General features: G+C 34.4%; 6 protein-coding genes and 1 pseudogene across 8 annotated transcripts in view; 3 read left to right on the forward strand and 4 right to left on the reverse strand.

Moving 5' to 3' along the window:
- The first annotated feature begins 913 nt into the window (after positions 1–913).
- Positions 914–11,773, forward strand: LOC145595528 (uncharacterized). Its single transcript, XM_081651944.1, has 10 exons — positions 914–1,222; positions 2,992–3,051; positions 3,775–3,876; positions 4,831–4,907; positions 6,334–6,457; positions 8,054–8,118; positions 8,389–8,458; positions 10,492–10,567; positions 10,948–11,029; positions 11,492–11,773. The coding sequence occupies exons 1-10, from the start codon at positions 1,171–1,173 to the stop codon at positions 11,633–11,635; spliced, it is 852 nt and encodes a 283-aa protein (XP_081508070.1). The 5' UTR covers positions 914–1,170; the 3' UTR covers positions 11,636–11,773.
- A 630-nt stretch (positions 11,774–12,403) lies between these two features.
- Positions 12,404–14,876, reverse strand: LOC145594960 (putative pentatricopeptide repeat-containing protein At1g02420 pseudogene; annotated as a pseudogene).
- A 3,675-nt stretch (positions 14,877–18,551) lies between these two features.
- Positions 18,552–26,996, forward strand: LOC145594963 (small ribosomal subunit protein uS2m-like). Its single transcript, XM_081651314.1, has 3 exons — positions 18,552–19,243; positions 26,475–26,552; positions 26,728–26,996. Exons 1-2 carry the CDS (start codon positions 18,585–18,587, stop codon positions 26,536–26,538), a joined length of 723 nt encoding a protein of 240 aa, XP_081507440.1. The 5' UTR covers positions 18,552–18,584; the 3' UTR covers positions 26,539–26,552; positions 26,728–26,996.
- Positions 26,997–27,295: 299 nt separating this feature from the next.
- On the reverse strand, positions 27,296–35,885 carry LOC145596007 (uncharacterized). Of its 2 annotated transcripts, none has more exons than XM_081652438.1 (6): positions 35,632–35,885; positions 34,631–35,043; positions 30,232–33,326; positions 29,800–29,970; positions 28,182–28,358; positions 27,296–27,642 (listed from the first exon to the last, which is right to left on the reverse strand). In XM_081652438.1, exons 2-3 carry the CDS (start codon positions 34,958–34,960, stop codon positions 30,528–30,530), a joined length of 3,129 nt encoding a protein of 1,042 aa, XP_081508564.1. In that variant the 5' UTR covers positions 34,961–35,043; positions 35,632–35,885; the 3' UTR covers positions 27,296–27,642; positions 28,182–28,358; positions 29,800–29,970; positions 30,232–30,527. The 2 variants fall into 2 exon arrangements, with proteins under 2 accessions (XP_081508564.1, XP_081508563.1); XM_081652437.1 differs by having other exon boundaries at positions 27,296–27,649.
- A 1,454-nt stretch (positions 35,886–37,339) lies between these two features.
- On the reverse strand, positions 37,340–42,795 carry LOC145596008 (apyrase 2-like). The gene is made up of 9 exons (XM_081652439.1): positions 42,037–42,795; positions 40,832–40,960; positions 40,671–40,727; positions 40,435–40,527; positions 39,579–39,784; positions 39,344–39,435; positions 38,357–38,571; positions 37,847–38,036; positions 37,340–37,739 (listed from the first exon to the last, which is right to left on the reverse strand). The coding sequence occupies exons 1-9, from the start codon at positions 42,331–42,333 to the stop codon at positions 37,624–37,626; spliced, it is 1,395 nt and encodes a 464-aa protein (XP_081508565.1). The 5' UTR covers positions 42,334–42,795; the 3' UTR covers positions 37,340–37,623.
- A 1,617-nt stretch (positions 42,796–44,412) lies between these two features.
- LOC145594659 (aquaporin SIP1-2-like) lies at positions 44,413–54,315 on the reverse strand. 2 transcript variants are annotated; one of them, XM_081650994.1, is made up of 3 exons: positions 53,989–54,315; positions 45,989–46,261; positions 44,413–44,779 (listed from the first exon to the last, which is right to left on the reverse strand). In XM_081650994.1, the coding sequence occupies exons 1-3, from the start codon at positions 54,298–54,300 to the stop codon at positions 44,612–44,614; spliced, it is 753 nt and encodes a 250-aa protein (XP_081507120.1). In that variant the 5' UTR covers positions 54,301–54,315; the 3' UTR covers positions 44,413–44,611. The 2 variants fall into 2 exon arrangements, with proteins under 2 accessions (XP_081507120.1, XP_081507121.1); XM_081650995.1 differs by lacking the exon at positions 53,989–54,315 and adding an exon at positions 47,409–47,805.
- A 14,448-nt stretch (positions 54,316–68,763) lies between these two features.
- Positions 68,764–72,089, forward strand: part of LOC145594051 (DNA (cytosine-5)-methyltransferase 1B-like) — a 7,898-nt gene continuing 4,572 nt past the window's right edge. The window contains exons 1-4 of the mRNA XM_081650398.1: positions 68,764–68,799; positions 68,882–68,981; positions 69,907–71,386; positions 71,647–72,089. The exon at positions 71,647–72,089 is cut by the window's right edge and continues 1,058 nt beyond it. Coding sequence (XP_081506524.1) covers positions 68,764–68,799; positions 68,882–68,981; positions 69,907–71,386; positions 71,647–72,089 — 2,059 coding nt within the window. The remainder of the gene's footprint in view (positions 68,800–68,881; positions 68,982–69,906; positions 71,387–71,646) is intronic.

Below are 72,089 nucleotides of genomic sequence, written 5' to 3' on the forward strand. Positions count from 1 at the left end.
AAGGAAACCCTTGCCCTATCCCCCCAAACCCCAAATCGCTCCTCCCCCCATTCTGAAACCCTAGTGGCTAGGGATTTCAATGGCGGGGGAGGGGTTTTTGGTGGTTTTCGGGAGTGGAGAAAGTGAGTTTTAAGGTTTTTGGTGGGCTAGGGTTTCCAATGAGAAAGTCGAAAAACGGGAAGAGGAGATAAGGAGGGAGGTTGGGAGTTTTCAATCGAGATAGCTAGCCGAAAAAGAACGACGCAGGGGGGAGGGGGAAACTGACGTAGTTGGGGCGGCTGCCCGGTGGCAGATCAACTGGTCGACATAAGGGTTTTGGCTTGATATTTTTAAAATTTTTTAACCAATTAACTTGTGAGACATGTCACTTTAAAAAAATAAAAATTAACCCATTCTACCAATCCCCATTAACTGGGATTATTATTTACAATTTTTCGGGAAAAGAATTTAATTTTTTTTTTTAAAATGTTAATCTAATGACACTAGATGAAGCCCGTGCGATGCACGGTTTAGTATTTTTTTAAAAAAATATTTTCATATTTATGTGATTAAAATTGTTATTATATTAATTTTAAAATATTAGATAAAATTCCTAATCTCAAAAGATAATATTTTGTATTTAATAAATTTAAACATTAAAATCTCATTCGCCAATTTTGCTTACGTGACATTTGAATTATTTAATTGTAAAAGAAATTAATAATATCTCATTTAATTGGTTACAACATAAATTTGTAATCTTACATGACGCATTAAGAAAATTAACTCGGGAAAAACTCCTCTTTAAATATATATATTAGATTAGATTTCTGTAAATAAGTCAACAACTTGCGACAAAAGAAGCGGGAAAAAATGACATTGGCGCGCAGAAGAAAGAAGTGTTAACAAAGAAAACCTGAACCCCCTCATTTTGCCCAAACACTATATACAATACTCTCCCCTATTCTCCAAGAAATTGCTCACTTAAACTTCAATTTCTACCTATTTTATTTGATTCTTCTTTGATTTTTATGCTCTTAATTTCATTTTTCGATCCATAATCTCTCCAAACAACCATTTGTTGAAGAAAGCATCAATTTAAATTTTGGGGTTTTAGGTTAATTTTTCTGGGTTTATTCCATATTTATATAATTTGCCAACTTCCCATTTTTTGATAAAAAGGGGTGCAAAATGAATTGGTGGGAAAGTTCTGATGGTGAAATTCGGGTTCTGATTGCCCCAGGTGCTCCCAAATTCTTTCCTGTTTTTGTTCATTTTTATTTCAATTTATTTCGATTCCTTTGAGAATTCTGATAATATGTGCTTTAGACTGTGATTTTTCTTAATTTTTGTATGAAAGTCTTAATTTTTATATTTGGACAAATTTAGGGTTTTGAAGCTAATTGCATTTGTTTGATGATTACAGTATTATTTACTTCTAAGGAAAGTGTAAATGTGTTTGTATGATAAACAAGGATTACATCAGTGTATTCCTTTTGCTGGAAGTTGCTTGTTTTTAGCATTTTCGAGGTCGGTCGCAAGAGTTGCTTTTGGGGGAGAGGTTAAACTAATTAAGGTGGAGACGTAGCGGCTTATATTAGAACAATTGACAAGACCAAACAAGTAGGAATAGTCGAGGGTTGAACTTTAGATTGGGAATGGTTAATCCTAGGAATCTCAAAGACCCCATTGGCATATGACTTTTTGTGTCATATTGATATTACTAGTACCTCAAAAGAGGTCCTCATGCATCTTACAGTGTATAATCTGAATTTGATTTCAGTTAACGAATTACATATCATTTGTGAAACATGATCTCTGTCAAAAAATAATAAAATGTTGTTAGATGATTCATGTGGAATAAATGGCTCAAGGTACAATTTCTGAGCAAATCTTTGAGATTGTGCAAAATGCATGTAGTCTTCGGCGCAACAAACGTGTGTTACCTAGTTGCCTAGGTTTGGTGGGGGTTACCTGAGTATGCAAATACAAATATGAAATTTTCACTGACCTGTGAACTTGTGATGGCCAAACATTGATATTCTCACAGTCTTAGTAGCGTATGAAGTATGAACTCTGTAATTTACAAATTGATGGCTGTGCAATGAATATAGAGGGTAGTAATTATGTTATGCTTCTAATTTATTTAGAAAAATATCGCGAATTACTGCCTTTTATCTGTCAACTTTTGTGCAAAACTGCCTTATAAGTATTTGGTTTAAACATTACTTTTATACCAAAGTTTGTTTGGGTATCACTACCAATTGACTATATTTGTTAAAAACTCTGTTTACAGGGGCCCCCATTTTACCCCTCTTGCAATTTTCTTCACTCAAGTGACATATTTATTATAATAACATGAAAATAATTTTTGAAGTAATGATAATTGAAGACCCTTTGAGGAAAAGTATAACATTTTCCCTAATTTGAAACACTTCTTGGAACGAACACTTTACTTTAATCTCCCTCAATCACAATCAATACAAATCAAACCAGCAATACATAGACCAAACAAAATAATTACTAATTTTTTTTTTTGGCGAAATTAACCTTTGATTCACTATAAAAGCGCATAATTAAACTCTTTGCAGTTCAAATTACCATTTTTCTTGTCAATTCACTATGAAGGGGATGATGGTAAAAGTGTTTACCAAAATTAGAATAAAGTAGAAGTGGATAGAACAAAAGGAAAACTTAAATTGGAACATGGATAGGACAAAAGAAATAAAATGGAGGGAGTATTAGAAGTTTAGAACAGAAATATTGTGTTTTTGGTTTGTGATTGGGCACTTGCTGATCTCTTTATAGAGGTGTTGAAATTGTTACTTTAGCACCTTCCTTTATGTTTACTAATACTGTTTACCTTGGGTCTGTTGCATCATGCTTAAATATTAAAAATTTATCTGCAATGCATTCCTCCTCAAAGTGATGTTGCTGTAAATATGATAACCTTGATAAGAAAAAAACGGTTCAACTGTTTTCATATCCTAACATTTTTTAATCCACCTACAGATAATGGTACATCTGGGACAGATGCAGGGCAGTTGCTCACTCTACGCCATCCTAAATCTGGTAATATTCAGAAATATAGTTTAGTGCATCCTATCTTGTGTTATTGAAACAAGGCTCTATGATCACTATCTTGCAGAGTTGACTTTATCTTATTATAGTCATTATTGCTTCTAGTAACAGGTGCTATGATTATATGTAATTTCTTTTCCATTGGTGTTTTTAGTGCTATACCATGATTGTTAAGCCCTTTTCACTGTTAGGCTTCTTATTTTTTGGTATTTGCTCCTCTTGCTATTCTTGGAAGATTATCTGCTTCTTTAACTTTTAAAGTATGTTTTTCAACACAAAAGTAGTAATTTTATTGGTTTATCAGTTGGGGTCACTTTAATGGAAATGTGGGATTATGTATTTTCAGATAATATGATTGAAAGCTTATTATTTCCGTCATTAAATCCTATTGGCGGGTTTTGAATTAGAACGAGAAGACAGTTGGAAGGACAAACTCTCTAGTTTAATTTGGTCATATTATGAATTTCCAGAGGTCTTTATTTATTTATTTTCTCCAATTTTTTTTTTTGTTGTTATGATCTCTACCTTCAAATTCTTTCTATTATTTTCAAATATGTTGAGAGCATTGGCCTTCATTTCCGCATGCAGAAAAGAGATGCATTGAAGCAACCTTTGAGTTTTTCTAATAGATGGCACTTCATTGCATCATTAAGTAGATCTTGATCTACAACTTCTAATGTACTTCAATTGTTTTTCTTATTGATTAATTTTCAGGAATTGCAGCTAATTATCTTTATATCAACGAGGGTCTTCATGAATTCCAGTGGTATAAAAAACCCTATACCTCCTGGTTTTTAGGGGAATATGTCTGCGAAGGTAATATATTCTTGGATCCCCTTATCAGCTGAATTAGAGTAGTCTATGCAATCTTCTTGCAATAGGGCTATTCAATACAGAATTAAGACGATGCACCCCTCATCTCTTTTTTTGTCTCTAATCTGGAGAAGGGGGGGGGGGGGGGGGTGGGTTCTAGAATAAGCACTCACAAGTCACAACAACACACATAAACTTTATCAAGAGTAACCTCTTTGTAAACCTATGATCTTGTACATACTACCACTGCTTTCCCAAGTTTTACTCCGTTATTGTAGATACAAAAACCAAGGAAAAGTGAAAATGGGGACCACACATGTGACTGCATTTGCTTTAAAGAGGAGAGAAATAGAGAGTAAAAGATTTATTAAATTGGGCTCCACAAAGTGGGGGTTGTAGTTGAGAAAGAATGAATAAAATGTTGCCATATAAGGAATAAAGTAAAAGTGAGTAAACTTAGGTAAACAGATGAAAATGGATAGTTAGTAGAACTTAAGAAAACAAAGGGAGTATAAGTTTAGATACTTTGAAAAGGATTGATAGTAAGGAATAACTGATGCCATTAGCAGTGTGTTTCTGAAAATATGCAGGCACCATCCTTACTTGTGTGATTTATAGAATGTTAATGAGCTCAAGGGCATTTGGAAATCTTCTAAAAATTATTCTTTATTTTGTGATTGAAATCATTGAATAGTGGATATGGTCATATTGTGTTTAAAAGTTGCATGTACTATATCTTTACTTACTGAAATAAACTGGACTGTCAAGGATAGTCTCTGAATCTGCAGTAAATGTAATAGATCTATTTTCAATCAAACACATTCAAATCTTTCAAAGCTCCTCTTTCTCCCTCCTAATGTCATTTTCTTTAATTTTTTTCATCTTTTACCCCGAAATTTACTGCAAAATAAATCTTAATCTACTTTGCTTATTTTCTGTATCTCAATATTAATACAGATGGAGGCTTGTATATATCAACACCCATAGATCCAGTCTTCATCATGCTTCCCATATTTGAGGATGCTCGAATGAAGGTACCTGAGTGTTTTTTTATTATCCTATGGTTTAAACAATATTGTGTGGGCACTGGGCAGTTAGGCATTAGTGTACTCATGGTTGGGAATTTATACAAGTGCCCTTTAGTTGTATGCTCACGTTGACCAAATAGTTAGTTCATGAATCAGTCTTCCAACTTCGCTAAGGGGTAATGTATGATTGAGGTCCCTTCCCCACTCTTGTTCTAGTGGTTTAGAATTGAGTCATGTTTAAGGTACTGCACAACACTTAAATGCAAGATTATATGTTTAGGCTGTAAATAGATAAAAAGAGATACAATTAAGACCAAATCAGATTGAGTAGTGGAGTATCCATGACTCCATGCACATTGGCCTGATTTATTTGATCTCGAACGGAGCTCAAACTGAGGGAATGTATAAATTTGTTTAAAAGTAATTCACAAATCAACACATTTAGTAAATAAAGTTTGATAATATACATTAAAAGAACATACTATTGTAAAGTTCATGAGCATAACAAGTTTAGTACTATGGTATTTAAGCTCAGCTCATTTACTTACTGAGCTTGAAATTATTATTTACTTAACAAGTGAGGTTTGGCCAATCTTGTTCATGAATTTATTAATTTGTATTAACGGGCATAAACAAGTTTAGTACTATGGTGTTCAAGCTTCTTCTCATTTACTTACTAAGCTTGAAATTATTCTTTATTCCCTCCGTTCCCATTTGTTTTTTACGTTTCTATTTAAGGTGTTCTTTTTATTCTTTACATTTAAGTATCTTTCCCTTTTTAGTCATTAATTTTGGACAAAATTACCCTTGTTTTACAATTTCAATACTCAAAAGTCCTTACTTTTTCATGTGCTATTGTACTTTATGTACTATTTTAATAGTTTTTAATACTTATTATTACTTTCTCTCTCCTCTACTTTTTTCACCCCACATGCACAACATTGTTTGTCTCAATAAAATTGTACTTTCAATCATTGAAATATTCCAATATACCCTACTTTACACAATTTCTTAATAACCGCGCATAATTCTAAACATAAAGAACATAAGGGAGCGGAGAGAATACTTAACAAGTGGGTTTTGGCCATCCTCGTTCATGAATGTATTAATTTGTATGTAGCTCTAGAATTAAGTGTCGTCTGTTTATCTTAGTGATGGCTTGTAGTATTACACTCCGCAATTTCTTTCATTCTTAGCCTAGTTAAAACAAATAGCATTGTATTTTACCTACCGTGTCATAAGTCATCTAACTTTTAGGCCAACATATGTATATATCATTTATATAGTCAACTTTTTACTTGTGTCTCATAAGTATTGCATGATAGGACATTTCTCTGAAAGTTGATCATTTTGGAACGCACTTGTAAATCAATTCAGATATTGTGTCTTTCATTGCAGTTCTTTCTAATCATTCTGTTTTTTATGGACACAGAAGGGGAATGATCCAGGCAAATTCAGACAATTAGATGAGATAATGTATATTGACGGCTATCCTGGATATCATCATCTATTACCAGTTATTGAGAAATCTATGGGCGTTGTTTGTGAAGTAAAAGGTCACTGATAAAACCATTTCCACTTTAATTTCTCATTCCACATGTGATACTTCTTTATTTGTTTGCTATCATACTAGACCTCAATTGCCGGCTGCTATAATTATTTCTATGTGCAGCAGTTGCTGTTTCTAACATTAAAGTAATAGATTTTGCATAGTTTGTGGTAGTTCTCTTCCATGTTTACACTAAAACTCACGTGTCACCTATCCTTGGATTCCTTGACTAATCTTTGTAGTGATGTATAGCACACGAATCGGGGTTTAGGACTTAGGAGTTCCAGTATTTGGGCAAAGAAATGGACCGTGTTTGAAAAATGTAAGGCAGTCTTTAGCTTGTCTCAACTTGGTGCTCAGATCATTAGAAGGGTACAAAAGAAAACCTTTTAAATCATTCTTTTCGAGTATAGTTGGAGGAGTGATATTTTTTTCGTGCACATACTTTATGAATAAATAGGGATGGAGTACTTGGGATCAGCAGAATTCTGAAACTACAAAACAACTGCTTTCACACCGAGGGAACAACATCCATAGCAAGGATCCCAATTCAATCTTAATTTCTTGGGTGTTATGGCAACCAGATTAGAATGATACATCTACTCGCAAGATAATAGTACCTGTCATTCAAAATCATTCTTTATATATTTCATCTACTTGCTTAACAAGTTAAATAAGCTGCAGTGTGTTTCTGTGAAATGTTAGATCATAACCTTTTAGAACTTCGTTATTTCATGGAAGCAAATGTGCTTTTCCATAACTTCTGGTGGCTGGAACTTGATTGACATTATTACTTGGATATATCTGCTGTCAGTAAGCCGTTTTGGGCTATATCAACGAAACAGGACAAGCTTATATCATTAGGCTGTATACCATAGACTGCTTACCTTGAAAAGAATGCTCACTTGGAATATAATTGTTGATCCCATTAGTGTATTACTTGGTTTGGCTAATTGAACTACTGAGCATTTACAATTTGTAATTGATTACACTGGTGGAGTTTGGAGGGAAGTATTAAAGTTTTGATGATGAGGTTTAATTAGCAGCTCAGGCTTGCGAGAAGAAGAAGCAGCTGCTTGCTTGACTTCATGGGATATGTCATACACCTCAATTAAATAAATGTATTTGAGTTTGTGACTTGTGATCTCTCTTATGGGCCTAGTACATATCTCAAGGACTAAGCACAAAACATACAGAAACTTGGAGACAAATATGAAATCTTTGTTGGATTGCTGTAGAGCAGAGACCTAAGTGCTGCTATCCAGGTTAAAGTATGGAAACTGTTTTCTTGATGATTAATAACCTCCGATATGTATATATGATGAGTTTTCCCTGGTTGTGACATGTAAGAAAATAATTCATCAAGATGAGATGTTATTTGGTCAAACTTGCAAGCTTCTTTTGACACTATTGACTTGCAAATTGGAATTAGTCTTTTCGCTATATGCTAATTTCTGTCCTTGTAGAAGCCTTGATTGGCATGACTAAATTTTTGTATTTAATTATCTTTTTTGCCGTATTTTCAAAAACTATAGCACTTATTTGTTTTTGTTTTTATTTTTTAAAATTTTTAACACGATATATCACTTCGTGTTATGAACAGATATTGGATCAACAAAGTTCTTTAGGCTGGATGATTCCAAGGTTATAGCTTGGCTGTGTGCAAAGGTGTGTCCATCTTGTCACTTGTAAAGCATAATGGTGCTTATAGTCACATCCTATGTTTTGCTTCATTGAATGATTCAAAAGGTAGTTTTATGTTTGATTGGCATAAGCTAGCGTTGGGGGTCAAATTGTTTAAGGGTCTAAAAACTAAAGTTTTTATAGCTTTGGTTGTACTTTATCTGTTTTAAGGGGATCAAATTCTCACTGTTTAATCTAGTGAAGCTGGATTTTAGAACTTATTATTAGTTCTGATATTTTTTCTTTCCTCTGCAGGTTAACCGGTTAAAACAAACTTTACTCACACTGGACAAGAACTATGCTGCTCAGGATGACAAACATACATGTAAGAATCAGTATATTCAAAATGCTCAAGGCTCACTGTAGAATTCGTTGAATGTTATATTGATTGCAAGGTCGTCATTATAGTGGATTCTGATGCATGATATTAGGAACTTGTCTGTTCTCTGTTCTTTGAGAAGAAAACTAGAAAGTAATTACTGTGACATTTGCTGGCATCCAGGTTAATATTGCTATCCTGGAGAATGTCACATTTTATAGAAATGGTTCAATAAATGCTGAACAATATGATAGGGTTTGGCTGCTAGTTAACTTATAGAATAGTGAAGGATCTGGATCATAATGACGCAGACCCCTATCACATTTTTCTTTCATTTTCTTGCTCTTTATTTTTGTTTTATGGTTGGGAGAGTGGGTAGAGTGGAGGGGGGGGGGGGGGGTGCATGTTTTGTGGTGGAAGCAAGGAAAAATGTATGGTGAATTCTGTTGCGTGACCATCTAGGTGGATTAGGACAAGAATGAATAAGACTTACAACTATTCCTCTCCATATGAACTTCTAGAAGGGTTAGTCTTACCAATAAGCTGATCACTCTCGAGCTCTGCACAGTAGAAGCCAAAGCAGTGTCTTCTCGTCTCAACAAGCTAAATCTGCTTGATCACCTACTTTTGTGTTTAATAGTGAGTTTATAATTGAAATTGAAATGTGAACAACCATAAACCTTGGTCCTATAACACCTCAGCCCCATGAATCTTTTTGTACAAGGTGTCACAAACAAAGCACATATATCACAGCTATAAATGCGCACCAGGAAGGAACCTTTAGTTCCCTCCTTCAAAAACTAAATTGACTAACCTGCATGGCTGCATGCGGCTTATTAAAGAAGAAGAACCCAAGAGATGAGTCTTGGACCCTGTACCTTTGTAAGACATAACTCAAACATCAGGGGACAAAGCTCTTCATGGCCACTGCACCCGCAAAGAGTGTATCTTTTCCAAATTTGTGTCTTCACAAAAGCTATAGCATTTAGAAGAACCTTGGTATCCAAATAAACTGGAAACATGAAATTTTGGAAGATACTTTCTCGTAATTGTGTAGAATTATTGGCCATCAAAGTTCCCAGATTTATCAGCCTGCCAGACTAGACTGTCATGAAATTAGTAAAGGCATTGGAATCTAGGAACCTAGATAGACGGTTTCACCTAATTTTCTATCTTGCATATTTCTTCACTATGGATTAGTTGTGGCAGAAGTCTGTAAAAAAGAAAGTCTTTTTCAAAACCCCACAGAAACTCTATGATGGACTTTAAACTTGACCAAGGGAAGGAACATATAATGTACCTTGGGGACAATCATCCACAGGCTTGGACATCTCAACAAAGCTTGTGTTGATATCTAACTAAAACATCAAATTTAAAATTGCAGGGAATCAAACGAGGCCACTGCTCAATCTAGGAGGAATAAAAAGGAAGGCTGACTTGAGTTGGAACAGTTACCAGGGTAGTATGGTGGGGATTGTCAGAAGTTGTTATAGAGAGAAGTTGTCAGTAGTGTGAAAAACTGTTAGAGGATTGAGAAAAGAATCAGGGGTAGTATTAATAAAGAGAGAAAATTGTAGTAGGTCATTCAGATAAGTGTTTGTTGTTATTTCATATTGTTGCTTGGAGGTTAGTCCACTCCTCGAACTGTGACCGCTTGTAGTTGATTCGATTATACTGATCGATCAATACAAGTTCTATCTTCTTCCTTAAATTCTTATGAACAATCAATTTGCTTTCTTTGTGCTTCTGTTTTTAATTATGTGAAGGAATCTCATCCGATTTCTAGCAAAAACCCCTTACCTCTCAGCGAAAGCTCTGCGCCAAAAGAGATGGCCTTTGGCACTGCTACTCATTTGTCTGTTCACGCAAGGTCTACTTCTCGTGAAATATGGCTCTGATTGAATGTTTGTCCTTGAAAGAGTGCAGCCGAAAATGTTAGTTATATGTTTCTGTTTGCTAAGTAGCTAACATGTGTAATTGCTGGTTTTATTCTTTATAAATTTTTGAGTTTTAATAGTAATACTTTAACTAAATTGCAGTGGCTGAAGTGGTATCAATACTGGGAGAATATTTGAGAGACAAGCCCTGGGTGGAACTTTTGTGTAATCATCTAAGGTAATTTTTGACAATGTAAAAGAGAAAGATGGACTTATTAGGGAAAATGAGGAACAGAAATTTAATAGAGTTTTGGGCAAGGCTAAAGCAAACCTTGTTTATATAATGGATCAAACGATAAGAAAATGTCTCATGTCAAGTAAATTACTTTGCCATTGAAAGGGTGATGGATTTTGAAGGTGGTCAAAGTAGTAGTATGATTTACGTTTAAAGTTTACATGCAAATATGCAATGATACACATCATGAGAATTTTGACCTTGTTAAAAACTGAATGTAGTGGTGTCTGAATTCTGAAAGACTAAGGTTATATTCATAGGAATTGTTTTTTTTTTTTTTTTTTCCTTTTCATTTTTAAGTTTACTTTTTATAAATTGAACAGATTGAATTTACAAGATTTGACAAGGAAAGCAGATGATCATTCTTCCTCCATGACAGATAATGTGCTTCAATCCTCAGCTCAGGTATATATTATTGTCTTATAAATTCCAATTTGGGTGATTGGGTTCCAGGCATCAAAAAATAAAATATTTTCTTAATGGAGCTTTATGTCTAATCTTACCCTTATTAGATACGAAGCATCTATTTTATGAATAGCGATTAAATGTACCATTTATAGATACAATTTGACGTGTATTTTGTCAAGATTTGGATGCCTTCTGTTGAGCATTTCTCCCCTTCTGCGGTTAACATTTTATTGGCATGAGCCATGGTGATAACATTTAAAGTAATAACAAAGTGCTTCATTCCGTCAACCTGTCACCAAACACAAGTAACAAATGCTACTGATCATTGTTGAGTTATCTTAGCATACCATGCACGCTCTAATTACTAGTAGTTCTTTTATCACCTAATATGCATGGTTCATGTACAAATGTCTGCTTGTTAAGAGTATAATGGAAAGTTTTAATTTTTGATGTCAACAGGAAAATGGCGGAGCAGAGTCAACTAACAAGAAAACAGCCAAGACTGCGAGACAGGGAAAAAAGGTGAAGATAGAGACAGATTCGCATAACATAAAAGACATGTTTACTAGAGCGACGAGAAGCAGAACAAAGACAACACAATAGAAGAAAAAATCTATGACTATTTTTAGGAATTCTAATGCCAAATTTCATGAGCTTCTGTTCAATCAAAATTCTGGAACCTAGCCAAACTTGTGATGTCTTATATTATGTCGAACATACAGTGACAGTCCATTAATGTGTATCATCTGATTTTTTGTATCTTCTCTTTCTTTCATTGAACTCTCTTCTTTTTCTTCTTATTATTCCCCTATTTTCAAGAGAGGGGGAATTGGTATTCTACATATATGTTGAAGTTTGGTTAAAATTTTCCAAAGGGGTACTTTTATCAATTTATTAAGCATGGGTATACACCTTGGTTTAGACTAAAATATAAGGTTGGTATGGGTTTGCAATTTTCAAATAAGTATAAAATATAAATTATTTTATCAACACAAGTTTGAAGTCTCAAACTAAAGGCCAATCTTCCACAGTTCCACTTAAGCAAGGGTTAGGGTTACTTTTAATTATTGCCTCTTTTCAGTCTTTTGGAATGTTCAACGATAATTTAGAAACTCCATTGTCTACTCTTATATCTGGCCTTGTTTTATACACCTTTTAATGTTCATTCCCAATTGATGCATGACATTATTTATCGTGCAAAAAATATGGAATGCCACTGCACAAACTTATTTCACAAAATGTTTGAATGCCACTGCACAATTGTAAATTTACAATACATAAACTGAAATATTGAATACTACAGAGTAATGATCAAAACCAGTTTAATATAGATGAAACAACTCAAAAACAGTAAGAAGACAAAGAACCAAAATTTAAAAATCAATTAGGGTGATTCAATATCATCTATTCATCTGGAACATACTGGTGTCTCTAAATGCCTTTCCATAACTGTTAGCTACATTTTAAATATAATGATTACTAGTCAACATCTTATATAGCAGGAACTGCAGTATGCGGCAGTATGAGTACATGTTAAATCTCTTTGGTAGCACCGTATCAGCTCCACTTGGTCGTCCAAAGGTCAGGTTAAGAATTTGCAGCAAGCCCACCAAGCAATTATGAGGAGAATTGGGATATTTGTTACAATCACCAAGAGGTAGAACTGTAGAAACAGTCAATTATTCAATAGGTATGCTGAAAAAGGGTGTCCTGACTAACACATATTTTCCCTTGGGGTGATTCTACCATGTGGAAGATATCGTGATTTTGGGTGGGTTTTTGGCATTAAGGTATGCTGCTATGAGCTCTGGAAGCACGGGCCTTGCGGAAGTTAGAAAAAGATTGGTCCATATGCTTGCTTCTCACAAACACATTTATTTAAAAAAACGAGTGACAGATAGTTGCAAGCATTGCCAATAAACAGCAGCAAGGGTCAGTGCAGACCATCCCAGTGAATCAACCGTTTGCTCAGCATGCCATGCAGGCAGATAGAAATGTGAGCCCCTGAATCTCTATGCCATGATCGTTCAAATAATACACAATTCTTCATCCTTTACTAACAGCTTTGCTTGCAGCTGTTAAGCCAATGAACAACCAAAAGATTCCTCATCAACACAGCTGAGAGCATCAAAGGCTTCAAAGCATAATTGACATCAAAGGATGTGCTGCAAAATAAGCCATGCACAGAAAGCCGTTGCGACTTGATCCATTCAAAATATCACATCTCAGTCTAACTCAACGAGCAATTGATCGCAAGGTTGTGGCATCATCAAAGTTCTCATTTGGCTTGCGAATTTGGATAGGTGGTCCAAAAATAGCCATCTTCTGTGATAGATTTTCTAAGGCTTCATGTTTATTTGCCAATTCCATTAGCACCTTAATTCTTCTGAAAGAAACATTGCTTGGCTTTTGTCTCTTCTCTATCATCTGCAAGAAACATGTCTCCACCTCAACCAACTTCCCCACGTCACAAAGCAAATCAAACAACACATCAGACACCAATATAAACGATCCAAAACCCTGCTCCACCATGTCATTCCACAGCTCAAGCGCCATATCCACCTGCTCCTGCCTCTTACACAGCCTAATTAAAAACATACAGGACTGTGTGTTTGGCAAGCAACCATCTTTTTTCATCTGCTGATACAATCTCCAAGAACTCTTCAAGTCATTCGACCAATAAAACACCCTAAAAAACAAATTAAACGTAGTTGGATTCGGACTCAGCCCCTTGGCCACCATCTCATTCATCAACTCAAAAGCAACACCAAGCCTCTTAGCAATGCAATAGTTCCTAATAGCAGCATTATACGCTGCAGCATCCGGGTAACATCCATACTCCCTCATCTCCCTCAACACATCCCTAGCCTTATCCGGCTGACCTGCCTTACCCAAACCCCCAATCAAACTCGTATACGTGATCACATCCGGACCAATCCCTTCCTCTTGCATTTTATCAAACAATTGGTACGCCTTCGTAACCTCTCCACTCTTACAATAAACATCAATCAAACTATTATAAGTCACAATATCCGGCTTCACCCCCAACTCCTTCATCTCCTCGAAAAACCCTTCGGCCTCCTCCGACGACCTCCACCCTGACAAAAGTATATTAAAAGTCACCGCATTCGGCTGAAACTGACCCTTTAAACCATGATACACATTTCTAGCATCCACCATTGTTTTCTCTTGACACAAAACCCTCAACAATGCATTAAAACAATTAGTATCAAATTCAGGAACAAGTCTCCTAAACTTCTTAAACCCTTCAACAGTTTGTCTAACAGAACAAACCTTAGCAATTCTACCTAAAACAACCTGCAAAGTTCTATGAGAAATCAAATTACGATCTTCCCTTTTAACATCATTCAAAATCTCCCAAATTTGATCAAACTTCCTAGTTCTACCTAAAACATAAAGCATTGTATCAAGAGAAAATTGGGTGTGATAAAATCCTTTACTTTTTCCAATTAACTTGAAGAATTCTAAAGCTAAAAGTGGGTTTGAATGACTGAAACGAACCCTTTTAAGAACTTTATCAATGAGTTCATTTGACATAGAAATCCCACTTGAATTTAGGGATTGTTTGAGTTTCTGGGGTGAAGATGAATCATTGATTATGCGAAAAACTTTGTCTACTTCATGATCTAAAGGGGTTTTTTCTGATGAAAAGAGTCGAAGTTGTGAAGAAGAGAGAGAAAGAGAGAAGTGAGCATACCTTAATGGCGACTGATAATGGAGGAGTTTTAGAGCCATTGTTGTGTTGGCTGAAGAAGTTGGAATGAGGGGGAGTTGTGTTGTGTTTCAATTTAGGTTTGAAATCGTTCTCCACTTTCACTTGCTATTGTACATTTCGGTTTTTTTTAGGTCATTTCAGACTTCGATGCTTGTTTTATGCAGCCGGGTGCATACTCACGGCACACTCGTTTAACGATATCCCTAACCTATAAACCGAGAACCGAATAAGAAGAGCTCAAAAATTCTGAAATTCTTATCTACTGTGAGCAGACAACTTTGCCCTTCAGGAAATGTGCATATGCACATGGCTGGTGTTTGTTTTTGCTTAGAGTGACACGTATTAGACCAAAAATGAAAAGGCATATATATATATATGATGAAATTAATTACAAAATACAATTACATATGAGTAATTGATTGATTGATTTAAGTGATCTAGTCAATTAGTGAGTCCAATACAATAAAGTGTAGGACAAGGTTACAAAAGTCATACTCGATGGTCATTACATGATACTTCCTAGGCTACTAGCTATGGAGTACCAGATGAGTAGTGATAGACTAATACTCGATGATCATCACATGATGCTTCCCATAATTTCTATTTTAGTAAAAGAGAAAGCAACGTTTGGTCCACGTTCCTTGTGTTTTATCCTTAGTCTGGATTATATTAAAGTTAAATTTAATTGTATGTTTTGCAAATAATACTAGTTTCAATAAATGTTACGGAGTAAATGTGTAGGTCTTTGTGATTTCTCATGTTAAAAGAGCCGGTTACACCTTAGCTCATCTAGTTGCTAGATGGGACATATATGAGTGTTCTAAACATGTTTGTATGAGTCCGTTCCCCCAAAGTCGTTTCACTTTGATGGAGCTTGATTTGCGATAATATATTAGGCTCACGTTTTCTTTAAAAAAAGTAAAAAATGTGCGTCTTAGAAGAACACAATTCAAACCTAAAAACATACTTCTATGGTTTAAATCCTAAGAACTTACAATTCAAACCCAAAGAAATGTCTAATCCAATTTATACACCATAATGAAGAAATGTTAAAAAATAAATTGAGACTTTAGAAGCTAAATAATTATATATATATGAAAAATTATTTAAATTGAAACGGTTTAAATCCTCTATTTGAGTTTTTAAAAATTTATTATAATGTGCAAACTCAAATTGTACATATAGCCTTTTCAAATGATGTATTTTTCATCCATAAACTTCCTTTTGCAATCACCCTCCCTTAGCTTAAAGCACTAGCATCAATAGGATTTTTGTCTATTTAGCTCACTTTTTGGTTGGCTTTAAGGTTTCTCATGGATGTGCAAGAAGATAGGAGGATATCCTCTTAGAGCTTACCCATTGGTTGCCCTTTTGTAGTGGGCATGAGGAGAGAGAAGAAAAAAAAATAAGGAAAAGTATTGTGTAGAACGGACTCACATGAGTCCGGTCAATTATCAGAGTAGAGATATTATAGTCAGGAATTGATATATTATAGTTGGGAATAGAGTATTTTTATCAGGAATAGAACACTTTTCATCAGGAATAGAGTACTTTTCATCAGGAATATAATAGAATAATTAATTATCAAATTTATCAGGAATTATTAAATTATAGTCAGGAATAGAGTACGTTTCATCAGGAATTGAGTAGTTTTCATCAAGAATAGAGTATTTTTCATCAGGAATATACTAATTTTATCAGGTCAAAAACATAAAAATATTATAGTCAGGAATTGGTATATTATAGTCAGGAATTGGACTATTTTTATCAGGAATAAGACTATTTTTATCAGTTTTAGACAAATTTTTATCCTGACTAAAATTTTGTAATTCCTGACAAAAAATCTCTAATACCTGACTAAAATATTCTTATACCTGATATAAAAAATACAATTCCTAAACATTACCTGACTGGTCAAAATATTGTTTTGCTTCACATTTTATCCAAACACGTACATTGATCATCATCACCATCGTCCATGGTGAAAATCAAATCGAACGGCAATCACAACTCCTCAATTCCTATCTCAAATAATCAATGACAGTAGCAACCCTAGTTTGTTGCAGCATCACTTCCGAAACCCCCCATATGCCTTTCTCTCTCCTCCATCATCATCATCTTTCAAATTGATTTGCGGGCTTGCCGTGGTTAGTTTTGGCTGTCGGCGGTAGATTTGGAAGGTTTTCATTGATTTTGGTGGTGGTGGGACGGCGACGATGCGTCGGAGGCATGGAAGCGAGAGAGGAGGAATCGTGCAGTGGCTCTGTGGCTAGGTTTGCTGTGCTGGCTATGTTTGGTTGTCGTTTGTGACGGTGGTGGGTGATAACAACAAGCCAACAATGGTGGTGCAGCCGCGCAGGTTGTTGCGTTGTGTTGTTATTGTTGTTGTATATTTGTTGCCGTGTAGACTGGACTCACGTGAGACCGGTCTCACGCAAAACCTTCTCAAAAAATAAAATTTCATCAATTTTGGAGAGAGAAATGCCATGACCTTTGGCAAAAGGTGGGCAAAGAATTAGAGTTCGCCACTTGTCCTGCTATAATTGGCTTATAGTATTTAGTTTTTATAGTATTCTTTTTAATTATTTAGTACAAGTCTAATTAAGATATATTTATGACCAGAGTAAATAGTGGGCAACCAATGAGAGTATTTGGGTATAAGTGGATATAAGAATTGGACATAAATGAGATGGAAGAGAGAGATATAAACTAAATATTTGATGGCCACCCTTAGCATGGACAACCATTGGTTTTGCTCTTAGAGCACACCCATTGGACATTGGTTGCCCTTTTTGTAGTGGGCATGGGGAGAGAAGATGAAATAATACTAAATTTTGTAGGTTTTTCAACATGGTACCCTTGAGTTTTTGAGTTTTTTTTTTACCTTGTATCCTCCTAAATTCAAATTTCTACAAGGTGACCTTGAGTTATTAGTTTATTTCACATTATACCCTTGAGTCTTTGAATTTTTCTATATGGTACCCTTGAGTAGTAAAATAAATGACTCTTATTAAATTGACTCAAACCAACATCATCTAAACGACTTATTTAGCACCCTCAAAGACACAACTAGCATGTTTATCGCAAAAAAAAAAGGACTAATGACAAATATTAATCAAAAATATTTGCTTAGCTTTGATTCATGGCTCTTGGCCGAAATATATATAGAGGAGTACAAGATAATTATGACAAGAATATTCAGAATATAATCTACTTAACATAAAGCTTATCTTAGGCAACTAAAGATCCTAACCAAATCATATCAAATAATATCATATATTTCTCATTTTGAAATCTACTTGCTTATCTTAAAAAAAAAAAAAAAAAAAAAAAATCCTAACCAGCTTTTTCATTAAGAATAATATTCCCTTCAGTTTGAAATCTTTAAATAGTTTTTAAACACCCAATAATACATCGCAAACTCAAAATGTATGTGGGGCTCACATACACATAATGATGTGTAGTTTTTTTGTAAATAAAAATATTCTCCATCCAATTCCCTCTCCCTCATCACTACAAGCTTCCCTATCTGAACCACTTAAAAACTCGACACCCAATTTTCACATTACAAGCACCCGAACCCAAAACCCGAGTCCCGACCCAATTACCCTATAGGAAGTCATACTCCTATTGTAGGAGTGAAAAAGTCCATGTGTTCTCCAATCACCCCCAACCCAAACATACAAAAGAGGAACAAAATCAAATTACGTAGTAAATCAATCAAAGTATACAAAACCCCAAAACCCTCCATTTTCAACTACACACACAACACAAACACAAATACAAACACCACACTCACTTTCTTTCTTCTCCAAAATGTCAATACAGTCGGTGGTAATCCAGAAGCTTCTAAGCACCAACGCCCATCTCGGCCGTCGCATCACCGCCCACCATTGCAAGCCCTTCATCTATGGCAGTCGCAATGGCACCTCCATCATCGATTCCGACAAAACCCTAATTTCCCTTCGCAATGCCCTCGATTTCATCTCCCACCTTGTTCGCGGCAAAGCTCGATTCCTCTTCGTCAACACCAACCCCCTTTTCGACGACATTTTCGACCATATGACTCGCAAGATCGGCCATGGTTCCTTCCTCTCCCCTCAAGCTCAGTACTGGCGATTAGGGGGTTTTTTGACCAACTCTTCTAGCCCTAAAAAGTTTAGGTCTAGGAATAAGAAGATTTGTTTTGCTCCTGCTCAACCCCCTGATTGTGTTGTGATTATGGATTTTGAGAGGAAGTCGTCTGTGATTAATGAGGCTGCTCGGCTTCAGATTCCGGTTATTGGGTTGGTCGATTCGAGTGTTCCGAGGGAGGTTTTCGAGAAAATTACGTACCCGATACCGTGTAATGATTCTGTTCAGTTTGTTTATACGGTTTGTAATTTGATTACTAAGACTTTCTTGCTTGAACAGAAGGGTTTGAATTTGGGTGATGCTTCGGGTACTGATGCTTCTGGTAATGATGCTACACCGAGGTAAGATGATCGTTACCTCGTTAGTATTAATTTTAATTGAATTGAGAATTGTGAAATTGTTTAGGGTAGTCATTGTATTTGTGTGATCAAATTTGGTATGCTGAACTCATGGGAATTTGAATTTTGCTTGCATTGTATATGAAACTATTGCAAATTCGTGGAAAACTGCTGCTGTGGTTGTCTTACTCTAACTGATTGGTTATCGCTAGAGGTGGTTATTGGTAAAGATGGGCACGGGCCGTGCCGGCACGCGGGCGGCACGGGCCCGGCACGACTCCGGCACGGCCCGGCACGGGCACGGTGGCCGGCACGGCACGGCACGGCGGCACGCCGGCGTGCCGTGGGCCGTGCCGTGAACAAATTTTTTGGGACCGGCACGGGCACGGCCCGTGGCACGGCGGGCGGCACGGTGGCCGGCACGTGGGCCGGCACGCCGGCACGACCCGCCGGCACGGCACGTGGCACGGCCCGGCACGGCCAGGCACGGCCCGGCACGGCCAGGCACGGCACGGCACGGCACGGCCCGTGCCGTTGGAATATGGCCGTTTATGGCCGTTTTCCAACAGCTATAAACGGCCATATTTTCCACCCCATTTCCCACCCAAATCCCCTATAAATACCTCATATTTTCCTCCAAAATTTTCACAATTCATCAACTCATCTCTTCTCTCTTATTCTCTAATTTTCTTACTCCCAAATTCTCAATTCTCAAATTCCTAAAAAACATACAATCTTCCTCTCTTTTGTGAAAAGAAAAAAAAAATTCCTACTCTCTTATAAATTTTACATTTTTACTATTATTACTTGTACTAGTCTACTACCAAAAAAAAAAAAAAAAAAAAAATTGTTATATTTACATTCGGGAAATTAAAAATTCGGGAAATTATAAATTTGGGAAAGCATTGAAGCGTCATTGTAAGATCTAACTCAACTTTATTTTAATTTGTTATTGTTATTGTTATTGTTATTGTTACTATTATTAATTTATTATCATTATTACTATTATTATTATTATTATTATTATTATTATTATTATTATTATTATTATTATTATTATTGGAACTACTTAATTATATAAAAACTACTTTCTATTTTAATTGTGGGTTATTTGGATTGTTGAAATCTGTCTAAGGCGGGATTTGGGCTCTGGACAACGTCGCTCCTAACCTCTCCTACCTGGGATCTCATTGATCCAAGTAATCTACTATTATTATAATTATTTTTGAAAATTTAATTTATATAAAAACTACTTACTAATTAATTCTCATTGATCTCATTGTTGTTAATTGTTACTTTGTTATTGTTAGTTGTGTTATTATTATTAATTAATCATGGCATCAAACCCGAACGTTTCCTCCTCCTCTAGAAAAGCCAAGTCAACACGTAGGGAATCACCAAACCCAAACACTTCAATGTCTATGCCCCCCCCTAACATGCCCTTTCCCTCTCCTAACATGCCCTTTCCAAACACTTCCACCCCTTTCTTTCATCCCCAAAACACGGGAGGGCAAGAACAAATGGATGATATGGCTCCTTGGACCCAATTTCAACAAACCCAATTTCAACAATATGAATTTCCTTTTCCTCCTCCTCCTCCTTCCCAAGGTAGCCAAACACAAGCTTGCGGGTCGAGTGAACCATCCACCCATAATCCTAACATATTAGAGTGGTGTACCGAAGAGGATTTTGCTCAAACCAAAAGAAAGAGTGGATGTTGGGTACATTATCAATTAAGTAAAGATGGAAAAAAATGCAAGTGTCGGACTTGTGGTAAAATTTTCTCGGCCGATACCAAGGGAGGGACGGGACACCTTACTAGGCATACAAAAAAATGTGGTGGACCATCTAGTGATCCAACCCAACCTAAAATTTCTCAATTCCATCCACAAGGTTTCATTTACAATTACGAGAGAGATAGGGATGAACTTGGGAGAATGCTTGTACATGCAGAACAACCTTTTCTTTTCGCCGAAAATGATGCCTTCAACAACTATATTAACCGAGCACTACAACCAAAACACAAAAAAATGTCCCGAAAAACCGTTCGATCTGCTGCCATGAAGACTTATCTAGAGTACAAATTGAAATTAGTAAATGAATTAGCTAATCTTCCTTGTAGAGTTTCTTTAACCGCCGATGCATGGGATGGTGGGTACGGACTTCACTATTTATGTGTTACTTGTCATTGGTTAGATAATGAGTGGATGTTACAAAAACGCATCATTCATTTCAAAATGCTTGAATACCCTCATACCGGTCTTAACATTTCACATCATTTAATGGAAGCTATTGATGCATATAGTCTTAGGGATAAAATCATGTCTATGACTTTCGATAACGCAACTTCTATGACATATAGTGCGAATTTGGTTAAACCCCAATTAACCGATTTAGTATTAGATGGAGAAGCACTTCATGTTAGATGCATTTGTCATGTTCTTAACTTGTGTGTGAAGGATGGAACACAAGCAATTGGTCCATTTTATCACAAAATACGGAGTGCTATTTGCACTATTAATAGCTCTAACATGAGATATCAAGAATGGAAAGGTTTTTGCAGGCAACAACGGATTAAAACCATAAAAATAGCACCGGATTGTCCAACTAGGTGGAACTCCACCTATGAAATGTTGAGTCGGGCAATCGAGTACAAGGTTCATTTAACACTTTTTTATAATATGAAATATCCACAAAATGCTTTACTTGAAGATGATTGGGCTAATTGTGAAAAATATATGCAGTTTTTACAATTACTATATGGTATGACACATTGTTTTTCTTCTGTATATAATCCTTGTGCTCATTCTTTTCTTAGCAATGCATGTTTACTTGCACAACTTTTTGCGGAACACCGATCAGAACATGTTTATCGTGGATATCTTCCATCCATGGAGGATAAATGGCGTAAATATTACACCGATATTCCTAAGATTTATATTTTTGCTTCCATTTTAGATCCTAGACAAAAATATGATGGCACCTTTTTATTAATTGATATTTATTATAGTAACATGAATTTTGAAGATGATGTTGAAACTTTTAAGAATAAGGTGACGGATGAGTTTTTTAATTTATATAATGTTTATGAAAGTAAATATGGAACCGTGTCTCGATTTGCCCCTTCTCAAACATCCAAAAATGTAAGTAAACGGGCCAAAGGTTTATTTGCACAAGCTGCTAACTTGATGTCTAAGTATTCAGGTACAGAATCATCATCATCTAGGAGAACTCAAAGCGATGTTTCGGAGTTGCAAATGTACTTAAGTTACGACTTCATGAAAGGCATGGACGATGAAGAGAAGTTTGGCCTCGACATCCTCGATTGGTGGAAATCACAAGCCGTGAAACATCCAATTTTGTCGGCAATGGCTCGTGATATTTTTGCTATCCAAGTCTCCTCCGTTGCTTCCGAAAGAGCTTTTAGTGCGTCGGGAAGAGTTCTAGACGATAGAAGAACAAGACTAAAACCCGAAACACTTGAAATGTGTGTTTGCTTCAAGGATTGGTTGGATGCCGAAACTCGTTCTCAAGATCGTACTTATGCACAAAACGACGACGATGAAGGAACGTCGACTTCTTTTAGTTCTCAATCCACTCAATTGGCGGATGAACTTGAACCTCTAGGAGACGAAGACGAAGATGAAGACGAAGGCGAAGACGAAGGCGAAGACGAAGACGACCAATAATAATTACATGATTACATATTTACATTATACACTATTGTATTCTTTTTGTATTATCGAACTTCGTATTCCGTATAATAAATGAAGTTATTCAATATTCATACACTGTTGTACGATTTTTAATTATCATTACTTATTTTGTAATTTTGTATTATTGAATTATCGTACATTCGTACGGTCGTACCGGCTACCGTCATATAATAAAATAAGTTATTCTTCAATTTTTTGTGTTTTCGGATTATCGCACTAGTATTTTTTTTTTTTATTATATGCATTTTTGTTTTTAATTCGTTTTTTTTTAACATTTATTTTTTTTTTTTAAAAAAAAAAAATAAAAAATAAATTAAGGTCGGCACGGTTTGGCCCGCGGCCCGGCACGGCACGGCCCGCTAGGCACGTGGGCCGTGCCGTGCCGTGGGCTGGGGTGTGCCAATTTCAGGCACGGCACGGCACGGCCCGCCGCGGAGCCGGCACGGCACGGCACGGCACGGCCGCCACCCCGGCACGGCCAGGCACGGCCCGCGGCGGCACGGGCACGGCCCGTGCCCATGTTTAGTTATTGGACAGGGTAGCCCAATGATAATAGGGTCAGGGCCAAGCTTATAGAGCTTTTAATGGACAGGGCTATTAACGGACATGGCCCTTATTGGGTAGGGTCAATATAGGGCCAACATGTTTTTCCAATTTAGTTGATAAAGAAAATACATAATGTAAAAATAATTATATAGATTAATTTGTATTCATATGTATTTAATAATGGCTTTGTTCAATATTTATTTTAACTGATATTTTATAGGCCCGCCCATTATTGACCCGCGACCCGCATTGGCCCGACCCTATATTGACCCTATAAAATGTGACCCTCTTTGACCCTGACCCGCACCGTCCCTGACCCGACCCGCCCAATAACTAGGTCTAGTTATCACAGAATGATCAAATTTGGTTCTTTTTCTTGGGGTGGGGGATTTGGGGAAGAGGGCTTTGTATTTGAGTTGGTTTTATGATTATGGAGAGTTTGGGAAGAGATCTTTTTGTGAATCGGCGTAATGAAAGTTGGTTTTGGGGATTACATTGTGGACTTGATGAAAGAAACTTTACTTAGCTCATAGTTGTGTTTTAGTTCCTTGGATATATTTTGAGTGAAATCTTATGTTCAAACTGGTATTCTATTATTGGGCCCAATTCAATGAGCAAAACAATGTGAGAGGAGGGTAGAAGCTAGATAGCCTAGGGGTAGGGGATGGAGACATGGAGCGAGGTTTAGAAGGAAGAAAATCATGCAATGCTGAGTATGATAACCCGTTCTTGAGTAAAGGTTAAAAATTACTACTCATGTTGGTAGAATTATTTAAAAGTGAAGAAAATTATTCTCTATTTGACTAACATAATGCAAGTAATTTATAGTATAATTTTCTTAGAAAAATATTTTTCCTCAACTAAACAGGCAAACATGACCTATTTATTGAATTGGTTTTTTCCATGTATTGAAATTTTGATACTATTATCATAGGTTGATGAATGCTAATACCTATTTAAGATGTTCCTACATCATATTAGTTTTGCAATTTAGAATAATAATATTTTGATGTTGGATCTTAATAGATTGGAGTATGTGTTTTTTTAACGATTTATAGCCGTAGTATGTAACATTTAGAGCAATTCTTGCTGTTTCGGGAAATAAAATGCTAAGAGTTGTCACTGTTATTCTCATGTCCCATTACCAGATGTAGTTGCAAATTAATATGGAATTGGAGTTAATGAGTCCAGCTAATTAAACGGCTTGTAGAAGTTACTGTCTGTTTTGTGGAGGGGGATACTATAAGAAATGGAGACATGGAAGGATAGGGTTGCAATAGTACAGATTAATAATTTGAGCAAGATATTAGACTTAAACAGATCAATAGTGACGAATATATTAGCCTTAGATATAGTTGTAGAGAAATAATTAATTTAGTATCTTTTACACTATGAGACTGATGAGAGGTTATTATAAGACAAAGTTAATTTGCTGGCCAGAGGGTTGGTGAAATTTGTATACTAGGTTTGTAGAGGAGTGATTTTCCCCTAGAATTCTTTAGAACTTCTTGATAAGATTGTCTAAAATTTGGGAAAATTTGTCGTTTGTGGGCATTGGGCAATGTAGGTATGTTTGTATACATTTTTTCCGTGTATACAACTTCTGTTGCTACACATGTTCTGATTAAATTTGAGGCATATTAAATATGAATTGAACCCAAGGAGGTAGATTGGCTCAGATCAAACAAACTAAAAAGCTGAAATATTTATTGATGTTAGAAGAGTCATGTAGCACAGTAGTTTTTAACAAAATATATATTTGATATATGATGATCATGTGAAGGTAGTTTGGAGAGAGTTGAAAGAATTAGATTATGTGTAGCATATCTGAGTTTCGTGGACAAAGTTTGGGAAACGTTTGGGATGGTACTATGCTTTAGATATCTATTTCCGTCTTTTATATTAGATGGATGTTTCGATTGAGTTTCCTTGTGCTAAGTCCCAAATAGTATAGATATGGACTTTTGCTGTATCAACAATTTATGGGAAGATTGGTAACCACTTTTTTTGTTATTGTAAAAGTAACCCTACATGCATTCAGCCTCCTTACATGTCTTAGATAGAAGCCATGGCCTTTTTATAGGTATTTGGATTACGGGAAAGCAATTGGAGTATTTAGTGTTTCCCATAATGCCATAATGATATATTTGCATACTGCAAAACAGAGTTCAATGTTTGGAAATCCTTGATAAATTAAAAGGTTGTTTATAAAACTTAATATCAATTTTACCACCACAAAAGAATCAGTATAAATCAAGGAGGGAAGAGACTATAACTACGTATCAGTTTTCTCAAGTCAAGGGTTTAGCTTTTAGGAATTTCTGAGTGCAAATAGTTTGGTAAATGGGGAAGTGCAACCTTCAAGTTATTCAGTTTTTATGCAATTTAGAGTTTGTATTTTTTCTATTTTTTTAAAAATTTGTTTTTGCACCATTTATTTACTCATTGCCAGATAGGTTTTCTGTTTATTTCTGAAGCACGACGGAGTTGATTATAATTCCAGGAAATATAGCATAAATTGGTAGCAAGCAAATTAAAGGACGATTTATAAATCTGAATGATATATTGGGAATTCCGTTAAGATAGTCTGGAGAGAGCAGGAAGAATGAGCATATGTGCCTAACTTCTGAGTTTAGGAGTTAGGAGAATAGTTTTTCAAGAAACAGAACTAAACCGCTCAATAGACTTTTATTATGTGCACTTGGAAAGGCATAACGCATAAGTACCCCACATATTGAGTTATACAAGGCTTTTGTGAGTATTTTAATTTTTCACAGCATAAAATTTCAGAGTCTTATATACAAATCCTATGTGGTAAAATGCAGCCAAGTTTGTTATTTTTTATTTTGCTAATATCAAGCCGTAATTATGTGTATTTGCAATGTTTTTATGGGATTGTTTTTCTTCATACATGGAGGAATCCATTGAATGATTTGTTTTTGTTCTCATTGTGTACCATCCTTATTGTGAAGTGAGGAAGCTGCGGTGACAGAAGATGATCAACCTCCGCAAGAGTTGAAGCTTGCTGATGCTTGATGCTGTTACATTTGGTATTGATCTTATCTAATGTTTTTTTTTTTTTTTTTTTTTTTTAACTCTTTTTCTGGAAGCAGGGGATCTAAAGACTGCTTTGTAGTGTAATTTGCGTCTGCTCTGCTTCTTTATGAATTGGTCCAAGAGCAGCTCTGTTGAATTCTGCTAATGTAATGTTTCTGGTTTCTACAGAGGCTTTTGGGTGGATATTATTTTTTTGGATGGGAAGGTTAGGAAGAGCAGTTTCACTTTATCGTGAAGTAGTTGCTGCCATGTGACATTCTGGTAGAATGTTAGGACACTTGCTCGAGACCAAGACTATAGCTGAGGTGTTTCTCATGCTAATTTTTCGTATTTATAAGTGTTAGAATACAAATTTTGTATAAATTCTTTCTTGTATGTTTCATTTTAACATGTTGAAATCCATTATTGCAGAAGTCAAATTTGATTTAACAGACTTCTCTCAGCCCCGTGCTGTTTTCTGTAACCTTGAATAATCATTTGAGTTACAGAGTGCGGTTGTGCATTGGTTCCTGAAAGCTTAAGCCAGCTTTTTAGGTTGATGTAGCAATAAAAGTAAATTTTGATTTTCTAATGTTTTTTTACCATATAATAGATTTCCTAGATGTAGAGTCTTAAACATTTTAAATGGGGCAATCCTAGTGGGATAAAAGGTGTACACGGAAAACGTCAATGTACAACTACACACTATATGTGTTTAACAGAGTATTAGAAAAGCTTATTGAATGAATCATGAGGGTGTGAATAACATAAAATTGTTTTTAATTATCAATCAGTTCAACAAGTTATATGATGCATATTGTGCTCTGTATAATACAAAGTATGAAAATTCTCAACACATTAAATCAAGCATAACCTCCCATGTAGCCTTTATAATACGTTCTATACATGCACAAATGAAAAGCTAACATCGCGTTCATATGTGAAAGTTTCCGTAATGAATTAATAATCCCTGTGGAAGCTTCAAAATGTAACCAGGCTCCCACCAGCTCATCTTAATCACAACGAATTCAGCAAACTCCTTGTGCAGCTTGTTGTTGATCATTGAAATGTATAATTAAGCAATGTCTTCTACACGTAGTCTTCCTATATTCTAGAACAAAGGAGATTAGTGGGTTATCGAGCAGCCAAAGAACACACACAACAGCTAATCTGCTACGAGTAATAGAAATACAGGTCTACAAGGAAAAATTAAACTGATGTGCTACAGATTGCATTGCTTCTTAAAACTTAATCACTTTTAAAAATCATAGACCAGTCCATCGCTTATCTATGGCACTATGCAAAAGATCAAAGATACAAAGTGTACTTTCGGTGACAATGACATCGGTCATTATATAGAACTATCTGTATCAGAAGCTTTCATCAAAATTCTCACAATTCTCCTCAGAGAGATTACAATGAATTACACAATTCCAAGTCAAGTAATTTGACAAAGGAGACATTATTGACATTAAGTTTTATTTGCTCAAACAAGAAGATTAAGATAATATTAGCTTCTAAATTTTCACACCCTATATCTAAAAGCAACCATGCTTATTCAAAATGTCCCCATATTTTCAGGATGACCAGCATCCTCAACACAACCAAGCAGTCTTTTCATGAACAAGTAGATTGAATGATACCTCAATTGATGTTAAGTGAAGACAAAGTACAATAGTGCTTATCCTGCCAATCTTCCCCACTGTCATCCCATACACCACCAGATCATCGTGGGAGACCTCAAGGCTTATGCGGTTTCAAAGGCATCCACATCAACTTCTTGTCCAAGTATGCCTTCACATGTAACTCCATTAGTGACCCTGCCATCAGAAGACATACCAAGAATCATGTTGTGTATATATACTAGAAAAACGCATAAAGGGTCAGGTTTAATTCTTTCAAAAGCCAACAATAGTCAGCAATGAAGCTTGGGACGTAAGCAACATACGGCCTAGATGTGATTGGGGTGATAAATCTCAAATAGACTTTCATGAAGTCACGAGTGGCTTTAATCAGAGCACAACTATTTTTCAATATATCATGAATCATAATTAAAGCTAAGTGCCTCTCTCTTTTGGTATTCAGACTCTAAAAGTTGGGGCATTGAGAACTGAGACAAAAGGCAAGGTAGGTGGGTTCAGTCCAGCAGGACTACAGTCTTTGGGAATCATAAACCAAATCCTTCTAACTGCTCACTGCCTCAATATGTGGTGAATCATGCATATTCCCTCAACATTTACCAAGCTCAATGATTTTAACTTGAAAATATGAACAAAATATGGGGGTTATGGATTCCCTTAGCATTAAGCATTCATATAATTCATGTTCCTACAAGATTCATAACAAAGATAATATGAGAAGCTAAGCAGCTGCCTTAACTAAAGATGTTATGTCCATTCATCTGCCTTAACTAAAGATGTTATGTCCATTCATCCACTATGCTTTCAAGACTAAAAATTGTGAAATTTCTCCCAAAACAAAAAGATTTTGAATTGAGCCTTGATTTGACAAACCACCTGTTTTGACTCTCAACAATGAGTCTATGAAATGAAGAACCAGTCAGAAGGAGAATGGCAGGGTTGTGTTTTTATGAGCTACAAGATGGTCAATCTTGTAAAAATTGGTAACAGAAGTTTCCAGAAGCAAAGGCTAGTCAGGGAATTGATCAAAGGAGTCATTAAAATATTTCTTCTGGTACTCCAGACAAGCTCAATGAGTTTTTGTAAATGACAGGTGAAAGTGTGCTGCTGTGGGCCCGTGGCTCTGAAGGATTGCTTTCACAGAACAGGTTCAATTGGATAAAATTACAGATGATGTTTCACCTATAGACACACAAACTTCTGAGTATCAAACCCATTCCATCAACAAATTCTACGAAATGATAATTAAGAAAAGGACAAAGAAGTAACATATTTATTACAAGAGCAGCTACATGATGAGTGTACGCAGAAAACAAGCAGGTCATATATAAGAGCAACTCCATGACCCGGGGGGGGGGGGGGTGGTGATGCAAAAACATAACACATTGGATTGAAGTCGCATGATTCAATTAAATAAAATGTAGTTGCAGCAAATTAGAATGACCAGGACATAATTATGGATGCAGCATTGCAGTCTCTAACTCTCTATTGCCCGAGGGATACTTAAAATCAATAATCAAGCAATTCTGTATGAAAATGTGGTGTTTATCGTCCACACTTTGCTTCCATCGACAAAAATAACAGAAATGGGATATTCAGTGAGCTCAGATGAAATGCTTACCAACAAGAATTGCAATAAATGCACTTCACATGGTAAGACCTCTCTCCAAGACAATAAGAGACTCGTAGCATCTTTCTCTGAGATTGTACCGATTTAACTCCAGCAATAGGATTGGCTGCTCAACTGGCAAAAAACTTCTCTATGCTGGCCAACCAGTAGTACTAAGTCTACCTACATAAATACCAAAAATGAGTTGTAAACTTAATCACTTGGGGAAATACTAACTAAACCTTGCCAGTTTCAGAAAACAATCATTAACGATATAGAGATGACATCAAAATTAGGAGAAAACTTTGATTTATTTATTTGTTTGTTTGTTTGCTTTAGTCTGCAATAGTTTCTTTCCAATTACATGGCACATACCTATAAAGATATTATAAAAGAAAAACACTTATGAACTCTGAAATGTCTTGTACAAAAGGCTGAACTTACAGAGAAGATAATGAAGTTGTTGAATTTCAGTAAATGCGCCTCCTTTATTCAAGTCTCCACCAGGGAGGAAGATTAGCCTTTCAAGGGAAAAAGCAAAACCTCACCCAATTAGCACACATACTCAAAATATTTTGAGCCAAAATGAGTAGGAGGGCTTTCTCAGAGGCTCCTTGAGTGAGGGAGTATCATAGTGCAGATTCAACTGTTCTCTCTTCAACAATGTGGCCAATTTAGTCATCAACTTAGATAAGAGGCCACCAATGTGAGAAGGATAACCTAAAAACAGTGGATTTAAGCTACTCCTTGCTGCTTGGACTAATTGTAACATGACCTTTTCCATAGTACTGTTCCTTCAATCTCAGAGCAGCAGCTTTCTTACCTGATCTCGCTAAAGTGCGACAGATAGAAGAGATGGTGCTTGTACCTGGAACCAAACCTTTATCAGTCATTTCATTCCACAATTTCATGGCTTCGGCTTGATATGATCGTTTCAAAATCTTCTCAAGCTCAGCTTGATTGGATAAATTGCACCACCCACTTATGAGTATGTCATATGTTGATGCATCAGGTGATCTGCCTCTAACTTGCATTTCATTCATAAGTTCTCTAGCCTGGCTCATCTTTCCCAACAGCGAAAACTGGTGGATAAGTGTATTGTATGCAGCAGTCGTGGGGATGAAACCTTTGCACACCATTTCGCAGTAAAGTCTGATAGACTCCTTTGTATTGCTCATCTTTGCATAACCCGAGACCAAAATATTGTACGTCACGGCATTAAACACAAATCCTCTTTCTTTCATTTCATCAATCAATCTCACTGCCTCTCTCGTTAAACCTGCAGAGAATACACCATCAAGCAGAGTATTGTAAGTGACCATATTAGGGGTCAGCCCCTCATTTAGCAATAAGGAATAGGTTGCAAAGGCCTTTTTTATATGGCTACTTCTGCAATATCCAAGTATAAAGTTGTTATAAGTGACAATATCGGCTGGTATTCCTCTGCTTTTCATGTTTTTTAAAACAGTAGAAGCCTTGTTTGTCATTCCCAGCTTGCACAAGACATTGATGAGGGTGTTATAGCTTAGATAATTTGCCTCAAGGCCCATGTCTAGAAGCTGCTCATGAATCTGCATGATTACACTTGCCCTTCTGGTCTTTGAAGCTGCAGCAAGGACAGCTCTGTGCACACTAGGCGTCGGGAAGAAACCAATAGCTGACATTTGAAACAGAATATCCATTGCTTTATCCAGCTTATCAAAATTACACAATCCTGTAACAAGGATATTACAGGTAATTTTATTGGGTATTAGCCCATGAACCTTCATATCAAACCACAATTTAAGAGCCTCTTCCACTCTTCCATCCTTACAATAAGCATGTATCATTGTGTTGTATGTAGCAGCATCTGCAACCAAATTAAACTGTTCCAGACCGCCATAAACCGATTCTGGTTCATACTTTCCATGCTTCAAAAGTCCACTCATCAACACATTAAATGCAACAATATCAAATCCTAAACCTTTTTCAGTGAATTCTTGGGCCAGATGAAGAGCAGCAGACACATTTCCCAACTTAAAGTAACCATCCATCAAATTTGTGTAGTTAAAACGATCAAGCAATAGGCCTCTAGACATGACATCCTTAACCAGATCCATTGCTTCGTCCATCTTTTCACTTCTTTTGTACATATTAACAAATGTGTCAACTATATATTTATTTTCTTCTAAATCTTGTGATTTCATTTCCTCGTACAACTCCAAGCCAAGCTCTTGCTTCCCAGCCATAACACACCCATGTATCAAAGTACCATATGTTATGGAATTAGGAACCACATTTTTCTGCACCATCTTCCTCAGTAATTCGAAAGCTTTCTCAAGCATTCCTTTTTTAATATATCCATTCATCATAGATGAGTAAGTAATGACACTTGGAAGAACACCTGAAACCTCCATCTCTTGCAGCATGAATTCAGCATTCTTCATGTTCCCTAATTTGCAGCAACCATCAATCAGTGCAGAATAGGTAATTTGATTGGGTCTCATGTTACGCATTAAGAGCATCTTAAATATGTCTTCAGCCTCTGTTGGTTTTCCAGCCTTAAAAAGCCCATCCATCATAGCTGTATACAAGACAAGATCAAGACATAACCCACGAACCACCATCTGACTTAGAAAGGCAAATGCGCCAAATGGATTCCCACATTTTAATAAAGCATGAATGATAGCTGAGGATGACACATGATTAGGTTCTATTCCCATTTGCTTCATCTCCTGAAAAAGAGCCTGTGCCTCTGTTACCTTTCCACTCTTGCAAAGGCCACTTAAAATGGAAGTATATGTAATCAGATCAGGGAAGATTCCAGCATTAACCATGTCCTGATATACAGCCAGTGCTTCATGCATTAGTTCTGGGGTGCCGTATGAAGTGATTAATGTTGTGTATGTAATCGCATTGGGTTGTACTATTGCTACACTTGTTTTCTTAGCATTGATCTGGATATCTTCCAAATCTGACAGTGACTGTTCACCTAACTGTGATTCCCATATCATATTCAATAGTTTCTTGGCCTCAGAAAAATTCCCGATCTTGCAAAACCCATAAAGTAAAATGTTATAAGTAATAATGTCAGGTAGTAAACCCATCTTGTGTACATCTTCCATTACTTGAAGAGCATTAGTCATCATACCGTTTTTGCAAAAGCCATGAATCAAGGTGTTAAAGCTTATCAGATCAGGAAGACAATCAACATTGTCACCCTTGTATTTGCTTAAATTATTTAAAACCTGTTCTGCGTGTCCCATCAATCCAATATCACAAAAACCCTTGATCAAAATATTACCAGTACAGATATCAATAGGAATTCCCTTCTTTATCATCTGAGACAAGCATCCCAAGGCCTGCTCTGGCAAGTTTCGCTGGCAGAATCCCCATATCAGAGTGTTATATGTGACAGTATCAACTTCAACAACAGTCCCAACAAAGTGAAGAGCAGAATCCAACATGCCCAAATTGCATAAAGTGCGGATTAATATGTTATGGGTGGAGACATTAGGCACTACCCCACAAGCCAGCATCTCTGAATAGACAAGCCATACCTGATGATCAGTTAAAAGAAAATTTCAAATTATCCAATTAGCAAGTAGTTCGAATAGAATGCCCTCAGTACGGAGACAAGGGAAATCCACAATATAGCATTTTCCAACACAAGCCACACCTAAATAATATAATAGAGCTACTTTAAAGCCTGATTTAGTGATGTGTATCAATTACACACAAAAGCACAATCAAATTGCAATTGCCTTAAAGAAGGGGTGAAGGGAAGCATATACCCACATTTTAAACCCATCTACACTTATTTCTCCTAAATCAAGAACTATGAGCACAATAAGTAGCAAGATTTTTTTTTTCCCCTTCTCATAAGACTCATAGGACAGGGGGAGAGGGGGGGGGGGGGTATAAATTATATCAATATGATAGGCATGTAAGTTAGCTCCAGCCATCAAAGATCATCCATTTAACTTACTTTATATTCAAGAAATCTTATGATTTCCTCAACCCTGCCAATGCACACACACATACCATTCACCCAACCAGACCCAAAAGAAATCAGGAAAACACTAGGGGGTTTGGAGTTCTTGCAGTGAAATCATACAGTGACAAACAAGATCAATCATACAGTGCCAAATACATGATCAATCTTCGTTCTTGCAAAGCGGAATCATAAAGTGCCAAATACAAGATCAATCTTCGCTTTACAAATTAAATCAATAAATATTAGGACCTAGCATATCCACTCTTTACCTAATCAAAGACCTTGGCACCCATATAATTAATTTGGATCTCCTCCTTGTGAATAGAAAACAGAATTTTGTGCTCTCACAGTAGGAGTTCCAAAATCTTTTCAAAAAGGACATCCCTTGGTTTTTGTGGTTACAATTTTACCCATCAAGGATTCTTCGCAGATAAGGATATATTGAATAATTCTTCACATCCTTACTTTCCAAAGAATTTTTGCTTTATCTAACATTCAACTCTGGTATATTGAAAAATACGCGAGAAAATGTGAATTGTCAATTAGCATCCAAAGTACAGTATTGAATGTATCTTCCACTCTTATACTCATTTATATTTATTTAAAATGGTTAAACCGTCAAATTGAAACACACATATCAAAATTGACCATTTATAAAAAGCATTGTGTGCAGTGAGTCACAGGCTGTAATAATGGTGACATTTTCATTTGGTTGTACAGTGTGATTAGCATGCACCCAATACTTTGCAATCCTAAGAAGTGGCATAGGATGTCAGCCGCCCCCTTCCCCCCAATCCACCTTATATAAAAGGTAAATAACCAACCCCAAAAAGCAACATCTAACCAATTTAAATGCACAAGCAATACCTGACAAACCATGCCAAGGTTATGAAAGCCACGCAGGAGGTGATTCCAAGACCGCAAGTCTGACGGAGCAACTCCATTTGATCGCATGAAGGAAAATGTTTGAATAGCCCGGGAAGGATGTCCACAGGACAAAAATAGATGAATGAGGGAGCACAAAAGGGAGGCATAGAATTTTGTCTTTGAATGTGGTATGGAAACTTGAGATGATGATTTGAAAAGGGAATTGTGAGAGGGGAGATATTTGATGGGGATTGAAAGAGCATTTGTAAGCGAAGAAAAAGGTGCAAGAAAATTCCTTCTTCTACGCCTGACAAATTGCATAAACAACATTATTGATCATTTCTTCACATTGCATCTACTGTCTTCAAAAATTCACAAATCATTGTTGTTATTGTATTAAGTTCTCCACTTCCCTGAGAGTCAAGAAATAATTTTTATCAGTTACATTGATGGCATTGACAACACCCCCAAAAGAGCAAGATTTTGTACTTCTTTTTAATTGCAACTTCCACATAAAATTTCTAATAATAATAATAAATAAATAAAATCAGAATTCTCCATCAAAATCCCCTCAAAATTTGAATTTAAGTTAAAATATAAGACTTCGAGCTCTTATTCATCCTTTCTTCTGCCAAATAAAATTCAAATCTTTCAGGTTTTAGCTCTATTTTATCAGCTTGTCCATATACATCAATTTTTACTCAACAATTTTAAAATACCCTTTTACACAACATTCAGCAAAATCAAATATGAAATCATAAAAGCAGATGAAATCAAAAATTAAAAGTAATAATAATGCAACAAACCCATTAATCAAGTCAATTATAAAAGTAAATGAAACACAAAATAAATAAGAATACAACAAACTCATCAATCAAGTAAAAAATTAGCTGATAAAAGCATAAATAAATGCAACATTTGAACAAAACACTCAAACCCATTACCACAAATTGCATATATAAATAAATTTCAAAGTAATCTGGAAAGGGGAAGAATACTACCTGAGCTCAATGGCGGCTGAAGCTCCCAAGTTCAGTGGTTACTGGTTATAGGTTTAGGAATTTGATGGGTTAAAAACCCAAGAATAAAATTGATTCTGCTTTTTCTAATTGTTTAATACAAGATCAATAAATATTGGAAGAGAATTGATTACAAGAATTGTAGAAAGAAGAGAGAGAAAGAAGAGAGAGATTGTTATGCTTATTCAGGCAGTCGAGACTCGAGAGAACTCTGCTGTTCTCACTCGACTGGTCGACTCACTTTTTTTTTTTTTTTTTTTTTTTCTTTTTTATTTTTAAACAATGATAATATTAACATTGATAACCATCTCCTTTTCTCTCTTCTCTCTCCTAAACCTAGTCTCCATTGTCAATTTTCAAGGGGCTTCCATCGGATTTCACCGGTGGAAAGCCCCAATCTTTATTTTCTTTTAAGCCTTTTGTTTTAGGTTACAATAATGTCTCCCTCGAAAGAAAGGGTTTATCTCCTTCGAAAGACAAGGTTTTTTCGATCTCCTTCGAAAGACAAGGTTTTATTTGTGCTTAATTTGGTCTCCGGTTGTGCGGGGCTACTATTGATTAGGGCTCGGATTCGGGTTACGGAATCAGCACAAGAATTAACTTTCTTACAAAATTGTGAAGCGACGACGAATCCACTCAAAAAGTTGTATGAGACAACGAATCGAGAATATGCCGAATTGTTATATTTATGTATTTGGATTCTTAGCCGTTCCCCGATTAATTCTTGTTTGATTTTGTTAAATTCGTTTTCATTATCGTTCATTGTCAATTATAGATGCCGTATGGCTTATATTAATGAAATTTAGTGTCCTTTGGGACTTCTTTCAAAAAAAAAAAAAAAATTCTTGAATCCTGAGTACTAGTACATTTTTTATGGTTAAGAGGTCGTTAAACGACATTCGTATTTTACCAGGTAATACCCCGCATATTAAACTTAAATGGACGAATATATACTCACGTGAATTCTATGTTTTCCATCTCTTTAACTCAATCTAATATTTTCTCCTCCAAACAAATCACCGCCAAGGATAAAGTTATCACCAGAATTAAAGTCGTGATTTTTTTTAAAAAAAATTTTGTCAAAAAGTATGAAATTTTCGAAAATCTCATGTGAATAGGTGGTTCTCACCAAGAATTTTGAAAAATCTAAGCATTTTGTTTTCTATTTTTTTACGATTATTGTTTTTATAATAACTTTTGATTCCAAACTTAGATTAAGGCGTAATATATAGTTGGAAATGTCTAGAAAAATACTTTCAAACCCAATTGGAACAAGGTCAATATCTTAAGATATTATGACCAAGATAGTACATATGTACAAGGGTGTCCATTTTAGACCAAGTTTAGCATTTAAATCATATCTCCTTTTTATATCGGAATTGGACTTCTGATACATCAATGCATTTGTTCATTGTTCATACTTGACATCACTTAAGTGAAGAACTTATAAAATTAACTTACCCAAACTTTTTTTTTTTTTTTGAAAGAAAACTTGCCCAAACTTTAATATTTGAAAGAATTGACAAGAAGGTGAGAAGAACCAAACCCTAAGACGATTTATTAATTGTTGGTTGTTTTATAAAGCTTAACCTCTCTACCCTATTCATAAAAAGAGTTCCAGGAAAATAAAAACAGGGTTCAATCGAGCACAGGAGTTTCAACTACTGCTATACTTCTATTCGAAATCATGTATGGAGTATTACTTTCAATTGATCAATAAAACAATCAGCTAATTGGCATTGTATAAAATAATTACAAAGAATAATGACATAAGTCACTGGTATCGAAGTCATTTTTAATGTCATCCAACAGCAGATCTTTGAATCAATTTGGTACAGATCTGGAAAGCAAGAAGGCGTGTCAAAACTTCTGGAGTCACTGACCACCCAACCCTAGCAGTAGTCAAGACTCAATTCCAACAAAAAGACTAGCCTGAAAGGCATGGAAATGCTTCAACGATGACAAATTTCTCAATTATGCCAAGGATGACATGACATCGATGGCACTTCCTAGTGGCCATGCTGCTTCGACCAGAGAATTTCCGTACGGCACTTTCTTCACCAATGTCATCTCTTGTGAAGGCTTTAGGCCTGTGTAAAAACACCAAGCACACAGTAGAAGATTAGAATAAGTTTAACGAGCCTTAAGGGAAATCGTTTATCAATTATCATAGAAATAGATCAGAGAATCAACTTACCAAAACCATCAACAAGTAGCGTGTATTGGTAAACAAGATCCATGCATAGGTAAGGCAGGTTTCCTTCTTCAACATCTGGGTATTTAGATTTCCCATCTTCAATCTTGGTGCCACAAGCACGCTCAGCAGCTTCCTTGAAATCTGAAGGACGTACAGTGACAACTGGTTTCTCTGACTTAATAAAACCAGCCTGCACAAACAATAAATAGAGTTTAATTAATAATTATTTTTTTTTTGGTGAAGAGACTTTAATTAATATACCAAACTACAGGAACCGCATTTTATATTATATTTTATTTATTTATTTGATCGTAAGGGATGTCGATGACTACACGAAATAATCACTTTTGGTTCATGTAGCCAACCCCACTTATGGGATTAAGGCTTTGATTGATTGATTGATAGATTTATTTATTTATTTATTTATTTTAACGTAGGAGGAAAGGGATTCTTTTGAAGTTAGAAGAAGAACCCCTTAGCTATTTCAAATAATGAAACTAAATAACATACCTCGGCTGCTCTATCAAAGAAAAATGAAGCAACAAACAGATTCTTCTGTCCATCACCCCCACCACCATTCCATACACCACCAAAAGAGCACTTCATGTGTGTACATGTTTCATTGACTTTCAAAGCTTTCGCTGTGAATGATTTGCAAGAATCCACATCTGCGCCAGATGGAGAAGCTGACACCTCATACTGAGCTCCTCCATACTTGTATGAACCTTAAAAGCAGAAAATTATAATGTCAATTATCATAATGATGAGTAAATCTACAAGACCCATTGAAAGGCTGTTTTTAAAAAATCAAAAATAAAATAAAAGAAAAAACTGACTTCCATATTTAGGATAAAAAGACAATTTGATCAAGAAATATATCTGATATGTATGAATACTCATTCACCCGAACTCACCAAACCAGAGCACTTAAAAAATTAGGGGAATAAATTTCACTAGTAACTTATACACATGAATATGTACAGATATCAAAGAAAAACACTATCCATTTTCATTGATTTAGAAAAAAACATAATATCACCTACAAGGAATGTGAACCTATCACATGAAAGAATACCATTACATATGACAGCCCAATGCCTCTCAGGAGGCTCCCAGATATGGCACACGTTGACAGAAAAAGGGCGGTTAATAGATCTTCTGCTATCAAGAAAATTAATTCAAGATGGCTTGAATAAATGGATTGTGTACCATGAAAATGAATACACATTATAGCGTTCATAACATAACAACCACCAAGTGCCTTGTGTAAATCACCAGCTTAAGATAGGTCTGAGGATCATATAGTAAACTTAAACATGCAATTGTAGCATAAAATGGCAAAAGAATCAAACCATTAGCTACTTAGGAATAAAGGAAGCAAAAGAGCACTGTAAAAAAGATGTTACAAAGTCATCCAAATGAATATGATGTGCATACTCCAATGGGCAGTAGTTGAAATAATGACGGATATGATAGCAGAAATCAATGAGTTTATACCTTGATAGCCTGGCAATATGCACGGATTTTCTGAATCCCCAACTGCCTTCAAAATCTCAGCACGAGCTGCCAGTAAACCATAGTGCAAGTAACTGAAAAACAGAAGCCTCAATGAGCTTAAAGGTAATAGCAAAACAATTTAAAGACAAGTTCATTTAGATACAAAGATACTGACACAGAAACAAGGCGTAAAAAAACAAGCACAGAAAGTACTTTAGAGAGAAGACAGGCTGACCTGTGCACATATAGGTAGTACTTTTTACCCTTTAGATACATTTCCCTCACATATGCCTCCTCACCATCAGACACCTTTGGAGCATTAGCAGCATCACTCTCAGAAACAGCATATGCCATCTGAACAGACCCACCTCCAAGATCAACTACTCCCACTGTATCTGAGTATTTCTTTCCCAATTTTCCTAGAAGATAGTTTATGGTTACCTACACACCAATGAAGAAAAACAAATTAAGCTCCAAATGCTTAACATAAAGGCGCCAAATGCCGAAGCCACTAAATCCAGCGTCATGCATGTAAGGATTCAAGGGGAGAAAAACACATGCACAGAGTGAGCGCTTTCAAAATCTATAACCAATCAACTAGGTTCCATCATAAAAATAGGCCCGTTTAAGAGCATAACCATCAGCAACCAAAAGCACACATAATCCCATATAAAAGAAAAGGGATAGTACTGTAAGGCAATGAAAGGTACTACCTGACAAGCATTTATGCCCTCATCGAAGAGAAACAGCAATGGATACCATTGACATAGTCTATAAGCAGAGACTATACTATAAAAAAAACCACTAAGTAGCAAAAAAAGGAAAAAAAATCCAATAAACTGTGTTAAATACTGTGGTCTGTAGAATCCAGTCAAGCATTTTGAAAACAGGCACAGCAAGACGACTCACAATAAACTGAAAAATAAATGGTGAACAGACAACACTACTACACTAGACTATTTCCTTTGCTACCCAATTTAGTCCTCAAAATCTACTAAAAGAGCCCACATAACAGTATATATGTAGTAAAAATTAATTCACTAGGACTTTAGAATATGCAACAAAAGAAGTTTAAGGATGTGACCACATACCCACTGAAATGCACCTTCCTGGTTTCCATCCAAGACAGTGACCCAGTCTGGTTCTGATTTCAAATCACTTTTATCCTTGAGCAGGTCCCTGACCTATATAAAATAAGATACCAACGTCAATTAAAAGGCAAAAAGAGAAAGACATTTTTGTCAAATATCCTCTGACAACCAACAATGAGAGACACCAAAAAGTAATAATTTATTATCCATGACAAATAAGAGAGTCAAGAAAATACTGCTTGCAATATTCTTTCAGGCGCATCACCATCCAATTGCCTCAAACCTGCAGTTGCCTATAAGAGAAAATGGCTCAATTTTTTCAGGTTATATTGGCAAATAACAAAATATCAGACAATTGATCATTTAGAGAAGAAGAACTATCAGCTACATAGCTTACCCCAACTTTGACGGGAGTCTTCCCAAGCAAGTCCTTGGGAATAACAGCTTCTGCTTGCTCTAGGAGAGAAACTAGTGAATTAGCAGCATCCTGAGGGTTGCTTGCAAAAGAACTTAGACCTGGTTTTTTCTACAATGAAAAATTGAAAACCAGGGTTATATAACAATTGCAAGTATTGCAATTTAATTTCTGTTCACTCAATGATGAAGCTTGACAGGAAAAGTAGAAGCATGAGTAAGACACGATATCTACCACCTATAAGAAGCCAAATATTACACAACAGAAAATGAAAGAAGAAAAAGGAGCAGCAACCACTGCATAGGGATATAGACAAATACAGTCAACAACATTTTGCAAGCTCAGTAAAGGTTGGGATAAGCCCTGCCTTCAATAGAGAAACAAGTAGCTTTAAACACAGAAGTAAACCAAGAAAGGGACAAACTAGAAGAAACATCTCGAGCTCAAGGTTTACTAGATGATTCAAAAACCTATCATAAGTAAAATTGCAATTCTACAAACAAATCCACCAACTACCGAAGCCCCTGCCTATGGATCCCCCCACCCATGAGATAACTGATCCCCCTGCAATACTAAAGCAAATATATAATTTTTATGCCCAGATAACTGATCAGTAATCACTAGATAAGGATAATGATGCATTTTGATTTCATTCTCGAATTTCAAACTCTAACCAAAAACTAGAGATGATCAAATCACTGAAACAATAAGCTACAGACTTGTCCAGCATTCAATTATTTAAACCCCATCAAAACTCATCCCTAAAATCCATCAATGTATAATGCACCATAATTAAACCCATTATTACATTCATGAAAAAATAAAAGTCCATTCAGAAACTGCAAAGCCAATTACCAAGCAAATTCAAACTAACCTTAGACACAATTATGTGTTACCAGCCTTAACCATTAGATCCATATTATATAGATAGATCATAAGCAACCCAACACTCCCAAATCAGTTCAAAAGCATAATTCAGAAGAATTTCACAAATCCCCGCAAAAAATAAAACTAAATCCAAATCAAACCCAGTAAATTTTAATCCAAAATACCACAAAAACAATCAACACTCTCAAATCAGCATAAAGAAGAATTCAGAAAAATTGACAAATTCCTACAAAACTAAACTTAAATCCAAATCAAACCCACTAAATAAAAATTCAAAATTTTGACAAAAATACACTCACCTGAACAAAGAGTTCGAGATCATTACCAATGGGAACAAGATCCAAATTCTTATCGAAACAAAAAACATGAACCCTACTCCCAGAACTCCCAGCATCAAAGATCACAGCATATCTATTACCACCAACCATACCAGTCTTCATCTTCCTAGGAGAGAACCCTTCGTCAGTGGGACCCGGCATCATATAGAGAACAAACGAGATCAGCAAAAGGGGCAATGTAATGACAAGAATTATACCCTTATAACGGTAAATCTTGTCAGAAAACGACTCTTGTTGATACTTGTTTTTCTTAAGCATTTTGTCGAACGAGTGGTGTGCGTCTTGTAAATGGGGTTGATCAGATGATGATGGGGAAGTTGATGATGAAACCCCAACTGGGTTTGACGACGACAGTGGCGGTGCCTGACCCTCCGTGAAAAGCTCCGCCGATGACGGCGATCTGTATCTGATCTGCCCGTTTACGCCACCCGACGACTCCAGTTCTTCGGATTTGGGTGGATAAATTTTGAATTTTTTTGGGAATTTGGGGGAATTTGATGAAATGGGTGATTAATTTTTTTGGGTTTTTTTGATAAATTCTCTTCACTCTCTCTTCCTAAGGGAGGAAAGGGAAGAGATTTAGGAGTTTGAGTATGATAGAAATAAAATGATGGAAATTTTTATTTATATATTCCAATGTTTTGATGGTTTCAGGTATTTATATAGTATGGGATTTTTAAAAATTAAAATTATTTTTATTTGATATGTATGGAGGAAAAGTAGGGGAACTTTCATGGGGAGTGTCGGGGAGAAAGCAATTGTAGTTTCACATCTCAATGAAGATTTTTTTTTTTTTGACAAGCTCAATCAAGAATTTGGTTTCTTATTTTGATTTTTTTAAGCATATTTTGATATTACTTAATTGATATAATCTTTTTTTAAAAAAATAGATAATAGAGTTTTTATGAACTATGTTTATTAAGGGCGAAGCCAAATTTGACTGAAAACAGGCTGTCTAATAAGCACGATTGAAAAGGGGGTCGATCTAATATGCATCTATGTTACTTTAATAAGTATGAGTAAGGTGAAACACAATAGGGGATCATGGCCCTCTTAGGCCTCAACTAAGCTTCACTCATTTAGTTTATGTTAAAAAAAAAAATGGAAATGTAAGAGGATAACATTGTCAGGTGGTGTTACTGTAATAATAATATATATTTTTTTTTTTTACCATTTCATTTTACCCCTTTTCAAGTTACCAAGCTAAAGCAAGTCCACATCTCAAAAGCGTTAATAAACAAAAATTTAACTTAGTCTGACTCAAGTTTAATATGAGTTCTGTGTTTAGGAAATTTTTCATTGTGGAAGTCTAGAACCAAGCATCAACCTCAATTATAGAAGCAAACTAGCAAATAGCCAAATATGGAGTACATTTGAGATTTGTGACTGAAGTCCGTTAATTGTGAAGGTAAAAAGCCCTTTTTCTAGTAAGGGATGCTAAGAAAAAGTATATCTTTGTAAAGTAAAAAGCCCTTTGCTTGCTCTTGCATCTCTTCTTGTTAAGAGTAAATTAATTGCATGATTGAAGGAATAATTTGATGTTACATGAATGCATCATATGCATGTGTTCTTTGCCTAAAAGCTGCTCATTTGATGCTTTACTTTTCCTCCTTTCTGAAGTGTGCACATTAAACTTACGTTACTATGCAATTAGGATGAGCAAAAAATTATTATCGCTGCTCAGGTAAAGGTTTATAAAGCATCAGCTTCTCGTAAAAGTTTATAAAGCATCAGCCTCCCCTAATCCCCTTCACATAAGCAGTTGTGCGTGCGCAGCATATAATGGCCAGCAAGGAAAATATGGAAGACAGGCCAACCTTAGTTGGTTTCAGCTTTTGGGGATGAATCCACTAGCTACTGTCAACAACTATGGTCCTACTTGGGTTAAACTAGCAGGACGTGAAATTGGTGCAGCTGTTAAGGTGTTGATAGATGCACGGACCCTGGAAATGGATTTGACAGAATAGCAGCACAGAAAGCACTGTATCAGCTAGCATAAGATTGACTGGAGGAGGGCGCATTTTGGTCACTTCATCGCTACAGGCAGGGGGGTTTACAGTCTAGCGCGGCCTTACGAAGCCTGAAAAACAGATATGACATATATACTCGTTGCACTGACTGCAGGCAGCTCTATCAGTGCAAACCAAAATTTCAAGCATTATCGGCAAGACATCCTTTCGATAGCATCTTTAACATCTTGTTCCATTAGTCATGCTAACATGTGTTTTGAGCTTGGACCATAATATAGCTGTTGCAACTAGGAAATCTTGGATGAATTATATTCATTCTTAGACTTTGTTGTTCGTTCTTGACAGAATTAAAAGGCCAAGCCTGCAATCAAAACCTGAAACACGACTTTGTATAATTGCACAACTTCATTCCTAACATCTTACCAACTTCATTCCTATGAATCTATGATAATTCATAATTTTAATATTATCATAATACAATTGAAGATGATGAAAAATAAGAATGTGGTTAAAATACCACATTAGTTTATGAACAACTAATTTCCTTGTTGAAATCTGGAACCAAATTACTCTGCTTTCCTGTTCTTTGGAGCTTTCTTCTGCTTTTTTGGCAATGGGTAGATGATTCTGAACACCCAAGCAGCCCCAATTGCACCAATAAAGGGGCAGATCCAGTAAACATACAACTGATCCCATGTATTATGCTGTTTTCTAATGTATGCCCATCCAAACGCCTGCAAGAACAACAGAAGACAATTAATATCTACTACGCAGTAATACAATAAGAGAAACAAATCATTGTGTTTGTAATCCATTAGAGAAGCAAATCAATGTATTTGAAATACAATAAGAGAAACAAATCAAAGTATTTGTAGCCTACGTGGAGCAATCTCCTTTATATTAAGGACTAAACCACGTAGCTTTCGAAGCATGTGGATCAAACTACGTAGTTATCGATTAAAGGACAAAGTATTCATGCTCAAGGCATAATTTGCAAAACTGCAGCATAATTTTGCTCAATCAATCTCATGGAGAGAACAGACAGCCCTCCTCTTCTACTGCTTCCACTAATGGTCACAGCAATGGCATCAAAGTAAGCCCTTAAGTTTGTGCTTAGCTTTTAAGTTTTAGGAGCTTTTAAAACATTTTAGGGAAACTATTGATTTACCAATATAATAATGAAGTAGAAGCAAATACAACCTATGCTATATAGTAGGACTCTGATATGCACACTTTTGATTGTTTGAATCAACTTAGGTATATTTTCTCTGATATTGTTACGCACACAAGTCAAAATAAATCATAGACTCGTAATAACATATGTACTTTTCCACTGTACCAGGTAAAGTATCTTGAATTTATCATTGTCATAAAGAAAGGATAACAAGGATATCATTTGGTTTTGAAGCCCTAGGGGTTCAGTTGCCAACTTCATTTTTCTGTAAGAGTCTGCAGGGTATATTAATAAGTAATGCATAATGCATTTCATTCTGCATAATCACAACATTGCTTAAATTGATACGAAAGAATGACACTAATGACAGTGCACCAGCAGTCCTGTGAGGTAAGTAGGTAAATACTCTCATTTGGCGAAGAGCATAGTCCAAAAAAGGATAGCAGAGGGAAAAAATAAAGGGCAGTGACACTAAAGACAGGGAAGCAGCTTGTGAAGGAACAATCCCACTGTTCTTAGTTCATTGGGTTGCTCAGGACATAAATCCTGTTTTGAACCTGAATAATTAAGTTATGTTTTCCAGCCAATTACTAATCCAAATTATGATTGAAGATTTCGTGGGAATGTAGTGGAAGAGAGCCACTAGTGATGAAACCACTTTTAATAAATGGTGCACATAAACCAGCTAATGGGGACATGATTAAAGCAATGTAAAGACTTTAGCTCAGAACAGATATGGAACACAGTCATTCAGCAAAAATATACTCACATTGGCAGGATTCATTGAAGGTCCAGTATAACTGGAGCCGGCAACAACCAAAGTTACAGTAGCCATGGCAAGCAGCCATGTCTTCACCAACATATGACCTGGAATCCTGATGATAATGATGAGGACAGCCAAGGTTATAAGAAAAGTCAACACCCCTTCTGCCATGGCTGCAGTATGCAAGTCAACCTTAATGGAAGGTCCCCCCAACATGTGTTTGTACTGACTTGGCATCACTTCCGAGATTGCTATGGCACCAGCAACAGCACCAGCAGCCTGCCATAAGACAAGTTCATAACTTCAGAAATATATATTGGTAGTTAAATCTTATATATTTATCCGCCAACATAGAGTTTCCAATGAATTTTATTATGGAACCAACTTTCCTACACTGAGAAAGTGACTGCTTGTATAGTCAAAACGTAACACCATAAGGACAAAGAATAGATGTATGCTTATAAACCACGAGATCACTAGTTGTACATCAGGAAGAAGAATCTAGTAAAATTCTTACCAAATATTTGCCAGTTCCATGTCAAAAAGCAGGAAAACTTATACATCACTTATGCATCAGGCGCGACAAAATTTTCAGTGAATACCATCCAATTAGGCAATTACAGGGAAAAGGGGAAAAGTCACATTCTAACTATTATCATACTTAGCTGGAGCGAGACAAACAGAAATTGATAGCTAGTCAGATGAAAAGGAAGCAATTTGACCATTGATGTTTTAGTGAAAATTTAACAAAAAATAGTCTTGGCCAATAAGTCACTTAATTAGCTACATCTAGCAGGATTTTCATACCATATACTTCAACAACAAGAACCAAAAATCGCAAGAACTCGATGCTTTATATAAACATTTCAAAAAAAAACTTCAACTACTACCTTATTACTCCTACGACAACCTCAGACCAAAGTCGTTCATCCCAGATTCCTAGTCCTACACTCCTACACTTACTTAAAACGACAGTGATCTTGAAACATCCTTGAGAAAATATCTCAAACTCCCTATGCATGTTAAGTCAACTTTGTCAATTAAACATAAATCCAATTCCAATCGAATCTAAACACCAACACCCCCTACTAAAATTCTCCTGGCACGATCATATAAAAAACGATCATATCACAATCCACGTTACATTAAAACTAGCTTAATTGGTTAAAGTCTCGACCCCATTTCCACACGAAATCAAATTAAACACAAAAGTCAACTCCATTGATATCAAAAACTTCCATCATGAATGAAACTAAAACATCTTCCACATTAACATTAAAACAACATTAATGATCAACGAATTCCCACAACACAGCACAAAATTCAATTCAAAACATATAAAAACCAAAATCACCGATTCTAAACAATCCCACTTCAAAACCCATCAAATCAAACAAAACCAGAACCCAAAACAATCAAAATCAACCTGAGCCGGAAATCGCAACGCCAATGAAAGAAGAGAATCACCCCCAAGACCAGCAGCGTAAAAGGCGGCAGTTCCAGTAGGATTAAAGCTAGCACCACCAAGCAATTGCCCGACAAAAGTGTAGACAAACACAAGAGTAGCAACAATTGAGGTGGTAATAACTAGGGTTAAAGGTCCTTGAACTCCGAGCGAAGTAGAAATGAGGTAAGTGAAAAGACCGATGGTTGACGCCGAGAAAACCCACATGGCAGTGAGTACGGCGTCTCCGATTGCCAGCTTAATCGCCGCCATTGTTGACGCCATTGTTGCGAGCTTCGAAGGTTTCTCTCTCCTCTTTCAGAGAGTTTCTCTCTCTAAGTTGTTGGGTATGATGGGATTGGATATTTGGATGGAGGATTGGAAGGTTTAGCTGATGGTTAACGAATGAGTGTGACTTACCTAATTTTTTATTTTTTTTTTAATTAATTTATTTGATGAATTATTGGTGTACCTCGTGGATTTCATGCTTAATAAATGAAGAAATACATTGGTTATGGTTTATTAAATATTTCTTTATAATGAATAATTAAATAGTATGATGCTTAGTGAATGATACTCGTTCATCTTTTGTTTTAAAATATATACGAAGTAGTAAAAAAATACTCCCTCCGTTTCCATTTGATAGTCCCTTATGGGCATTTTTCCCGGAAATTAATAAACATAAATAAAAATAGTAAAATTACATTGAAAAAGTAAATTGACATTGAATATGTAAAAAAGTAGAGAGAGAAAGTAATAAAGTAGATGGGAAAACAATATTTACATGAGAAATTTAAATTTGCACAAGTATTGTTGCATATTGGAGGAAGTTTTGGTAAAAAATTAATATTAATGGTTGTTGGAATAAACAAATAGGGTGAATATTTTGGAACTAAAATTTGCCTATAATGGACTATCAAAAGAGGACGGAGAGAGTATGAGTAATGAATAATTGAATATTATGATGCATTGATGCTTAATGAAAGATATTTTACATTATTAAACACTCGTGGTTGTCATTCTTTGGTATAGAGAAGTTAATCGTGCCGTGTGTCTTGTTTTTAGGATAGTTAGGAGATGTTGGAAGAAGAGATACATGTGCACAAGTTTTTATTTACTTGTATAGTTGCATGTGGGGTTGTTAATGAGCCGAGCCCGCTCGTAAACTGTTCGAGCTCGGCTTCGGCTCGAGACGATACACGAGTCTAATTTGACTAATCAAATTAATAAGCATAATAACAATAGCCTAATATTGTATAACCTACTACTAGCCTCCTCTCTCTCTCTTCTCTCTCCTAAAGTTTAGCCTCCATTGTCAATTTTGGAGGGGCTTCCATCGGATTTCACCGGTGGAAAGCCCCAATCTTTATTTTCTTTTAAGCTTTTAATGTTGTTTCTTAGGTTACAATAATGTCTCCCTCGAAAGAAAGGGTTTATCTCCTTCGAAAGACAAGGTTTTTTCAATCTCCTTCGAAAGACAAGGTTTTATTTGTGCTTAATTTGGTCTCTGGTTGTGCGGGGCTACTATTGATTATGGCTCAGATTCGGGTTACGGAATCAACACAAGAATTTTCTTTCTCCCAAAATTACGAAGCGGCGACGGATCCACTCAAAAAGTTGTATGAGACAAAGAACCGAGAATGTGCCAAATTGTTATATTTATGTATTTGGATTCTTAGCCCTTCCCCGATTTATTCTTGTTTGATTTTGTTAAATTCGTTTTCGTTATCGTTAATTGTCAATTGTAGATGTCGTATGGCTATTATTAATGAAATTTAATGTCCTTTAGGACTTCTTTAAAAAAAAAAAAAAAAAAACAATAGCCTAATATTATACTTGGGTAGTTTGGGTAAGTGACGTAACATAAATTATGCATTTTATGGGCTTAAATGAGCCTAATTTCAAATTTGAGCTTATAACGAGCCTGATTTTGAACTCAAGCCAATAACGAGCTCGAGCCGAGCCCCAAACCCAAACTGACGAGCTCGAGCCGAGCCTACCAGTATTCGGACTCGACTCAGCTCATTAATAGCCCTAGTTGCATCACTTGCATGTGTATGCAGTCATGGCTATCTATATATTATATATAATAACTCTAACCAATATAGTCATATCTCACATTTTTCTTTGTTCACGAGTGTTATAGCAAACCCAAATACAAAATTTTAGTACATTGGTTTGAAAACAAATTAAGCATTTTTGGTCTCTTCTTTGTACCTCACTTAAAGATGGCACTAGGCCGGGTTGACTCAAAATGGCACGGCCTAACACACACACACACACAAGCATGGAATGGGCGCATGACACAAACACTATGTAAACACAGCACAACATGTTACTATGCATGTCAAGCCATGGCAAAAATGAGCTCGACAAGAGGCATGGAACGAACACTATGTAAGCACAGCAAAACATGTTATTGTGCATATCGTGGCAAAAATAGGCTCAGCAAGAGGCAAAGCCACAATCATTTTTAATCTCATTATCTCAATATTATGTTAACTTAACCATGCGATAAAGTTGTTTAGAGTCAAGATTAAACTATTACTCCTCTGTTTCTTTTTATTGGTTACGTTTTAACTTTACACGCTTGGCAATGCACCTATTTGATCATAAATATCTTTCATTTTATAATTGTAAAAATTATAATGATTGAATATTACTCCCTCCGTCCCTAAATTACATTCCTCCTTTCTATTTTTGGTATTCCAAAATTACATTCATCCTTTCTATTTTTGGTAAGTTTTTTTTTTTAAGTAAATCAACTCTCTTTTTCTGTTTTATATTTAATGCTTTCTCACTCATCCTTACCTAATCTCACTCATAATCCTTGTGCCAAATTACAATGAATATGATTGGTTAAAATTTTTTAATTAGGAGCATGTGATTGGTCCTTTTTTTTTGCAAAGGATTGATGACTTGTCATGAGTAATAACTAATCTATCTTTGTACTTCCCATTGCATTATCTAATTATTGCTATTTGTCTTATTCTTCCCTCCTTAATTCCCGTGTAATTTTCCAAAAAGGAATGTAATTTAGGGACGGAGGGAGTAATAAAGTTCTCGTAAAGATAAATCAAACTAGACCCCACATGACTCTAATATTTTGATAATAAATTAGAAGGTTCTGGTAAAAAAAACAAAACATAACCAATTAAAAAAAGAAGGAAAAAAGAAAAACAAAAAAAAGGGGAGTAGTATTACATGCCAAGAACATCCAATCCCTCCTATATTTAATCCTCCAATTGTTCTAACAACCTAACCCAATTCGGATGCAAACATGGTTTTAAGGCTTATAGGAACCACAAAACTTGCCTAAGAACAATGAGATTATTGCTTAAAGTCCACAAAAGCTCGTCTCTTAACATGGTGAGGATTTGTGGAAACATGGTAGGTAGTTGCACCCTTTTCTTGGTAGGTAGCCTGGATGGCCATTTGTTATCCCACAATTTTGTCAATTACAAGATTCCTAGTTTTCCACCAATGTTGACATAACACATATTTTAAATACTCCGTATAAGGTTCAATACAAAAATGAATACTCCGTAAATCCCATGCTATTCATTAAAGGTCAATGAATTGTAAAGTTGTGCATCTTTGAGGCCAATAAGAGCATCCACAATGGTTGCATAAAAGGACATGCTTGCAATTTCTAAATAATATAAAGCTATTGGAGCTCATAAGTTGTAGCTAAGCCAAACTACTCCGTACATAGTAGTTTCACTCCACCCAATACACATATATTGATTTGTTTAATACTCATTTTTTATGTATTTGTTTCTTTGTTTGTTTATTACTCCCTCCATCCCCGAAAGAACGACCCATTTGAGTTGATTATGCGGGTATTAAGAAAGTTAAATAAAAACAAGTAAAGTAATTTTGAAAATATAAATTTACATGGGGTTTGTAAAAAAAATAGAGAGAAAAAGTAATAAAATTACATGGAAAATCTAGTTTTTATATGGGGAAGCTAATTTTGCACAAATATTGTTGCAAATTGGTGGATGTTTTATATGGGTCATTCTTTTTGGGACTAAAATTAGACCAAATGGGTCGTTCTTTCAGGGACGAAGGGAGTATTTTATTTTTTTATAGTTTATTTATTACAAAAGGGTGTATCTTACCATTATAGATGTTGTAGCTTAAATCATGAAGCTTAGGGATAAATGATGTGGCAACACAAAACTACATGTATATGCAGCTAGCCATTGCGGATGCTAAGGCAATACACATATTTTTAGACTTGAAAATCGTATCATCTAGATTTTGCACCACTTCAGACTATTATATAATTGAGATGAAAAAAAATATTTTAGAAATGCTGTAGTGTTACTCCTTTATTGTATGTTAGTTGCTTGATTGTGAATGTTAAATCTACCACAATACCACTTTTTGCTCTTTTCCTTTAAAAATAATTGCCAGCCCAACTTTTAAAATTGCCAAATCAGATTGAAGAAGATCGAGATTTGGGTAATATGAACTAGGAAATACTAATTTTAAGTCTAGATAACCTAAAGGAAGATATATCCATTATTAGAAGTTAATAAAGACAAAACACAAAAGCAACATGGACGCTACTCTTTTCAAACCTTAGTCCTTAGAGAATGCTTTTATATATATATATATATATATATATATATATATATATATATATATATATGTGGAATGGCCGGTAGTTCAAACTAATGAAAGTTGTATTGTTAAGGAATGACTTTGAAAAATTAGCTTAGGATAGGTAATACGGACAACATGAATTTAGTAAGATTCATATTAATTAAATCACATATATAAGAAGCAGCGGCATTGAACATGAAAACAGATGAGGCATTGTGAAGCTATATTAGGTAGAAAGGGTTGAGACTTGGAAGGCAATGTCAAGCTATATTGGGTATAAAGGGTTGAGACTTGGACCAGCTTATTTAGCTTCCAATCATTCCAAGTCGAATAAGTTTAGGCAAAATAATATTAAGATAACATATAGTGTCAAAAAAAAAAAATATTAAGATAACATAATGGTTGATAAGTTCAAATAAAATTGATAATAAAGGTTAATAAGTGCTAGTGAGGTCTAATGAAGTCCAATAAGATAAGATATTATTAGGTATAATGAAATATAAAAAATAAAAAAAAAAAAAAAAAAAAGGTTTAACAAACTCAAATAAGATAATGTTGCAAATGAAAGGCCAATTTCGAGATTTGTTCATCTCAAAAGCTTGAGTTCTTCTTGTCAATTCTTGACAACTTTCGCACGATTTTGTTTGACAATTTTAATAGATGATATGACCTTAAGTTTTATTAAATATCAGTAATTTTTATTTTTGTTAAAAGATCAACTCAATTAAAAAACTATGAATTTATATACATACTCTATCACTTATGTTTCTCATATTTATCTTTCCTGTGTTGATTGGAGCTTGTTTTCTCATACTCACCCCAAAAAAATCGGAACTAGGTTATTGGTCAAAATTTAGGTGGGACCCATCAGATGAATCATCAAAATATAACAAACTCTTATTCGTTAAGTTTGTAACGACCAATTTGTTGCTTAGCCGTATTATTAAAGGAGGATATTTCCAGTTGTATTGGTTGCCTTTTCTCTTTGTATTATGTGTTGAGACAAAAAGTGTTACTAGTACCCATACTTTTTAGATCTACCCCTTCAAAAACGGTGCAACTAAATATCGTTCATCATATGCTTAGATGCAACAACTTTAACACGTCCTATATTCTTTAATCTTTATTGATCAAAAAAGAATGAAAAAACAAACTTAGTGATTGATACTCCATTTCTAGTTTTTTAATGGAGGCATGTTGGATCATGTGCATCGCACAAACAATCTATTATGAATTTTGATGGATCTGTAAAGATATTTCTTTCATAATATTTGATCATTAAAAAAATATATCGAGTAACTATTTTGGTGAAATAGGAAAAGTACATCGTATTTGATAATTTCCCGCCTACTAGGCCACCACCACCTAAAGTCGACCTCAAGCAATTAATCAGAATCACTATTGGTGATTAGCAAGTTTACTTAATTAGTACATCTATTTGACCAACAAGTTCGTATTTGTTAGTGGTTGATTCAATTCATCTATAGTTGTATAACACTATTAAACCTCAAATTGAATTGCCCCATTAGCCCCCATATCCCATACAATTTTTTTTTTTAAAAATATCTAGATAGCCTCAAATAGGCCGCGACAAAACCATAATTCATCCATATTAGGAATTAAATCACAAAAGCTATATATTCCTATCAAATTAAAAATGATAAGACTATTATTAATTTTTACACTTAAATTCATTCTCATTATTATTATTATAACCGGTTATCAAATAAGCCGATATAATTCTAAAGTTGCACCTAGAAGATAACGGAGGTATTACTTCTTTTCACAAAAACTAATTATAGAAGTATTTATATCTTGCCTCAAATGATTCATAGATAGTGTATTCCCAAATCATATGACTCAAATCTACTGGCTAGAATTTTATTAAAACCAAGTTTAATTAAAATTTTCATAAAAAAAAAAAAAAGTAAAGTTAGGATATAATTACCTGAGCAGGGAAGCGGATAGCCATAGACAAGAGCGTATCATCACCAATACCGGCGGCATACATGGCGGCGTTAGCGGTGGGATTAAAGCTAGCACCACCAAGAGCCACCGTCAGACCTTCACAAAAAACTATATGAATCATTATAATACCGGTGAGAATAGCATGGATCAACTTACTATCCTCATTAACTCCAAAATATTCGGCCACGACCGCCGTGGCGATACCGAGTGTGGAAGCCGTAAACATCCATCCGAAGGACATAAGGCCGTCTCCTATGGCGGATTTTATCATCTTTCCTACCCCTTGCGCCATTTTTTGATTTTTTTGGGATTTTGGATTATGTGAGAATATGTTTTTTTGGAGGGGTGATTTGATGGTGGTATGTATGATTTTGGTTTTTTGGGGGAAGTGGGGGTATTGATAGATGGTGATGGTGATGGAGATAGGAATGGGGGATGGAGGAATGAGTCAGCTTATTTAAAGATGAGGGGAAAAAAAAAAATTAGATTTTTGGTTTAAACTTGTTTAGATACCACTTTTTTTGATAAGGGTGGAAACGAGTCGAGGCGAGTATTTATCTATTCGAGCTAAGCTTATTAAGGATTACTCCATATGTTTAATTAAGCTAGGTTTAATTTATATGATCTGATATGATATGTTTAATTCACATAATCTGATATGATAGGTATAATTCATATGATTTGATTAGATTTGAGTCTTTCTGATTTAGTTGGTCTGATTAAAGGGGTGGAGATGGAGATAGGGATAAAAGATGGAGATTGAGTAGCTAATTTAAGGATGAGGAAAATATTGGTTAAAATTTGTTTAGATACTCTTTACCATTTTAGATAGGGTTACAACAAATCGAGTTGGGACGGGTATTTGTTTATTCGAGCTAAGCTTATGAGAAAATCTACTATCAGATCATATCAGAAAAAATATTATAAATTCATATCAGATTATCGTTTTATGTGCAATTTTTTATAGTTTCTATATCTTAATTTCGTAATGAAAATAATTATGAAAATTACATATTAATAAAATACACATTATTACGAATCTAACAAGATCTATCCCACTTGATTTCCTTACAGATTATCGTACACTTAAGGTCAAAGTTTGGTCAAATTAGACAATAAGATCAGATCAGACCAAATTAGATAAGTTCATATAAGCAAAAATAAGGTGAACGAAATAGGGCCTAACTTTGACCTTACTTTGTATACTAATTCGTAAATAAAAATTCATAAATGAATTGAAATGTCATTAGATGCCTTTTTATATGCAGTTTTTAAATATGAAATAATTTTTTTAAAATTTTATAAGTTATAAAAATAAAGATATATTTAACTATAAACCAAATTAAAATAAATTAAAAAATAAGAGTTGATCTGACCTAATCTGATCTTTTCTAGTATAATATGAGTCGATCATGTCTAAAATAATAAATTTAACTAATATGTTCAATTGAACATAACCTAAGTGCAACAATTTAGTAGAATATATATTTGCTAATGACCAAATTTAAGTATTGATAATTATAAGTTTTAATTCCTGGTAGTTTTTTTTTTTTTTTTGAATAATAAATACTGGTAGTGTAAATTACTAAACATTGATATTATGAAAATATACGTATTTTTGGGTTGGCTTTATCTTGTTCTCTTCTTGTCAAGAGGTATGAAATATCTTCTATTAACTATTACTAAAACAGAAGATGATGACATCATCACTGTCCACGTGTCGTTCTCTTAATAAAAAATTTCCTGCCTAAATGCAATGATGATGTCATCTTTTTTTATTTTATATTTTTTTAAATTTTTGGTAGAGTTAGGCCCTGTTCTTTTCACTTAAAAAAATAATATTAAGTAAAAATAATTTCAGTTCAGTAAAATTCAGTTTTCTAAAAAACAATTATGATAGAAAATCAGTAAATATAATTTCAGTTTAGTAAAAATAATTTAATTTCAGTAAAAATAATTTCAGTTTAGTAAAATTAAGTTCAGTTCAGTAAAAATAAGTTCAGTTCAGTAAAAATAATTTCAGTTCAGCAAAATTAAGGTGAATCAAACAGGGCCTTAGCCTATCTAACATTTTGGAAATTTAAATATTAGAAGCTTCTGTTTTGCAACTAAAACCTATCAATTTGTCGTAGGAAATTGAAATAATTTTTCATAACACACTAATAAATGATCTCCTACATTGAACTATGAATTAGACGACGTCGAATAGAAACTATATTATAGTTGATGAAAATAAAAGATTTTAAATTACAAAATGTACGTAATTATTATTTATATTGATGTATAATAGCAACTTATTATTATTAAAATGTACAAATTAAAAATAGGTTTTATAAACCGTGCATCGCACGGGTTCTAACCTAGTTTTTCTTAAATAAATAAAGATTTGGTCAATTCTAAACTTACAATCAATTGCATCAAATATTGTTCAATTTCAAAACTACAAAAGATTTAATCCAAGTCAATAAGATAATACCCTAATGGCGATATGAAAGAGGTTATTAATTAATGTTAGATTTCATCCACAACAATCGTGATTTTTCCCAATTAGAATTTTCTTTAATCCAATAATAACTTAGATAAGCAATAATGAATTAAGTTTACTTTTTATTATAAATAAGAAAATGACTAATATAATAAGATAAAATTAAAATAAAATAAATGGGATTATTAAGTGAAAAGAACATTCTCCTTAAAACTTTTGCCAATGCATAATTTAAATTACTAAATATTTTTGGGTTTGTTAGACATATTGATGAGACGAATCTAACAATATCTTGCATTTCTATATATTTTTCTTTCATATAAATAATTATACTATGCCATACAGTAATAGCAAAGCGTGTAAATAGTGTCAAATCCTAATATTCGAACTAAAATGAAACAAAAAAAAATTACTTCTAGACTAATAATTCAACCACATGTAACGCAATTTTTTTTATATGAGTATATTAATAAGAAATTTGTCAAAGTTAATGTACTCGTACAAATAGTGTAAATTTCAAATTGTTGCATGCAAATACTTCCTCTGTTTAATTACCGCAGTACTTTGACTTGAGAACTATTCGTATATATCACTTTGATAATTTTTTAATGATTTGTACTTCACAGAAAATATTGTCATATCATCTTTTTGTAAACGTCTTGATTTAGATTCCTAATAACAATTCTTTTGGTAAAAAAAAATAAAGTAAATTATTGATTGATAATTAGAGGTATAAACGAGAATGCATTTGTGGTTGGTTTCAGCATGTTAATACTCCCTTTGCCCTTGTTTTTTTTTTTTTTTTTTGCCCCATTTGACTTTTCGCGGTCCAATGTGTATATGTCTTGAAATATATTTACCTCCAATTCCATGGTAAAATGTATAAAAAGTTGATATTAATAAGATATACGACGAGACGAATCCAATAAGATTCCACATCACTATTATCTCTTAAAATATAAATTAATGAGAATATTTGGGCAAGGTTTTTAAAGTTTGACCCTAATATTATTAATGGGCCAAAAAATTAGGGGCAAAGAGTGTAATAGACTAATTAATAGTCAATCGTTTAAAATATAATACTTGTGGAGTAACAAATCGATTGGCTATGCCTAAACATCGTTAGGGTGAAGCAAGCAATACAATTATACTAGTATATAATCACTATGCTACTCCCTCTGTCCCCGAAACTTCGACCCTTAAGGCCAAATTTTAGTCTCAAAATGTACACCTAATTTGCATTAATTAAAATACTCTGCAATTTGCAGTTATATTTGTGCAAAATAGGCTTCCCCATGTAATAAAAAAAAATACAAACATAGTCAACCGTTATTTTACTGAGGATTAATACCTAATTATCTATCTTCATAGCTAATAGCTTGTTGATATCTAAAAGCTACCTACACAACTAACAGCTACCTTCACAACTAACATCTTACAGCTATATTTTGCCGAACACACCCTTAATGCCCGTGAAAATTGCCCAGCATAAGGCCTTACGGGCCGGTCGAATTGAAGTTTTGGGGACGGAGGGAGTAGTAATAATCACAATTAGACCCCACAAAATGTTGAGCGAGTCCGTTTTACGGTGAGTCCATCCACCCAATGCATAAAATTCCAAAAATTTATGATCAATAACTTATGTGAAAATTTCTAAAACTTATAGGATTATTGTTGAAAAATCTGTATCTGAATTTCAAAATTCGAAGTGTCCAAAACTTACTCCGTATATACTTCCTCCGTTAATGGTTATTTGCAACAAAGGGGTATTATTTGTGAGATATAAAATATTCCTTTGTTGCAAATAACCATTAACGGAGGAAGTATTATTATAAGGAATTGAAATTTTGTATTTTACCATCCACTAAATATACCTATTTTGAAATTATCACCTTAAAAAAAATTTATTTTAAATTACCACCCATTAAATTAAAAAACTAATTAAATCGTTACTTTTTTCATAATTCCAGACATACTTGCGGCAGTGGGCCCCACTTTTTAAATTTTCCTCCTTTTCTTTTCTTCTCTTCTCTCGATTCCCCTCTCTTATGAGTCTATTGTACTCTACTCTAATCTTCCCTCATTAAATTTCTTCCTCTTTTCATTCATTGTTAAATCATCAACCTCCCCACCATTAATGAAAGTAAACCCTAATTTTTTTTTTTCAGAAATTGGGGAACGAGGAAGGAGAAATTGCCATCGTTGGTAATTGATAGGGGACCAGAAGGTGGGTATCTTTGCTTATTAAAAAAACTGCCAATTCAATTTAGCAAAAACCCTAATTCAAAAAACCCCCAATTCAATTGAAACAAGAACCCTAATTTTGAAAAACCTCCAATTCGATTGAATCAAGATCCCTAATTTCAGAAAACCCCTAATTTAATAGTACGAAGAATCCTAATTTAACAAAGAATTGAGCTTACCTAATTGTGAAAGGAGCGTCTGCACTTGTGTGGGAGATTTCTTCAAATACAACATTGAAAATTTTGTGAAATTTTGGAGGTAATTGATGAAGAAATTATGGAGGAGTTTGAAGCGAAGATTAGTTTAAATCGAGGGTAAAAAGAAATAGGGTCAAAATAGCCGTCATGTGGGGGCCCCTATCGAAAAATGATCGAAAATATGAAAAAGGTAGTGATTTAATCTATATCTATACTTATATATTAAAAAGCGTTCCTAAAAACGTTTATGTTTCACGTGGGACCCTCGCCATGTCATCTTCCAACTATGAGCATATTCGAATAAAAATGTCTATCATGAGATTCGAACTCATAACCACAAAAATATGCATTAGGTGTCTTACCATCCCATCCATATATTAATCATGCTTTTATAATCGACCATAAATATATAAGTATATGGATTGGATGGAGATCTGAACATTAAATAACTGCAATTCTTTAAAAATAAAAAAAAAATTCCTATTATTTGCTATTTATGCTAATCAAGGTAATGCACTATTATTATAAATTAATTTTAGTTATTTAATTATTTTTGATAATAAGTATGTCTTTATTTTCATCATATTATAAATTATAAACAAAGGACATGTTTATATAATTTTTTTGGATGGGAACACGTTTGTATAATTAATCAATAGTTGTTCCATAAATAATTTATTCAAATGTTTGATGAAAAACTATTATAAATTATAAACAAATAAAAAAAAACCTACCTATTCAATTACAAGTGTTCAAAAAAAAAAAAAAAACCCTAGAGCATCGGCTGGGCCACACACTCGTTAGTTTTTTAATTTAATGAGTGGTAATTTAAAATAATCTCGTCTTATGTGTGGCTAGCCACACCGTGTGACCACTTATAAAAGAACAAAGTAACACTTACCAAGTAACCCCTGCACAGACTAAGTAACCCCTATAACACTAACCGAGTAACCCTATAACAATGACAAAATAACCCCTATTAAACTAACAAAGTAATCCCTGCTACATATAAGACTTTCCATATTGAAATGTCAAATTATTTATATTTGTTTCATATTGAGTCCGGATTCACACAAAACTATTTCTAAAAGACCCACCAATAATGTAATAAATTTCTTTTTTTTTTTTTTTTTTTTATTTTGTTTCCATTTTTTAGTCATTGTAAATGATAATTTTAGACAACATCTTCCTTTTTATAGGTGGCTTTTGTTCATAACTTAAATTTTTTTAATTGGTGAAATTTAATGCTTGGTCAAGGAATGATCGGAGGAATCTTGTTAGTCTTACATTTTTTTTAATAATATAGAGGCACACAAAAAATCAATCTATCTATATCTATATTTATTTTTTAATATATTAAAAGGCATTCCTAAGAAAGTCTATGTGCCACGTAGCCCCTTCATAACGGCACATCATCTACTTAACTTCTTATTACGCCATGTCACCCACTCAATGCCACGTGGCTGTTCTCCACAAGATTTGAACATGCAAACTCTAATTTTAAAATTGAGCATCTTACTTTCAAGCTATAGAATATTTTATGTTACCTTTTGAGACAAATATAAATATATATAACATATTATTTACAAGAAAAAATTTACTGACCCGGGGCATCGCCCGAGCCTAAATATTAGTTATTAAATTAAATACAAGCATATTTCCTTTGTTTTCTTTTTACTTACACTATATTAGTTTTTCATATTAGTCAATGTATATATAACTACGGTTTCAAAAAAAAAAATGTACTATATATTACTACAACCGTTTATATCTATATTTAAAAAATTATAAAAATAATATTTACTCCGTAATAAGGTAAAGTAAATATTGAAATAAATCTAATTGTATTGGTAGTACATCAATGTGAAAAATATATTTTAAACAAAGAAGCGAGTATGTGCCAAGAACTCACAATACAAACCGACAATTCTATTGTCACTATACAAGATTGAAGATACTACCCGAAAGCGATTACTTCTCCCTACCTCTTAGAACCCAACAAATTGTTGATTTTGGACACCTTTGTTTGAAAGTTGGAATTGCAATTCCTTGTCAGTTTTATTTCCTATGTAATTGGATTACTAGGAAATTCTAAAACTGCTTGGTTAACCATATGATTATTGGATTACTAGGAAATTCTAAAATTGTTTGGTTAACCATATGATTGGGAACCGAGTAGATTTCAGCAGAACATATTTTAGCAAATAATTAATACTTAGCCGGGTAGAGTGTGGCTCAGCAGGGCAGAGTATGGCCCAGCAGGGCAGGGCATCGCAGACCACAACAGTTCGGAAGGACTTAGATCTCCCGAGAATATAAAATTCCTCGATTTTGTAACAAGTGAAAATTCCTCGATTTTGTAACAAGTGAAAATTCCGGAATTTGTCAATCAAGCACCACAGAAAAAGTTCAATTCCTAAGAATTTCAACTTTTCATGTTTTTTTCGTCAACCAAACGACACCCAAAAAGAGTATCGATTACTTTAGTCAATGCCATATTTAAAGTCTTCTGCCGAAACACTAGCCTAAACACGAATAGGTGGTGCCGGTGGTGGTGGTGGTGATCCCTCCTCGATCGACTGCGGTCGAGAACGTAAATACTCTTGCCACATAGCACTAAATCGTGCTTTATCCCTCTTTAGCTTCTTTCTCTCTTCCCTTTGAACAGCACACCATGTACAAAAGAAGCAAAGGATTATAACCCCAAAAATTCCGGCTATCACTTTTATGACTCCACCATGTTTTAACCATTTCATAGCTTCGTTATACAAATTATAGGTTGACTTCATCGTTCACCCAATGTAATTTAATTTAATTTTCTTTTCCCTCGACTTTATTTACTTTGCAATATTTTAATTACAATATCAATTGGTTAATGCTATTGTTTACTTAAATAATGTGTGAAATACAAGAATAATATGCTTTCTTACCTCTTTTTGGTATATATTTAATGTTAAGTTAATTTTGTTTCCTTTGTTAGTCCTTATTTATTGATTATATAATTGTTGTTTTTTGGAAACTGATTGAATTTTTTACTTTTGTATTGTTATTAAATGAGTAAACTTGTTTTTGTTATGGATGGAAACTATATTTACAAAAAATTTATCCAAAACAAAACTAATAGAAGACATGATTTACTTGAGTTCAAATTTCGATCAAAAATCTAGTCGAGTTTATTCCAACTTAAAATACGTCTTAGTTTGGATCCAATATGACAAAAAGTCTGTAATCCACATAAACATTGTACTTCCTATACGTTTGCTTCTAAGAGAATTGGTGTAAAAAATATGAACTACACATAGTCGTCATTGTCAATTCGTCATGTACTCATATGTCTAACGACTAAGGTATGTTTTTAGGAAATTTATGTTATGTGCATTTTGGTTTCAAGGTGATTAGAAATTTAGAATCATTAATGTTTTAGCTTCTAGCTAGTCCAAGTAAGCATGGCCCAAAAGGCATGGCCGTATGGGCCGGCATGATAAGTTAAATTTTCGATATGATGCCACAACCGGCCCACTTTGTGACTTACAATAATTTTATTTTTATTTATTTATTTATTTATTTTGCATTTTGGAATAAGACTCACAATATTTATTGGCTCGTAAGAATTTCAACTACAGCTGATCTCATTTGTTCTTCCTACGAGTACTTGATATTGAAGGGGTAAATTTTGACTCCAGAATTGGGGTGAAACTAATATGGTTTCAAACCAATCTATACCGCAAATCAAATCGAATTAGTAATGCGGTTGAGTTTTATTTATTTATTATTATTTTTTAAATATGGTTTGGTGTGGTTTGAGAAATAAAAAAAATTGTAGTTTGCGGTTTGGTTTTGGTTTTAGGATTTGAAAAATCGAAATCCAAGTCGAAATATAGGCCCAAATCTAAATTATAACCCTAATCTAATTTTCAGCCCTACTATATAATGCCAAAAAAGTTACAAATCAAAGCTTAAAACACTAGGCCCCAAAAATTGCGGTGCGGTTTCTTTTTCTTTTTCTTTTTATTTTTATTTATTTATTTTTTTTTTTTTTTTATTTTTTTTTTTTGTGAAAACTAAATTAAAAATGGTGTGGTTTGGTTTGACTGAATAATAATATGGTGGGTGCAATGCGGTTTGAAAAATCCCAAACTGAATTTACATGGTTTGGTTTCGGTTTGGATTATAAACCACACCTCAAACCGAACTTTCACCCTACTTGAGAATGTTAACGAGAGAGATCAAAGCAATAGAAATAAAGTATTATAATTCTTGCATTAAATAGTCTTACTTTAACAAAACAAAAAAACCGACAAAGGAAAAAAATTTTGAGGGTAATGTTCATCATTATTAGGTCACCGATAACTTAGGCCAAAAGTCAACAAGTCAATGTTATTAAAATCGCGATTCAGACGATTTCAATCCACCTAAACGATGTAAATCGTCGGTAGATACGCTATGTTGTAGAATCGCTCATAAAATCGGTTAAATTGGTTAGAACCGGTGGAATCAGAATATTGAAAATTAAATAAAAGGGCTAATTAAATTTGGAAGAATGAAAAAGGAGAGTGAGCAAAGCATAAATTTGGATAGAGGACGTACAATGAACATGTTGTGGAAATCAGAATGATATCATTTTGATTAAATTAAATCTTGGGACAATATCAAGATAATCAAAACAAATTCATGAAAGATACCAAGATGATTATATATGTTTTGTTTTATTTTTTGACAGCCAATGATGATTATATGTTAATCAAATCATATACATGAACAAAATCAAAAACAATTTCATGCTAAGTAAGTCAATTAGTACATCATTAGCTAAAGATACATATGATCTTTAGTCCCACTAAAGTTATTTCTCTCTTTTTACAAATTTTTACTTTCTCCTAAAGTATTACTCCAACTATCTCTTACTTCGTATTTAGTAGTATAATTTTTAAATTCTCAACAAATTCTAATTTTACAATAATTTACTCCATTCAACTCACTTTTGTAAAACTCTATGATACCCTAAGCATTGCACTTCAAAAGTACTTGTATTTAACTATTTTTCAATAAATTATCATCCAAATTACGGGTTTTTTTTTTTAAAAAAAAAATTTCTAACAACCTCTTCTACACAATTTTTTTTACTGAATGCAACTTATCTTGTTAATACTACGTCGGTCAAAGGTCTATCCAATATACTTTAAAAAAAGGAAAGAAGTACGGTAAAAGTCAAATGTCCACAGTAAAAACTCTTTTTTTTTTTGATACACCACAGTAAAAAACTAAAAACTCTATGATGAATACAGTAGTAAAAACCGAAAAATCCATCTCGAGCCTCACGTCAATAAGTTGTAAACTGAGTTAAGCAATTTGGCGCCCTTTCATCTCCTAAAGCCGACAAATCTCTTATCCATCATTTCATTTCACTTTACTCTATAAATACAACTTCATTCTCATTTTATTTCACTTCAAACAAAGATTTAAATATTAAAAAAAAAGGTAGTCAAACTAGTACATAGAGGAAGACCGTACGATCGTCGGAAAATCTCTCGGTCCGGCGAACGTGTGTTCTTCCCGGTTGTTCCTATAGCGGCGGCACAATTTTAATCTTCGGGTGCTCCTTTGGTCTCTAGTAACTTTCAAGTAATGGTACATAAATACTTTACTAGTAGATTAAAGTTCATTGTTCGACTTTTTGTTTTGTTTACGGGTTTAAGTTATGTGTGTTACCTTCAACATTTGTTACATTTGCTACATTCTAATCCTTCAACTTTAATTTTGAAGGATGGAAACATTTGTTACAACTTATAAGGGGTTTTTTTGGTATTGAAAACTCGAGATTGAATACAATTTTGATGAATTTGTTTCTGAATGGTTAGGAAGTTTGTTGTTTTAATTTTACGGAGAATGTAGATCTTTAGAGTTTGAACTTTATTTGTTACTCCACTTTGGCCGATTCCTTGAAATTTTTCTACATACAAAGCATTATCGTGGGTAAATTATGGGTAAAAGAATTTATTTTTTTGAAAGAATGATTGATTTCTTGTTTTAATTTTGAAATTTCTAAATTTGTAAGTTATACACTTGTAATGACTTTGTACATTCCGGTTTAGAAGTCTTTTTAGCAATGTAATAGTCATGTTTATTTGAAAAATTGCAATGAACTCGAAACTATTTTTTGTTTTTCAATATTGAATTCATAATGTGTTGGTTTGTCTCTGTTGAGAGATTAAATTAGATTTCGTAACTACATTATAATTTTAATAAGTTTTTGAAAAAATTACATTAGCTTCGTTTATACTCCCTCCGTCCCTAAATTACATTCCTCCTTTCTATTTTTGGTATTTTAAAATTACATTCTTTTTTTCTATTTTTGGTAAGTTTTTTTTTTTAATAAATCAACTCTCTTTTTTCTGTTTTATATTTAATGCTTTCTTACTCATCCTTTCCTAATCTCACTTATAATCCTTGTGCCAAATTACAATGAATATGATTGGTTAAAAATTTTCAATTAGGAGCATGTGATTGATTTTTTTTTTTTTTGCAAAAGATTGATGACATTTCATGAGTAATAACTATTCTATCTTTGTACTCTCCATTGCGTTATCTAATTATTGTTATTTGTCTTATTCTTCTCTCCATAATTCCCGTGTAAATTTCCAAAGAGGAATGTAATTTAGGGACGGAGGGAGTATTGATTATACTCATTAAGTCATTTTGGATACGGTATGTAAGGAGGTAAGGTAGTTCCATTCAGCGCATAAAAGTAGTTAAAATCTTTGTTAGTACTCTAATTAAATAATTAAGGGCTTGTTTGACATTGTTTTTTGTTTTCAGTTTTCTGTTTTTTTTAAAACCAAAAACAAAAAAAGGAAACAAGAAAAAGGTGTTTCCACTTTTCTGTTATGTTATATGATTTTGAAAAACAAAAAACCAAAAAACAGAAAACCACAGCGATGCCAAACGAACCCTAAATTACTTGTTTAGCTGTGTATTCACCACTCAAGTGTTGAATGTACCTTAATTAAGTCGCGATGTTACATTAATTAGTTGTCCGAAACATATATGTGTATGTGGACGCACGTGTGGTGGTGGTGGTGGTGAATCGATAGAGTTGTGTGAATATGGTAGCGTAGATTGTAGATGATATAGTAAATATTTTTGTGTAACTATTAGGGTATTATTAAAATATTATCTTATGTAATCTTTATATCTCTAATTACTAACAGAATTCTATACATATGGAATGATATTTTTTATAACGCTTTCACACTTTAACATGGTATCACAATCTTTACCTAATAGAGTATACAATAACATACCATTAAGCCTATTAGACTATTAGTATTATACTTCGTATATCGTGACTAGTGTTCAATGTATGTATCACCGGACTATTAAATGCATTACCAATTTACCACTACTATTAAGTCATTTTTGCTACAACAACATTTGCATTTGTTGTGGTGTATAGTGTTAAATGTTATTGTGATACATTTGATTTGCATCTATGATTTTGACTAGAAAATCTGCATATGAACCGTTTGGGGTGAGTTACTTGAAGTAGAATTTTAACATCCATCCTTCGTGTTTTATTAAGTGTTACAGTTTGACAAATATATAGTTTTAGGCAATTTGATTAACTTAGATAAAATAAGAAGTAAGGCATAGTTAGAGTATTAAAAAAATATACAAGAATGATAATGGAGTTAATAGTTTATTAAAAAGTAATGAATGTGAGAGGAAAAAAATAATAACAAAAGTAATAGAGGTTTTGGGTAGAGATATAATATTAAAATGTACCTTTTTGTCAAAAAAATAAAAAAAGAAGTGTACAACTTATTAAAACACTAAAACATGGAGAGAGTACCAAAAATAAAAAAAAAAAAAGTTCAATATATTTAGGGCCTGTTCATATTTACTGAATTGAGCTGAACTGAACTGAACTGAACTGAACTGATTGGAACTGAACTGAACTGAACTGAATTGAGCTGAAATGAATATTTTATATGAGAGGGAAATTAAGAGCTGAACTGAACTGAACTGATTGGAACTGAACTGAACTGAACTGAAATTAAATAAATGTGAACAGGCCCTTAGTAGGTTCAATGTTATTTTGAAGGAATGTCATTCAACTAAAATTTTTCACAAACTTTTTAAAAAAAATCGGGTGTACACATCCATTATAAAGATAACTTAAAATGATTAAAAGTTACCTTTGAAACGAATAAAAGTTACCCTAATATGTGTAAAAGTAACCCAATTCAAATAAAAATTATTTACACTTTATTAGTAAAGAATCACATTTTAAATGACTAAAAATCAATTATTAGTGATTGAATGTAATTAAATTACCTTTATAAAACTTTTCTTGTTGTCTATTTATATAAAAATTGTATTAGGTTTAAAGTTACTTAAAAACAGGCAAAAAGTTACCCTAAAATTAGCTAGAAGTTACCCTTATACTGCTCGATGTACACTAATATTAGTATAAACCGGAAGTATACAAAAGTTTTTGAAAATTTTTTTGGGCCCTACAAGACCTACATATATATACATGTTCTAAAATTATTAATCGTGCACTAGTACTATGTGATGGCCCTTGTACACATCTTATTGAAGAACAAGTTAGCTTTATAGTTTTTTTTTTAGAAGTAGGTTTTATAGTTATTGATTTATTATGGTTGTATAGTTGAGGATGTCACCTTGGTTATATAATGATAATCATGTTCATGGGGATGTCAACTTGGAATTGATTAAATGAGTTAAGTCTCCGGTTATGTAGATTGAATCACGTCTACATCATTGTCTTTTGTGGTTTTGGATAAAAGAAAAAGTGTATACATTTAGCTGATCTTAAATGAGGTTAATAGTCAATTTTATATAGAGCTATAATTTAAATGAAAATTTCAAATGTGGTTGATATCCTAAATTATTTTGAAACTTGCATTGTTATTAAGTTCAAGCCTAATATCGAGATCACATATGTTGGCTCTAAGAATTCCTACTAGCCTTTGAGTTTCCAAATTAATGTTATTGAATTGGTTGATACAAGTACTTAGGAAATCGTCTTTGTATAAAAATAATCTAGGCCAGAAGACTATTGATGCACAAAAGGTTTAAATTTTCTTTATTAAAAAAAAAAGTAAGGAAACAAAAGTTTCCCATTTAAAGGGAATTCTGATGATGATAATCATTAGATGAAGGTGACAACCCTGGGAAGTGGTCGTTGATTCGATACTGAGGTTGAAGACGTGCAGTCCTGAGTTTAAGATCAATAGGTTTAGTGTTTGAGGTACCATGCATGGGTGTCGAGTGGAAGTGCAGTGAAATATCAAGTATATTTCTTACATGTTCCAATCAATACGATTGTTCAATCCCTTGAGAACATGAAAAAATAACTTACTAACATGGTTAAGGGTTTATAGCTAGAATTTAAAAGTTGGAGATTTTATAGTTTTAGCCTTGAAATGAATGTTGTACGTAAATGGTTTCATGTGACCTTCTACTTTATAGAGTTTCTTGTTGAGATTTAAAAGAGCAAGAGTTATGCAGAGGAACATGTTCGAGGGGAGGAATTGTGTCAATCATTGATCAAATTTGAAACTAAATTAGGCTTAGCAGAGGTTTGTTATGCACAAGATCAATATGTAGTTGTATATTTCCCTGAAATTCTTGTAGATTTCTAATCATTTTTGTTCTTTTTTCGTACAAGTAAATAGATCATAGTAGTATTAAGAAATCTAGCTCAGAAGAGTTGTAGAAATTGCTCTAGATTATTAGTGCTTCATGCTAGATTAGGAAGGTGGCATTCCCATAAATAGAAGGTTATAGGCTTGATTTCCCCATAATGATATTCCTTAACACTTTGAACCATTTTATTTATGTAAGTTTTAAATTTTCAGGCTTATTCTGATGCATTATATATCATAACATTACTTGATGACCTCTGCTTGTCATCCCTGCAGGTACAATCTAAGTCGTTGGGAACTTTAAGTATCAAAGATAACCTAGTGAGTGATTATCCGTCTGAATCAGAGGCATTAAATGGGAACCTCCATGAAGCTGGTAGGTTAAGTTACAATGTCTATGTGCATGTCTGACTTTTTTTCATGAGTCTATGATTGTTTGAGCATTTTTCCCACTTATTAATCTCTGTCATGAGTAAAGTGAAGGGGCGGTTGAACTTGCAACTCCTAGATGTAATCGAACACTGATATGTTACTCCCTTTGTTCCTTGAACAAAATTTAAAACACTAGCTTGTAGCATATTGAGATTGATGATGTGAAAATGTAATGTATACTACAATGCTGGACATCCAAATTTGGTAATATATGCATGATTCTTTAAGAGACGCGAGGAATATATTTTATGCATTTATGTGCCTATTATGTGCTTATTTCCTTCTTCCTGGCTCGTGTCATTCTTATGTCATTACTGCATATATTGTACCTTGTATTATTATTACATGTAGTGTAGTGTAATATTTTTGTGTCATAGGATTTTTGTCATACAAAGTACTACAATGTTCAAAATGTACATACAATAGCTGATAAGGGATTTATGAACATGCATATCATATACGAGTACAAGGAATATGGAGTACATGCTTTATCAGATGCTTTGGGGGTTAACAGATATCTTATAGGCTTTTTTAGTTTTTTAGATGATTGATACAGCAAATGTCGGGGGAGGCATTTGAAATTGATTTTTAGGAAAGGCACATATGGAGAGTTATTTAAATGGTTGATTTGTCTGAAAGTTAATCGAGGTAGATCAGAAAGATTTAGCTAATTAGAGAGGTAATCTTCAAATTAGACTTGTTTAAGAAATGAAAATTTAGCTAATCTGTCATTTATACTCGGTACTTCTAATTTGATATTGTGTTTAGTTTTACTCTTATCAGAACAAAATATTTTGTATTTATGATTGTAATAAGACTGAAGAATGGTTGATGTTGTCGTCTGTTATGATAAAATTTACTCATTTCAGACACCAGGAACAGAAGCACCTCCTCAGAAACCAGTAATGATCAAGTTGTTCCTAAACGGAGACAGAAAAAGAGAAGCAGAGATGATACAGCCGATGTGGATGCCTTGCCATGCCGGAGGATGCCAAGGCGCACTGCAGCATGTTTAGACTTTAAGGAGAAGGCAGTTTGTATGCCTGATGAGGATGATTCTGTGGTAAATGTGAAAAGAGAACCCATTGTTGATGAAGAAATAGCTGCAATTAATTTGACAGTATGTCAGGATATGTCCCATCCTGAACACAATGCATCCACTCGACATCTCTCAAACTTCACTTTTCATGATGTGGGAGGAAAACTGCAGTCAGTCGAGATGCTGCAAGTCACTGACTTGTTTATAACTGGTGTAATTCATCCATCTAAGCCAACTGCTGATAAACGTAAAGAAAATGGTGTGAGATGCAGATGTTTTGGTCGGATTGAATCATGGAGAATATCTGGCTTTGAAGATGGTTTACCTGTGATATGGGTTTCTACTGAAATCGCTGATTATGAATGTATCAAGCCAGCAACTAACTACAGGAAAATATTCAGTCATTTCTTTGAGAAGGCGCATGCTTGTGTTCAGGTTTACAGGACACTGTCAAAGTACTCTGGAGGTAATGTCGATATAGGTCTTCACGAGTTGCTAGCAGCAGTTATTCGGTCCATGAAAGGCAGTAAAAGTTTCTCCTCAGGGGTATCCATCAAAGAATTTATCATCTCACAGGGTGATTTTATATATAACCAGCTTATCGGGTTGGATACAATGAGCAAGGACAGTTATCAGAAATTCAGTGGTTTGCCTGTACTTATTGCCCTTCAGGAGGAGAGCAAAAAGAATACGGCGTGTTTACCAGAAAATCGAGCTTTGTCTATAAAAATTGGAGATGCAGATCAGGCAGATAGTTTGAACTTGCACAAAGTTGTGGCTGAAGAAGATGAGGATGCAAAGCTGGCTAGACTATTGCAAGATGAAGAGGATTGGCGGTCCATGAATCAGAGAAAGGGAAGGCGTGAACGTAGCTCAAGTAAGTACTATATTATGATGAATGAAGATGAGATTGCGGCTGACTATCCACTTCCAGCATACTACAAACCAACAAGTGATGAAACTGATGAGTACACTATCTTCGACGATGTGTGTATGTATGATGCTGATCAGCTTCCTAAAAACATGCTTCATAATTGGTCACTTTATAACTCTGATTCCAGATTGGTGTCTTTAGAACTTCTGCCCATGAAACCTTGTGGTGAGGTTGATTTTGCAATTTTCGGGTCTGGGGTTATGACAGAAGACACAGGGAGTGGATTTTGTTATGATGATGATTCTATCCAATCTTCCACTTCTACTGAACTCGAGAATGTAGATGGAATTCCTGTTTATTTGAGTGAAATAAAGGAGTGGATGATTGAATTTGGAGCTTCTATGGTCTTTATATCAATCAGAACTGATTTGGCCTGGTAATGTGTCTCTTCTGCTATCTGATTTTGTGTTCTTTTTAGTTTACATATATTTAATTGACACGCTTCCTTTTTGGGTAAATTTTACACCTTGCGTTTACTAGTGTACCCCACTTACTTTATCATTCTCTCCTTTCCTTAATATGTGTGCCTAAATTGAACGTGTCAACTAAATAGAAACGGAGGAAGTATGTTTTATTGTTTTAAGTATATTAGTCCATTAGTATTTGAACAAAAGTGTGCTTGATTCCTCAATGCAGGTACAGGCTTGGTAAGCCCTCCAAGCAGTACGCCCCGTGGTATGAAACAGTTTTGAGAACAGCAAGGCTTTCTATCAGCATCATTACTTTGTTGAAGGAGCAGAGTCGTGTGGCACGATTTTCTGTTAAAGAGGTGATAAAAAGGCTTTCAGAATTTGAGAAGTGTCACCCGGCTTTTATATCTTCAAATCCAAGTGCTGTTGAGAGATATGTGGTAGTTCATGGACAGATAATACTACAGCAGTTTGCAGAGTATCCTGACAATAATATCAGGAGGTCTCCTTTTGTTTCCGGACTTCAAGCTAAAATGGAAGAAAGGCATCATACGAAATGTTTAGTGAAGAAAAAGGCGGTGACAAACAAAGGAATCAATTTGAATCCGAGAGCAGCAATGGTTCCTATTAAGAAAAAGCAGCTGCTTCCAGCTACGACAACTAGGCTGA

The sequence above is a fragment of the Chenopodium album genome, chromosome 19 (genome assembly GCF_948465745.1).
Source record: "Chenopodium album chromosome 19, dcCheAlbu1.1, whole genome shotgun sequence".
Classification (NCBI taxonomy): domain Eukaryota; kingdom Viridiplantae; phylum Streptophyta; class Magnoliopsida; order Caryophyllales; family Amaranthaceae; genus Chenopodium; species Chenopodium album.

Bases quoted from the DNA above. Each gene is read 5' to 3' on its own strand.
- LOC145595528 (XM_081651944.1), top strand. From the start codon at position 1,171: ATGAATTGGTGGGAAAGTTCTGATGGTGAAATTCGGGTTCTGATTGCC. The intron at 3,877-4,830 runs GTAATATATTCT...ATATTAATACAG, and splicing joins AGGGGAATATGTCTGCGAAG to ATGGAGGCTTGTATATATCA. The intron at 4,908-6,333 runs GTACCTGAGTGT...TTATGGACACAG, and splicing joins TTGAGGATGCTCGAATGAAG to AAGGGGAATGATCCAGGCAA.
- LOC145594963 (XM_081651314.1), top strand. From the start codon at position 18,585: ATGTCAATACAGTCGGTGGTAATCCAGAAGCTTCTAAGCACCAACGCC. The intron at 19,244-26,474 runs GTAAGATGATCG...CTTATTGTGAAG, and splicing joins GGTAATGATGCTACACCGAG to TGAGGAAGCTGCGGTGACAG.
- LOC145596007 (XM_081652438.1), bottom strand. From the start codon at position 34,960: ATGTTGTTTATGCAATTTGTCAGGCGTAGAAGAAGGAATTTTCTTGCA. The intron at 33,327-34,630 runs GTATTGCTTGTG...ACTGATCATCAG, and splicing joins ACCTTGGCATGGTTTGTCAG to GTATGGCTTGTCTATTCAGA.
- LOC145596008 (XM_081652439.1), bottom strand. From the start codon at position 42,333: ATGCTTAAGAAAAACAAGTATCAACAAGAGTCGTTTTCTGACAAGATT. The intron at 38,572-39,343 runs GTATAAACTCAT...TCTGCTTTTAAG, and splicing joins CATATTGCCAGGCTATCAAG to GTTCATACAAGTATGGAGGA. The intron at 38,037-38,356 runs GTATGTTATTTA...TTGTTTGTGCAG, and splicing joins TCTTTGATAGAGCAGCCGAG to GCTGGTTTTATTAAGTCAGA.
- LOC145594659 (XM_081650994.1), bottom strand. From the start codon at position 54,300: ATGGCGCAAGGGGTAGGAAAGATGATAAAATCCGCCATAGGAGACGGC. The intron at 46,262-53,988 runs GTAATTATATCC...GTCTTATGGCAG, and splicing joins CTATCCGCTTCCCTGCTCAG to GCTGCTGGTGCTGTTGCTGG. The intron at 44,780-45,988 runs GTGAGTATATTT...TTGTTCTTGCAG, and splicing joins CTTCAATGAATCCTGCCAAT to GCGTTTGGATGGGCATACAT.